Raw genomic sequence first — 71,721 nt, 5'->3', positions numbered from 1 at the left:
CACAGATTTACAACTCTCTGACTGAAAAGTTTTTCCTCATCTCCGTTCTAAATGGCCTACCCCTTATTCTTAAACTGCTGCCCCTGGTTCTGGACTCTCCCAACATTGGGAACATGTTTCCTGCCTCTAACGTGTCCAACCCCTTAATAATCTTATACGTTTCGATAAGATCCCCTCTCATCCTTCTAAATTCCAGTGTATACAAGCCTAGTCGCTCCAGTCCCACCATTCCGGGAATCAAACTAGTAAACCTACGCTGCACGCCCTAGGTTTTGGGTCGGGATACCTTCTTCCGGTCTGAAGAAGGGTCCCAAACAGGAATACCACCCACCTTTCACTGCGAACACCACTTTCCCGCACAGTCCCCATATCTCCTGATACCTTTGTCAAAAGATCTTTGACCTTTCTATAAGAATTATTGATTAGCACGGGTGTCAGGGGTTATGGGGAGAAGGCAGGGGGATGGGGTTAGGAGGGAGATATGGATCTGCCATGATTGAATGGTAGAGTAGACTTGTTGGGCCGAATGGCCTAATTCTGCTCCTGAGTTCGTGCCGACCAGCGATACTACACACTAGGGACAATTTACAATTTTACAGGCCAATTACCCAACAAACCTATTCGTCTTTTGAACGTGGGCGGAAACTGGAGCACCCGGAGAAAACCCATGTGGTCACAGGTGGAACGTGCAAACTCCGTAGTTAGGATCGAACCGGGGTCTCTGGTGCTGCAAGGCAGCAACTCCACCGCTGCGCCACCATGCCACCCACAACCTAGTCAAGTTGCTGCCTCTCAGCTCCAGAGACCAGGGTTCAATCCCGATCTCAGCTGCTGTCGGTGTGGAGTTTGCACGTGCTTCCCTGTGACCACGTGGTTTTCTTCAAGTGCTCCGATTCCTTCCCACGTCCCAAAGACGTCGGGATTTATAGGTTATTCAGAGTATATTGCAACTGGTGTGTCGATAAGCGGTAGAATGATAGAGTAGACTTGATGGGCCGAATGGCCTAATTCTGCTCCTATCACTGAGTTCACGTTTCAGGTCACCGATCATTCAATCAGACCAGGTCACCCTTTGGTCCAATCTTCTCCCATCTTCTCGGCACATGTGTTCCCCCTGCCCACACAAATCACTTCCCACTCTCCAAAATCTATACCTGTGAATAGTGAATTGTGAATAACTTTAAAAATATAACACCGATTTCAATGAAACTTCTTCCATTAACACCAAAGGGACGACGGTGGGTAAGGTGGGCCTAAAATTGTCGTGCTATCGTGAACTGTTTTGGCTGTAGTTCAGGAACAAACGAACAAACAAACGAGAGTTTTGGTATATAGGTATCATGATTTTAATGTTGTAAATGTATTTCTATATTTTAAGACAAACTAGACTGACGTGGACCCGTTGGGTCCAAATCTCCCCTGCGGGTCGGAGAACCCTCCCGCAACCGACCATCCTGCGGGCCCGGCAAGCCTTATCCGTGGAGTCGTTGCCGGGCGGGGAGTGTCCCCCGGGGCCATGGGTGGGCGAGGAGGGACAGGGAAGGGCAGAGGGAGCCACTGACCTCGGCCCCGTGCGACCAGTGGGGTGGTGAGTGGTGGGGAATGGCGGGGAACCTCTGCGAAGGGCGGGGAACGGCGGCGACGGCCATCTTGTTGGACTAGATAGACAGACAGACAGACAGACAGACAGACAGACAGACAGACAGACAGACAGACAGACAGACAGACAGACAGACAGACAGACAGACAGACAGACAGACAGACAGACAGATAGATAGATAGATAGATAGATAGATAGATAGATAGATAGATAGATAGATAGATAGATAGATAGATAGATAGATAGATAGATAGATAGATAGATAGATAGATAGATAGATAGATAGATAGATAGATAGATAGATAGATAGATAGATAGATAGATAGATAGATAGATAGATAGATAGATAGATATTTAATTCACAAAATGCTGGAGTAACCCAGAACCCCTCTCATCCTTCTAAATTCCAGTGTATTCTGCTCCTATGTCATGGCCTGGATATTGAAACTTAGAGTCCACGAGTGATACAGTGTGGAAACAGGCCCTCTAGCCCAACTTGCCCACAACGGCCAACATGTCCCAGCTGGGTCCATACACTCACCACCCTTTGTGTGAAAAAGTTACCCCTCAGATTCCGATTACATCCTGGATTCCTGGAGCTGAGAGGCAGCAACTTGACTAGGTTGTGGGCTGCACGGTGGCCAGCGGTGGAGTTGCTGCCTTGCAGCACCAGAGACCCCGGTTCGATCCTAACTACGGCTGCTGTCTGTACGGTGTTTGCACGTTCTCCCTGTGACCGCATGGGTTTTCTCCGGGTGCTCCGGTTTCCACCCACATTCAAAAGACGAATAGGTTTGTAGGGTAATTGGCCTGTAAAATTGTAAATTTCCCCTAGCGCGTAGGATCGCTGGTCGGCACGAACTCGGTGGGCCGAAGGGCCTGTTTCCATGCTGTATCTCTAGAGTCCAAAGTGAAGTTTGATAGACATGCAAGATTCTGACAGGTATAGATTTTGGAGAGTGGGAAGTAATTTGTGTGGGCAGGGGGAACACATGTGCAGAGATGGGAGAAGATTGGACCAAGGGGTGACCTGGTCTGATTGAATGATCGGTGACCTGAAACGTGAACTCAGTGTTTCTCTCCAGGGACGCCATCTCTCTTGCCCAGTGTTTCCCCCACCTCCTACATTTGTACACTGCTGACCCACCCTGTAGTGCTTCTGTGGATCATAAGGTCGTAAGGTGATAGGAGCAGAATTAGGCCATTCGGCCCATCAAGTCTACTCTACCATTCAATCATGGCGGATCTATTTCTCCCTCCTAACCCCATCCCCCTGCCTTCTCCCCATAACCCCTGACACCCGTGCTAATCAATAATTCTTATAGAAAGGTCAAAGATCTCGACTCAAAACCTAGGGCGTGCAGCGCAGGTTTACTAGGTTGATTCCCGGAATGGCGGGACTGTCATATGTTGAAAGACTGGAGTGACTAGGCTTGTATACACTGGAATTTAGAAGGATGAGAGGGGATCTTATCGCAACATATAAGATTATTAAGGGGTTGGACACGTTAGAGGCAGGAAACATGTTCCCGATGTTGGTGGAATCCAGAACCAGGGGCCACAGTTTAAGAATAAGGGGTAGGCCATTTAGAACGGAGATGAGGAAAAACTTTTTCAGTCAGAGAGTTGTAAATCTGTGGAATTCTCTGCCTCAGAAGGCAGTGGAGGTCAATTCTCTGAATGCATTCAAGAGAGAGCTAGATAGAGCTCTTCAGGATAGTGGAGTCAGGGGGTATGGGGAGAAGGCAGGAACGGGGTACTGATTGAGAATGATCAGCCATGATCCCAGTGAATGGCGGTGCTGGCTTGAAGGGCCGAATGGCCTCCTCCTGCACCTATTGTCTGTTGTCTATAAAACTCTCCAAAATCTTTTTACAGTCCAATGCAGTTAGGAACTAGTTCTTACTCCATTTCCATGCATCGAATATAATCCTTGCTTACAACATTTCTCCTTTCTAATTCCACATCTGATTCCCGCCTGCAATATAGAGTCATATTGTCTGCACTGTAAATGCCCCAGACTTATGATGCATAGTAGGGTTCCCATAGTAGAGTTGCTTTAATTGTGTTATGGAGTCAAACAAGAGTACAGAGGAGTAAAGGGGAGTTGTATACCAACGAGGCCACCATTGTGTGATAAGGAAGCACCATTGGATTTGGTTCAGAGCATTGGAACATCCAGTCCTTGATAAACCATAAGTGAACAACTTCTAAACACTAAGAACAACTTCTTATCTTGCAGGTGACTGGTACCGTGAAGGCAGACTTCCCAAGGGAACATATTCAACTTAAAGAGCATTTCAGCTTAAAATGTATGCCACAGTTAGCACAAAATGGTTTCCAGTCAGTCTGAAGAAGGGTCTCGACCCGAAACGTCACCCATTCCTTCTCTCCCGAGATGCTGCCCGACCTGCTGAGTTACTCCAGCATTTTGTGAATAAATCGATTTGTACCAGCATCTGCAGTTATTTTCTTATACTTCCAGTTAGCACAAAATGGTTTCCAGTTAGCACAAAATGGTTTCCAGTTAGCACAAAATGGTTTCTACAGAATTACCTCTTACATTCCCCCCTTTGATTATTCTATAATCACAACTCTAACTTAAAGCATAAATCAAATAATGAAACTAGAAGCGATACAATTGCGAATACATGGCGCACAGCAGTATAGCAGTAAAGCAACAATTATAATTATCAAAATAATACTTCCATAGTGCCGCACAAAACCCCAGATCAATCCCCATCCATTAAACCATCCCTACGTACCCTGGGCTCGGTCCTCAGCAAGTCTGCTCCACACACCCTGGATGTTGGCTATTGCTTCTTTTATATGGGTAGCCAAGTAAGTGATATTGGAGGATTCATCAGGAATATGAGTGCAACATTCCTGTCCAGCGATAGCACAGATGACACGATTTCTCGGCCAGAATAAAATCTAAGGCCATACGATTTTGTAGCACCACCGTTCTCATGGAGACCCGGCTGTAAGTGACCCGATTTGGGCTTCGGTCTCTGAATTGGCAGTAACTGTAGTATTAGCCAATTCCTCCAAAGGCCCGGAAAGGTGGTTAGCATCCACTATACTCTGATTTACTCCATACCAGGTCATCCCGATACCTTCACTTGGGGAGATATACTACTTTGTTGACCGAGATGTGGCTGCAAGGTTTTTAAAGGTGGGATGATCTGTTATTAGATTAAAATGTCGTATCGCGGGAACAACATAAGCAAGATAGCAGCACCCCTTCCAGTGATGGGGGCCGGTCAACCGTCTTACCACACTTCCATCGTCTGGTGGCATCCCTGGTAACCACGGGTAAGCCCATGATCCACATATGAAGTAGGTGCCATGAACTGGTCGGGGTGGGCCGGAGAAGGTGCTCGTGTCCATCTCTGTGCATGAACTACTTCCCAGTAAACCCCCTGTGCCCTTGTTGTTGTAGCAATGACAGGCGGTGTTAATTGGCTCCTGGGAAACTTCCATTATCTTTAATCGTGGAAGTTCAACCCCCTTTTCTACATTTATTTTCCAATCCGACTTAAAGGGTGGGACGCACCATCCCTTAACATTATTGTACTTCGGGGACCCATCCCTGTAATTCTGGCAAATTGTTTTATTAACGGAAGAAGAAAAACACTGTAAGGCATATCTTTCAGTGATATTCAGTGGAATAGGAGCCAAGGGAATCCCTCCTGAATTCAGAATTCAGAATTACCTTTATTTGTCATGGACCGCTGTGGACCGTCCGGTGCGGCCTACAACCACACCAACCTGACTGCGGGAGAAGACGGCAGGAGAAGGGAAAGACATTGTGGCCTTCCATCACAGTGAGGAGAGGACTGGAGGAGACTCACTGTGATGGATGTTTCTTTGATGGATGTTTCTTTTTTGTGTGTTTTTGGGGTTGGGTAATTTGAATGCCTATTTAATGCTTTTATTGTTGGACTGTGTTTTGGGTTTTTTTTGGGGTTGTGTAATTTTAATGCTTATTTAATGCTTTTATTGTTGGACTGTGGGTGACTGAATTTCGTCCAATATTGGATGACAAATAAAGCTATCTTGAATCTTGAAAAAACAAGTCTTTTGGACGAGATTTCGTCACCCGCAGTCCAACAATAAGAGCAATAAAATAAGCAAATTACACAACCCCAACCAACACAAAACACACAAAAACAAAAAGAAACATCCATCACAGTGAGTCTCCTCCAGTCCCCTCCTCACTGTGATGGAAGGCCAGAATGTCTTTTCTCTTCCCCTGCCGTCTTCTCCCGTGGTCAGGCTGTTGAAGTTGCCACGTTCCTTTCCCATTGCGCGGTATTGCCGTACAAATCCAGCGTGACTGGCCGGTCGGGGTGAAACGTCATGCGTACAAGTAAGCCGCTTTAAGATACACATTTTTGTTTCCATGCCTCAGTCTGTCGTATGTTGAAAGGCTGGAGCAATTAGGCTTGTATACACTGGAATTTAGAAGGATGAGGGGGGATCTTATTGAAACATATAAGATAATTAGGGGATTGGACACATTAGAGGCAGGAAACATGTTCCCAATGTTGGTGGAGTCCAGAACAAGGGGCCACAGTTTAAGAATAAGGGGTAGGCCATTTAGAACGGAGATGAGGAAGAACTTCTTCAGTCAGAGATTGGTGAAGGTGTGGAATTCTCTGCCTCAGAAGGCAGTGGAGGCCAGTTCGTTGGATGCTTTCAAGAGAGAGCTGGATAGAGCTCTTAAGGATAGCGGAGTGAGGGGGTATGGGGAGAAGGCAGGAACGGGGTACTGATTGAGAGTGATCAGCCATGATCGCATTGAATGGCGGTGCTGGCTCGAAGGGCTGAATGGCCTCCTCCTGCACCTATTGTCTATTGTCTATTGTCTATTGTCTGTGGAACCGGGAGAATGGTAACTATAAACACTGCCCACCACATAGTCATGGCAGGAGAGTTTTTTATTCTTGGCTCGGTGCAGTTGTCTCCTTGCAATCAGAGTGATGTATCCACCGAGGGTGTCCTTCTACATTAACGGCCGCTGGAGTGGTGAGCAGCACGAGATGTGGACCCCGCCTTCGATCGCCCAACTTCTTCCGCTCCCAATTCCGTATCAGGACGTAGTCCCTGGCCTGTAATCATCCTTCTTTGGTCGTCTCGTCCACGGGCCGCTGGGCTCCACGTACCACAGTTTAAGAACAAGGGGTAGGCCAATTAGAACGGAGATGAGGAAAAACATTTCAGTCAGAGAGTTGTAAATCTGTGGAATTCTCTGCCTCAGAAGGCAGTGGAGGCCAATTCTCTGGATGCTTTCAAGAGGGAGCTAGATAGAGCTCTTAAGGATAGCGGAGTCAGGGGGTATGGGGAGAAGGCAGGAACGGGGTACTGATTGTGAATGATCAGCCATGATCACATTGAATGGCGGTGCTGGCTTGAAGGGCCGAATGGCCTCCTCCTGAACCTATTGTCTATTGAATGCAAAACTGACAAGGGATCTGTTAATAATTGCATGTACGCTAACAGGCGTTCATCTAAGGCATGGAGACCGTACGTTATTTCAACATTCTCTGAAGCCCCCTAGGGTGTACTGAGGGGTCTTCCATACATTACTTCCGCTGGGGTTAACCGTGCAGTAGAATGGGGAGTAACATGCTTAGCAGAAAAAGCCATGGGAAGAAGAACCCAATTAAGCTTGGTTTCCTCCGTTAACTTGTTTTTCAATGTTCCATTTGCTCGTTCCACTGTTCCTGCAGCTTGCGGATGGTGGACACAATGAAATTGCTGTCGTATATTCAAATGTTTACACATTTCAAGAGAGAGCTAGATAGAGCTCTTAAGGATAGCGGAGTCAGGGGGTATGGGGAGAAGGCAGGAACGGGGTACTGATTGAGAATGATCAGCCATGATCACATTGAATGGCGGTGCAGCCTCGAAGGGCCGAATGGCCTCCTCCTGCACCTATTGTCTATTGTAATTTCATCATTTACTTTAGCGGTAAAGTGCGGCCCATTGTCTGAACTGATATCAGCAGGCAGTCCAAACCTCGGTATTATCTCGCGTAGTAAAACAGCAACAGTAGACTGGGCTGTTGCATTAGTAGTAGGGACCGCTTCCTAATCTGAGGAAAGACATTCTAGCCATAGAGGGAGTACAGAGAAGGTTCACCAGATTGATTCCTGGGATGGCAGGACTTTCATATGAAGAAAGACTGGATAGACTCGGCTTGTACTCGCTGGAATTTAGAAGATTGAGGGGGGATCTTATAGAAACTTACAAAATTCTTAAGAGGTTGGACAGGCTAGATGCAGGAAGATTGTTCCCGATGTTGGGGAAGTCCAGAACAAGGGGTCACAGTTTAAGGATAAGGGGGCATGTCTTTTAGGACCGAAATGAGAAAGTTTTTTTTCACACAGAGTGGTGAATCTGTGGAATTCTCTGCCACAGAAGGTAGTTGAGGCCAGTTCATTGGCTATATTTAAGAGGGAGTTAGATGTGGCCCTTGTGGCTAAAGGGATCAGGGGGTATGGAGAGAAGGCAGGTACGGGATACTGAGTTGGATGATCAGCCATGATCGTATTGAATGGCGGTGCAGGCTCGAGGCTCGAAGGGCCGAATGGCCTACTCCTGCACCTATTTTCTATGTTTGTAACCCATCTACCGAAAAGATCTACAATAACTAAACACTGCTTGTAATGTTGGACTTTGGGTAAGTCAATAAAATCGACTTGTATGCATTGGATAGGCCGGTGCGGTGCAGGTGTACGTCCTGGTTCGGTCCGCACGGTTCTTCCAGGGTTGTGCTCCTGGCAAATCTGGCATTGGTACACAATGTTCAGCACCCCTTTTGTCAATTGTGGGTGGCTTTACAATTATCCAACATTCCCCCCTTACCTCGGTGGGTAAGGGAGTGTATATAGTGTAGCAAGATAGGTAACAAAACATCGGGAACGCAAACTTTGCCAGTCGGGGTGACCCACGGGGAGTCGGAGGGTCATTGTCGGCAATTCGCCTGGCGCCATTTGGTAATTTCCCTTGCCAGGGCGTCCCCCTGCATTGTCAAGATTTCCCTGGTGTCTGGGTAAGGCAAGGACAGAGTGGTAAACACTCAACTCTCCCGGGGGGCACTACAAGGGCTCGTGCAGCCGAAGCACGGCGCGCCTCGACATCAGCAGCTTGGTTGCCACGGGAGATAGGGTCTTTAGAGGCGGTGTGCGCGGCCCGTTTAACAACCGCTAGCTGTGTGGGCAAGGTTATCGCCCGTAACTAATTGGTCACGAACAGGCCATTTTTAATGGGAGTGCCCGTAGCGGTTAAGAATCCCCAAAGGGCGCCAAAGTCGTGGGCAACACGGAAGGCATACCTGGAATCTGTGTGGATGTTTACAGTCTGCCCAGTCATAAGGATGCAGGCACGGGTAAGGGCAAAGACGGGCAAGGCCTGTTGTGCGGACAGTGGCTGCTGCAAAGCTGCATTCTCAAGGATAACCTGATCGTGGGTAACGGCATACCCTGAACAGCGGTGACCCAGATGATCAATAAAGGAGGCTCCATCTACGAAAACTATCAGATGCTTCAGAAAAGGGGATATCGGTCAGGTCGGCACGAGACTGGGTGAAAGCATCGTTAAGGGCCAGGCAGTCGTGGGGCACTGTGGTGGGGTGTGAGTCGGGGGGGCCTGCAAAAAGGTGGCTGGGTTGATTAGGGAGCGATTATAGAAAGTCAGGTTAGTGTTTGCTAGTAATGCAAACTCGAAACGGCCGTGTCGTGCCTGGGAAAGGTGTTGGGATCGCTGGGAGTTTAATAACGCAACAACAGGCTAGATGCAGGAAGATTGATCCCGATGTTGGGGAAGTCCAGAACTAGGGGTCACAGTTTAAGGATAAGAGGGGAGTCTTTTAGGACCGAGATGAGAAAGTTTTTTTTCACACAGAGAGCGGTGAATCTGTGGAATTCTCTGCCACAGAAGGTAGTTGAGGCCAGTTCATTGGCTATATTTAAGAGGGAGTTCGATGTGGCCCTTGTGGCTAAAGGGATCAGGGGGTATGGAGAGAAGGCAGTTACGGGATACTGAGTTGGATGATCAGCCATGATCATATTGAATGGCGGTGCAGGCTCGAAGGGCCGAATGGCCTACTCCTGCACCTACTTTCTATGTTTCTAACAGCATGTTCCGTGAAGACTGAGATAGGTTGGTGCAGGGGAATATTAGCAGCGGCACCAACCATGGCATGTAGGGCTGGAAGGATCTGGGTGCATGGCGGGTAGCCGCGGGCAACGGCATCCATCTTGGATGACGGAAATCTCCGCGCTACTGCGTCAGTATTGCCGTCGCACAGCCATCTTTTACAGTGACATAGAGCTGAAAGGGTCGGTCGTAAAGTGGTCTTCCTAGTGCCGGGGCTGCACTTTTAATTCGGTAAATGCTTGTACCTGTTCTGCTGCCATTGTGTATTTCTGCGGAGCTTTAACGGAAGACAAAGGTGAGAGGTGCTGGGGGTAGAGGACCACATTTGGAATCCATTGTCGACAAAAGTTCACAAGTCCCAGGAAGGCTCGCATTTCCCTTCGGCGTTGTAGGTGGCGCGAACTGCAGAATCGAAGTCAGGCGAGTTTAGGTGGGCGATCTTTCCGTAGCACTGAGGGTGACACCTAGAAAATGGACTGAAGACTGATTAGATTTCACTTTCATATATATATTCAGCCGGAAACAGGCCTTTTCGGCCCTCCAAGTCCGTGCCGCCCAGTGATCCCCGTACATTAACACTATCCTACACCCACTAGGGACAATTTTTACATTTACCCAGCCAATTAACCTACATATCTGTACGTCTTTGGAGTGTGGGAGGAAACCGAAGATCTCGGAGAAAACCCACGCAGGTCACGGGGAGAACGTACAAACTCCTTACAGTGCAGCACCCGTAGTCAGGATCGAACCTGAGTCTCCGGCGCTGCATTCGCTGTAAAGCAGCAACTCTACCGCTGCGCTACCGTTCCGCTTAGGTATCACATAGCCCAGGGAATGAAGGGTTATCAGTAAAGTCTGTGTGTCTTGTTCGTTTGCATCGGCAGATTCGCTGGCCAGTAGTAGATCATCGACGTATTGGATCACGGTGGAGCCTCCAGTCAGCTGCAAGTCCCGTAGCTGCGAATTCAACACCTGCGAGAAGATAGTAGGTGAATGGGCAAAACCTTGTGGAAGCCGAGTCCATGCGTACTGTTGACCCTCATAGGTAAACGCAAATAAGTACCGAGAGTCCGGGTGCAATGAGGCGTGTTGTAAGTCCACAATTGTAAATACCGAGGCATTTACAGGTATCAGGTTGAGGATGGCGGCCGGATTGGGAACTGCAGCATGTCGTGGCTCAACAATCTCATTGATGGCCCGAAGGTCCTGTACCAATCGCCACTCAGTACATACAGGTTTGGGAACCGGGAAGATGGGCGTATTGCAGGGAGAATCGCAAGGGACCAGTACCCCTTGTGCGAGTGGAACTCCAATTAACGGTCGAACCCCTTCTGTAGCCTGTGGTTTAAGGGGGTATTGTTGGATAGCTGGAAGTGGCACCCCTGGCTTAACGCCGATAAGGATAGGATCACAATTGGTGCTGCCCACTTCTAGAGGACTGGTGGACCACAAATGTTGGTCAACCTCCGGGGGACCTGATGCAAGATGGAGGGCAACCATCCCTGTCGAGGTACTCCTTTTTGACCAGAAAAGGAGTAGAACCTTCGGGGAAAGCCTGTTCCTCATCGAGACACGTCTGATCTGCCTTGTTCAGTAAAGTGTAGACTAAGCTTCCCAGTTCTTTAGCAGTATGTCCCACGTTTACAGCAATGGTCACATGTGGGCTAATAAGCGGACTGTCGCTTTAAGGAAGGTAAAATGTCGGCCAGGGGGGCCGTTCCACAGGGCCCCTCTACGTGACCGTAGATGGCGACAGGGGTCAGTTGTCCCAGATGATTGGTTGAGTGTTCTTCGTCCTCAGTGTTTACACCGGTAGGGTCATAGCAAAGGGTCACATGAGGGGGTGGTCAAGTTATCAAACAGTGGGCGTGGGGTCAGGTCAATGGCCCACCACTGTGGCAGCATCCCTGTGTGGTGGACCATAACGTGTGACGTAGGACCCTCCTCTATCGTTATGCCCTCATTTGTGCAGGGGGTACGGGGAGAAGGCAGGAACGGGGCACTGATTGAGAATGATCAGCCATGATCACATTGAATGGCGGTGCTGGCTCGAAGGGCCGAGTGACCTCCTCCTGTACCTATTGTCTATTGTCTATTGTCTATTGTGCAAGTGATGGTGACAAACAAGCCTTGTAGCAGGTCACGCACGGCCTGCTAGGCAGCAGCTGATACCGGTGGTGACTTAGAATGGGATGGTGCAGCATCGATTCGTCGCCTGAACCTGAAGAGGCAAAGTTAGGGGGTAGCTTCGGTTTGGGTCAGGGGAACCTTGGTCACCATTATAGTTAAAACGCCGATCCCGTCGGTCAAGGGGAGGTCCCCTATAAGCCGGGCTGTTCAAATCCCGTGGGGGTGGCCGATTCCGTTGTTGATAATAAATGACAGAGGGGTCCAAAGGAGGTGGCACAGTCCATTCACACCCTCCCTCTGCACCGCCATTACCAAACGGGCGGGCAGCATGTTCATGTTGGGCTGCCACGGGTTGCGGCACGCCAGTCTCACTCTCGGCGCTGGGCCAGTGAGCACGCACTACCCGTCGCACGCCGTCTATCGTCTTCCCCGCCCGCTCTAAGTCAACTGTGATCATCTGGGAGGTGTAAAGGAGGCAGGCACTGCGTTAACATAGCATTAAACTGCATGGAAACCCTGCCATTGTTAAAGGCGTCATCACCATGCCACCTGCGGCACGGTGGCGCAGCGGTAGAGTTGCTGCCTTACAGCGAATACAGCGCCGGAGACTCAGGTTCGATCCTGACTACGGATCGTACGTCTGTACGGAGTTTGTACGTTCTCCCCGTGACCTGCGTGGGTTTTCTCCGAGATCTTCGGTTTCCTCCCACACTCCAAAGACGTGCAGGTTTGTAGGTTAATTGGCTGGGCAAATGTAAAAAAAAAAAAATTGTCCCTAGTGTGTGTAGGATAGTGTTAATGTGCGGGGATCGCTGGGCGGCGCGGACCCGGTGGGCCGAAGGGCCTGTTTCTGCGCTGTATCTCTAAATCTGGATACCGGTTTCCTTCTGAAGAGGTCTACATTCTAACACTCGGGCCATGTCTAGAGGGAGAGGTGGGAGAAGACACAGAGGTCTGAGTGTGCCCTCGTTCACTCAAGCATCTGCTTCAGTCCTCTCAAATAATACATAGATTACAGTCAGTATTTATACAGTTAAAAGCAGCACCTGCAGTAATTTTCCATGGTTACATAGCATAAAGCAGTCTCAGCAGATACATAGTAGAGTTCCCATAATAGAGTTGCTTTCATTGTGTTAGAGAGTCAAACAAGAGTACAGAGGAGTAAAGGGGAGTTGTATACCAACGAGGCCACCATTGTGTGATAAGGAAGCACCATTGGATTTGGTTCGGAGCATTGGAACATCCAGTCCTTGATAAACCATAAGTGAACAACTTCTAAACACTGAGAACAACTTCTTATCTTGCAGGTGTCTGGTACCGTGAAGGCAGACTCCCCAAGGGAACATATTCAGCTTAAAGAGCGTTTCAGCTTTAAATGTATGCCACAGTTAGCACAAAATGGTTTCCAGTTAGCACAAACGTGTCCAATCCCTTAATAATCTTATACGTTTCGATAAGATCTCCTCTTATCCTTCTAAATTCCAGTGTATACAAGTGTATATCCAGTGTATTCAAGCATCCTTCTAAATTCCAGTGCGTTCAAGTTTCGAGTCGAGACCCTTCTTCAGAGAGGATAGAAGGTCAGCAGAGTTGATCCATTGAGGGGACTTTTGTGGACTCTCTCTGGTTACACTAAGGACTGAGGATTTGTGCACCAATGTTGGGGTTATTGATTTATTGAGTTTTTATTTTTTATACATTATCAGTGTATTGTGTTTCCAGGCCTCTTATGCTGCTGCAAGTAAGAAAGTCAATGTTCTGTTGTTAGTTTAGAGCAGGGGCCTCCAAACTTTTCAGCATGAGGGCCACATTACACACTTGGCACATTTTTGCGGGACGTAGGAAAAAATAAAGAAGTGTGAGTTTTATAAATTTAATGAACTCAAAAAAGTTTAGACTAGGTTACGTTAGATTAGATTAAGAAAGGTTAAACTAGGTTAGGTTAGATTAGGTTAGTTTACATTAAGTTTATATGGCAACAAATAAATAATATTCAACTTTTAAAAAGTGCTTGAAATATTGGAATTATATATATATACCGTAGGTATACAATTATTTATAAAACAGAAAAAATACAGTGACGGAGGGGAGAGAGAGAGGGGTAGAGAGGGGGGAAGAGTGGTGGTGGGGGAGAGAGTGGGGGGGAGAGTGGGGGGAGAGAGTGGGAGGAGAGAGTGGGGGGGAGAGAGTGGGGGGGAGATAGTGGGGGGGAGAGAGTGGGGGGGAGAGAGTGGGGGGGAGAGAGACAGGGGTAGAGAGAGGGGTAGAGAGGGGGGGAAGAGTGGTGGTGGGGGAGAGAGTGGGGGGAGGAGAGAGTGGGGGAGGAGTGAATGGGGAGGGAGAGATTGGGGGGGAGAGAGTGGGGGAGAGAGTGGGGGAGGAGAGAGTGGGGGGGGGAGAGTGGGGGGGAGAGAGTGGGGGAGGAGAGAGTGGGGGGGAGAGAGACAGGGGTAGAGAGGGGGGAGAGAGTGTGGGGGAGAGAGTGGGGGGAGAGAGAGAGAGAGAGGGGTAGAGAGGAGGGGGAGAGAGGGGGGAGATAGTGGGGGGAGGAGAGAGTGGGAGGAGAGAGTGGGGGGAAAGAGTGGGGAGAGAGAGTGGGGGGGGAGAGTGGGGGAGAGTGGGGGGGAGAGAGTGGGGGGAAAGAGTGGGGGGAGAGAGTGGGGGGGGTGAGTGGGGGGGAGTGGGGGGGAGAGAGTGGGGGGGAGAGAGAAAGGGGTAGAGTGGGGGGGAGAGAGTGGGGGGGAGAATCAGGGTAGAGGGAGCAGCGGGTGAGAGCGGGAGAGTGGGGAGGGGGAGGGGTAGGGTGTCAGAGGGTCCGATGTAGGAGAGCCGCCACTTGCGGGGGCTGCCCCCTCCCTCCCTCCCTCTCTCTCTCCCTCTCTTTCCCCTCACTCTCTAACCCAGAGCCAGTGAAATCTGCGTCGCTCCTTCACTCTCTTCCCTGACACCGTCTCCCTCTAACGCAGAAGCCCCACATCCCCGGGGCGAGCGGCGGCGGCGGCGGCAGCGAGGAGGGAAGTTTAGATTTTTTTTTAGATTTAGATTTAGAGATACAGCGCAGAAACAGGCCCTTCGGCCCACCGGGTCCGCGCCGCCCAGCGATCCCCGCACACTGACACTATCCTACACACACTAGGGACAATGTTTACATTTGCCCAGCCAATTAACCTACATAACTGTACGTCTTTGGAGTGTGGGAGGAAACCGAAGATCTCGGAGAAAACCCACGCAGGTCACGGGGAGAACGTACAAACTCCGTACAGACGGCGCCCGTAGTCGGGATCGAACCTGAGTCTCCGGCGCTGCATTCGCTGTAAGGCAGCAACTCTACCGCTGCGCCACCGTGCCGCCCTAAGTCGCTGCGTTCGAGGAGAACGAGAGTGAGGAGCGGCGCGGATCTCGCTGGCTCTGGGAGAGAGGGAGAGAGAGAGAGAGAGGGAGAGAGAGAGAGAGAGAGAGAGAGAGAGAGAGAGAGAGAGAGAGAGAGAGAGAGAGAGAGAGAGAGAGAGAGAGAGAGAGAGAGAGAGAGAGAGAGAGAGAGAGAGAGAGAGAGAGAGAGAGAGAGAGAGAGAGAGAGAGAGAGAGAGAGAGAGAGAGAGAGAGAGAGAGAGAGAGAGAGAGAGAGAGAGAAGGAGGGAGCAGCAGCCGCTGAGACCCTCCCCCTCCCCGCACTCCCGCCCTCACCCGCTGCTCCCTCTACCCCGACTCTCCCCCCCCCCCCCCCCCCCATCCCAGGTTGAGCAGCGGCGGTGGTGATGAGGAGGGAAGTTTCCTTGGGTTTGTTGTTTGCTAGGGGGGCGCTGCGATCTCTCGCCTTGTCCCGGCTCTGGGTCGGTGGCGATCTGCTCTCCGGCGAACCTTCGCCGACAGACAATAGACAATACGTGCAGGAGGAGGCCATTCGGCCCCTCGAGCCAGCACCGCCATTCAACGTGATCATGGCTGATCATTCTCAATCAGTACCCCGTTCCTGCCTTCTCCCCATACCCCCTGACTCCGCTATCCTTAAGAGCTCTATCTAGCTCTCTCTTGAAAGCATTCAGAGAATTGGCCTCCACTGCCTTCTGAGGCAGAGAATTCCACAGATTCACAACTCTCTGACTGAAAAATTTTCTCCTCATCTCAGTTCTAAATGGCCTACCCCTTATTCTTAAACTGTGGCCCCTTGTTCTGGACTCCCCCAACATTGGGAACATGTTTCCTGCCTCTAACGTGTCCAACCCCTTAATAATCTTATACGTTTCGATAAGATCCCCTCTCATCCTTCTAAATTCCAGTGTAAACAAGCCTAATCGCTCCAGTCTTTCAACATATGACAGTCCCGCCATTCCGGGAATTAACCTAGTAAACCTACGCTGCACGCCCTGAATAGCAAGAACATCCTTCCTCAAATTTGGAGACCAAAACTGCACACAGTACTCCAGGTGCGGTCTCACTAGGGCCCTGTACAACTGCAGCTTCTGCCTCCAGTCCCCGCTGCCTAAGTGCATGCTGCGGGCCGGATAAAATCTCGTGGCGGGCCAGATGTGGGTCACGGGCCATAGTTTGGAGATCCCTGGCTTAGTTCATCAATGTCACATGTACTGGGGTACATTGAAAAGCTTTTTTGTTGCGTGCTAGACATGATTACAATCAAGAACATTACACTGTGGACAATATGTGGACAATATGTCTGCAGGTGACAGATATCGGATAAAGGGAATAATGTTTATTGCAAGATAAAGCCCAGTAAAGTCCAATTCAAGAGAGTGTGAGGATCCCCAATATTTCACTTTAGATTTGCTTTACTTTAGAGATGCAGCGTGTAAACAGGCCTCTCGGCACACACCGAATCCCCACTGACCAGCGATCATCCCGCCCACTAGCACTATCCTACACACGAGGGACAAACTACAAATTACAATTTTCACCAACGCCAATTAACCTCCAAACCTGCACGTCTTTGCCCCCAGAGAAAACCCGCGCGGTCACGAAGGGAACGCGCAAACTCCGTACAGACAGCCCCTGTGGTCAGGATTGAACCCGGGTCTCTGGCGCCGTGAGGCAGCAACTCTACCGCTGTGACGCCCTCTATGGAACAAACTGCCTGAGAAACGATGCTTCAATATTCATTGGTTCAATGTGTCCTTTATTATCACGTGTGCCAAGGTGCAGTGAGATTTTTGCATGCAGATCAGTGAGATTATGGCCATACGTAGGTACGATCCCTAGTCCAGTACAGAATGCATGGAGACAGCCCACTGAGTCCATGTGCAAGAGCCGCCAGGTCAATAGACAATAGACAATAGACAATAGGTGAGCCAGCACCACCATTCAATGTGATCAAGGCTGATCATTCTCTCAATCAGTACCCCGTTCCTGCCTTCTCCCCATACCCCCTGACTCCGCTATCCTTAAGAGCTCTATCTAGCTCTCTCTTGAATGCATTCAGAGAATTGGCCTCCACTGCCTTCTGAGGCAGAGAATTCCACAGATTCACAACTGTCTGACTGAAAAGGTTTTTTCCTCATCTCCGTTCTAAATGGCTTACCCCTTATTCTTAAACCGTGGCCCCTTGTTCTGGACTCCCCCAACATTGGGAACATGTTTCCTGCCTCTAACGTGTCCAACCCCTTAATAATCTTATATGTTTCCATAAGATCCCCTCTCATCCTTCTAAATTCCAGTGTATGCAAGCCTAGTCGCTCCAGTCTTCCAACATATGACAGTCCCGCCATTCCGGGAATTAACCTAGTAAACCTACGCTGCACGCCCCCAATAGCAAGAATATCCTTCCTCAAATTTGGAGACCAAAACTGCACACAGTACTCCAGGTGCGGTCTCACTAGGGCCCTGTACAACTGCAGAAGGACCTCTTTGCTCCTATACTCAACTCCTCTTGTTGTGAAGGCCAACATTCCATTGGCTTTCTTCACTGCCTGCTGTACCTGCATGCTTCCTTTCAGTGACTGATGCACTAGGACACCCAGATCTCGTTGTACGTCCCCTTTTCCTAACTTGACACCATTCAGGTCTAACTTGGCACCATTTCCCAGTCCCAGCTGTAACTGCCCATAAAGGCCCGTTGCAGCCGTCACCTCCACCCGGTCGTCCCGTGAACCGCCGCCCCTCTCCTCTCCCGGCCCCCCTCAGCCTTCGTGCCCCGGGGGAGCCTCCCGCAGTCGACCTTGACCGCGCGGAAGGTAAGACCCGGTTCTTCCTCCCGCCCATTGTCCAATGTCTGTCGCCGACTCTCTCCGCCTCCTCTCTCCGCCTCCTCTCTCCGCCTCCTCTCCGGTTGTCGGTGGTTGGGGGGGGGAGAGCAGGGGCCGGGCTCGGCGGCTCACCGCGACCTTGTGCCGTGTGCAGCTCATCGGGCAGTTGAGGTAAGCATCATAACAACATGAGTTGAACGGTAGCTCAGAACCGCTCCCTGGCTGGTGATAGAGTGGTTCACTTGCTGATCACCAGATACGCCAATTAAACACGCTAGACTCTCTCTCAGTCTCTCGTGATTCTTAAATTAAATCCTCACCACACTTCAGTCAGAAATCTTTTTCTAAAACTGAGATTTATTCATAAATTATTTGTCATATATAAAAGTCTAAAAATATACAAAATGTACATACTAAGATCTACATTTGAGTATTGCACAAACCTTTATCATCAAATTGGTTACCAATAAAACTAAAATGTGCTGTGTTTCGAAGTGACACTAAACCATTAAGGACATTATTCAGCAGGACATTGATTTGCTGCCACAGATATTTCTTTTTCCTGATGGAAGAATCCTAAATGATTAGATCATTGAGACCAGATTCAATGCACTCAACAGTCTGTTTCTCAGGGAGGTCTATCCACATTCAAAAATAATATTTGACATTGTACACACAAACACATTGCACACAATTTCAATTTAAGCAGGATTTTTTTAAATGGCGTTGCCATCTCTAAAACGACATAGGTTACTTTTATTTCAAGGTGTGAGTGAGTTCGAAGAGCAAAATAATTCCAGAGGTAGACACAAAATGCTGGATTAACTCAGCGGGTCAGGCAGCATCTCGGGAGAGAAGGAATGGGTGACGTTTCGGGTCTAGACAAAATTTACAATTTTCACCGAAGCCAATTAACCTACAAACCTGCACACCTTTGGAGCACCCGGAGAAAACACACGCGGTCACGGGAAGAACGTACAAACTCCGCACAGACAACACCCGTTGTCAGGATCGAACCTGGCGCTGTAAGGTGGCAACTCTACCGATGCACCACGGTGCCGTCTTCTCAGTGAAACAGGACGTTCGGAGGGAACGATTTTCCCACTTGGAGACCGCAGGGATCGAAGGAGTTGGAGTTGGGGACATGTGTGGATGGAATGCATTCTTTTAATTTGCGTTTAAATAAAATGATTTCAGCTGTTCATCAACGTATAAATTAGTAACAATGTGTTAAAGCTTATATAGTCCAAAGAAGGTTTTGGACTCATCAGAATCAACTAGCTTTGGATCTGACACATTAACATAGAGGGAATCCCCTTTGTTGAGGGCGACAATTCCTGCTTGGTAACTGTTGGTGCTCCACAAATTATCATTCAGTGAGCAGTAGCCTGCCAAGTTAGATTCCATCAGAATCTTGTCCTTACTATGGCGAGTCGACCGTTTGAATAGGATGTGCTTCAAATTCTGCTTGCCTTCACATTTATCTCCTCGGAAGTAGATCTTCGAATAAACGAAGAAGAGTCCAGTTTGGTTGACGACCAGACCACGGTCTTTGTACGTAACGTCTATGACGATGGCATGGCCTTGCTTGTAATGCCACATGAGTGGGTTGGTATAATCGGAGTTATAATATCCTGCAATAAACCCAACACAAATAAAGATTATTAATATCGATATACGAAAACTCTCGTTTGTTTGTTTGTTTGTTCCTGAACTACAGCCTAAACGGTACACGATAGCATGCCAATTCTAGGCCCACTTTACTCACCGTCGTCCCTTTGGTGCTAATGGAAGAAGTTTCATTGAAATCGGTGTTATATATTTAAAGTTATTCACATTTTAAAGTTTAAATCTATCTCCTCGGGAGGGAGGGAGGGAGGGGGGGAGGGTGATCGGTGTTATATATTTAAAGTTATTCACATTTTAAAGTTTAAATCTATCTCCTCGGGAGGGAGGGAGGGAGGGAGGGGGGGAGGGTGATGGAGGAGGGAGGAGGGGGGAGAGGGAAGGGGGGGAGGAGAGGGTGCTGCACCAATGCAGGAGAGGTTTGGGCCCAACGGGGACCACTTGGTCTAGTACATTTCAAAATTAAACACAACGCAACCCAATGCAACACAGCAACACAACACAATGTTCGTTTAATTAAACAACTTTATTGTTTCATGTATCTTGTGTTATATTGGCATGCCAATTTCTCTCCTGGGATAAATAAAGTTCTATAGTATTGTATATAATCCTACACAACACTGGGAAATTCACCAGCCTCACGATTAACCTCAAAAAGTTAATGTGCTAGTAGAATCGGTAGTAAGGAAGGTGAATGCAAAGCAGGCATTTAATTCCAGAGGGCTGGAATACAAAAAGAGGGATGTACTGCTGAGGTTTTATAAGGCACTGGTTAGGCCGCATTTGGAGTATTTTTGTGAACAGTTCTGGGCACCGTATCTGAGGAAGGATGTGCTGGCTCTGGAGAGGGTCCAGAGGAGGTTTACAAGAATGATCCCAGGAATGAGCGGGTCAACATATGATGAGCGTTTGTCAGCACTGGGCCTGCACTCGCTGGAGTTTAGAAGGATGAGGGGGGACCTCATTGAAACCTACTGAATAGTGAAAGGCCTGGATAGAGTAGATGTGGGGAGATTGTTTCCACTAGTGGGAGAGTCTAGGACCAGAGGTCACAGCCTCAGAATTAAAGAATGTTCCTTTAGGAAGGAAATGAGGAGGAATTTCTTTAGCCAGAGGGCGGTGAATCTGTGGAATTCATTGCCACAGACGGCTGTGGAGGCCAAGTTAACGGATATTTTTAAGACGGAGATTGACAGGTTCTTGATTAGTACAGGTGTCAGGGGTTATGGGGAGAAGGCAGGAGAATGGGGTTGAGGGGGAAATATACATCAGCCTTGATTGAATGGCAGACTGTATTTGATGGCCTAATTCTGCTTCTAGAACTGTGTAAGAAAATAAGTGCAGATTCTGGTACAAATCGAAGGTATTTATTCACAAAATGCTGGAGTAACTCAGCAGGTCAGGCAGCATCTCAGGAGAGAAGGAATGGGTGACGTTTCGGGTCCCGAAACATCACCCATTCCTTCTCTCCTGAGATGCTGCCTGACCTGCTGAGTTACTCCAGCATTTTGTGAATAAATTGCTTCTAGAACTTATGAAACTTACGGGCCAGGACATTATGTGTCTTGCCCCACAGATCCACAGACCCGGGTTCCATCCTGACTACAGGTGCTGTCTGTGTGGAATTTGTACGTTCTCCCTGTGATCTTGTGGGTTTTCTCTGGGGAGCTCCGGTTTCAATAGACAATAGACAATAGGTGCAGGAGGAGGCCATTCGACCCTTCGAGCCAGCACCGCCATTCAATGTGATCATGGCTGATCATTCTCAATCAGTACCCCGTTCCTGCCTTCTCCCCGTACCCCCTGACTCTGCTATCCTTAAGAGCTCTATCGAGCTCTCTCTTGAATGCATTCAGAGAATTGGCCTCCACTGCCTTCTGAGGCAGAGAATTCCACAGATTCACAACTCTCTGACTGGAAAAGATTTTCCTCATCTCTGTTCTAAATGGCCTACCCCTTATTCTTAAACTGTGGCCCCTTGTTCTGGACTCCCCCAACATTGGGAACATGTTTCCTGCCTCTAACGTGTCCAACCCCTTAATAATCTTATACGTTTCGATAAGATCTCCTCTCATCCTTCTAAATTCCAGTGTATACAAGCCTAGTCGCTCCAGTCTTTCAACATATGACAGTCCCGCCATTCCAGGAATTAACCTAGTAAACCTACGCTGCACGCCCTCAATAGCAAGAATATCCTTCCTCAAATTTGGAGACCAAAACTGCACACAGTACTCCAGGTGAGGTTTCACTAGGGCCCTGTACAACTGCAGAAGGACCTCTTTGCTCCTATACTCAACTCCTCTTGTATTTCATTGGCTTTCTTCACTGCCTGCTGTACCTGCATGCTTCCTTTCAGTGACTGATGCACTAGGACACCAGATCTCGTTGTACGTCCCCTTTTCCTAACTTGACACCATTCAGATAATACTCTGCCTTCCTATTCTTACCACCAAAGTCGATAACCTCACACTTATCCACATTAAATTGCATCTGCCTCCCACTTCCCAAAGATGAGCGGGTTTGTAGGATAATTGGCTTCTCTAAATTGTAAATTGCCCCTAGTGTGTCGGCAGTGGAAGCGGAAGTGGGATAACATAGGACAAGTGTACAGGGTGTTCAAATGGTCTGTGTGGACCTGGTGGGCCACAGGGCCTGTTTCCATGCTCTGTCTCTAAACTAAATTAAACTAAACCAAACATATGGTTACTGATGTGCAACAATAAGTACTGGTCATTAGTGTTCAGGTTGATAAACCTGTCTGATAATCGACATCTAAAATAAACACAAAGTGCTGGAGTAACTCAGCGCCACAGGCAGTATCTCTGGCAGACATGGAGAGGAGACGTTTGGAACGGACCCTTCTTCAGAAGGAGGGTCTGAAGAAGGGTCCCAACCTGAAACTCGCTTATCCACGTAGGACACAAGGAATAGTAGATGCTGAGATCTTAAGGAAAACAACATAAAGAGCTGGAGTACCTCAATGAATCAGACAGCATATTGGAGGATAGACACAAAATGCTGGAATAACTCAGCCGGGCAGCAGCATCCCTGGAGAAGTGTCTCGACCCGAAACATCACCCATTCCTTCTCTCCAGAGATACTGCCTGTTACTCCAGCAGTTTGCGCTTATCTTCAGTGCAAAGCAGCACCTGCAGTTCCTTCCTGCAGCATAAAGGAGGACCTGGGTAGACAACGTTTCAGGTCGGGGTCCTTCTTCAGTGTGGAGAATATCTGAAGAATGACCTCAACCCAAAACGTCACCTATCCATGACCTCCAGTGATGCTGCAAACATTTAACTATGACTAAGGTCCCTCCCACCTTTGGTGTTCCAACTGTGAGCTCAGGATTTGAGATGTTCAGCTGTGTGAGAGCTCAGTTGAGAATCTGGGTGTGGACCATGAGGGTGAATGAAGGTTCAGTTCAATTTAATTTAGTTTAGTTTAGCGCTACAGCATGGGAACGGGCCGTTCGGCCCATCGAGTCCACGCTGACCGGCGATCTCCCGTTCACACTAGTTCTATGTTATCCCACTTTCTCATCCACTCCCCACACACTAGGTAGACACAAAATGCTGGAGTAACTCAGAGGGACAGGCAGCAAAACCCGGAGAGAAGGAATGGGTGACTTTTCGGGTCGAGACCCTTTCTCAGACTTGACCCGAAACGTCGCTGTTTCGCGACCAGAACCAGGGGCCACAGTCTAAGAATAAAGGGGAGGCCATTTAAAACTGAGGTGACACAGAAGATAGTTGAGGCCAGTTCATTGGCTATATTTAAGAGGGAGTTAGATGTGGCCCTTGTGGCTAAAGGGATCAGGGGGTATGGAGAGAAGGCAGGTACAGGATACTGAGTTGGATGATCAGCCATGATCATATTGAATGGCGGTGCAGGCTCGAAGGGCCGAATGGCCTACTCCTGCACCTATTTTCTATGTTTCTATGTGAGAAAAAACGTTTTCACCCGGAGAATTTGTAGAATTTTCTGTCACAGAGGGCAATTCACTGGATGAATTTAAAAGAGAGTTAGATAGAGCTCTAGGGGCTAGCGCGATCAAGGGATATGGGGAGAAGGCAGGCACGGGTTACTGATTGTGGATGATCAGCCATGATCACAATGAATGGCGGTGCTGGCTCGAAGGGCCAAATGGCCTCCTCCTGCACCTATTGTCTGTTTCTATGTTAAACCTGCATCCGCAGTTCATTCCTACACATTTCCCCGACAGTTTCTCATCCACTCCCGACACTCCAGGGCCAATTAACCTACAAACCTGCACGTCTTTGGGATGTGGGAGGAAACCGGAGCACCCGGAGGAAACCCACAAGGTCACAGGAAAACTCCGCACAGACAGCAGCAGAGGTTGGGATCGAACTCGGGTCTCTGGTGCTACGAGTCAGCTGCTCTACCCGCTGCGCCACTGCGTCGCCCACAGTTTTCTTTCTCTTGCAGAGCTAACAAACATTAAATTCCTTATTTCTCTCAATGTCAAAAGGCGTAATACTTAAACGTACTTTTGCATGTATTTTAATGCTATCAAAGTTCTTTCAGACTTTTACTTCTGTTTTCTAGTTCCATTGCCAAAATCAGTCACCAATGATTTTGTGCTCTTATTTATGGAATTTCACTTAATATTACAACCCAGTGGTGTGAATATTGATTTCTCTAACTTCAAGTAACCCCTGCATCCCCCCTCTCTCTCCATCCCTCCCCCCACCCAGATCGTACCTGCTTCAAAGTCGTCTCGTTGAGTCTCATTGCCTGTAACTCGTTTTCACCTAGCCCACAGCTAACAAGGTCCTGTTTCCTTTATCATCGTTACTTTTTTGCACATCTGTCATTCATTTGTTCTATATCTCTCTCTACGTCTCGTTTCCCTTTCCCCTGACTCTCAGTCTGAAGAAGGGTCTCGGCCCGAAACGTCACCCATTCCTTCTCTCCAGAGAGGCTGCCTGCCCCGCTGAGTTACTCCAGCTTTTTAGATTTAGATTTAGATTTAGAGATACAGCGCAGAAACAGGCCCTTCGGCCCACCGGGTCCGCGCCGCCCAGCGATCCCCGCACACTAATACTATCCTACACCCACTGGGGACAATTTTTACATTTACCCAGCCAATTAACCTATAAACCTGCACATCTTTGGAGTGTGGGAGGAAACCGAAGGGCGGCACGGTGGCGCAGCGGTAGAGTTGCTGCTTTACAGCGAATGCAGCGCCGGAGACCCAGGTTCGATCCTGACTACGGGTGCTGCACTGTAAGGAGTTTGTACGTTCTCCTCGTGACCTGCGTGGGTTTTCTCCGAGATCTTCGGTTTCCTCCCACACTCCAAAGACGTACAGGTATGTAGGTTAATTGGCTGGGTAAATGTAAAAATTGTCCCTAGTGGGTGTAGGATAGTGTTAATGTACGGGGATCACTGGGCGGCACGGACTTGGAGGGCCGAAAGGGCCTGTTTCCGGCTGTATAGATATGATATGATATGATATGATATGATATCTCAGAGAAAACCCACGCAGGTCACGGGGAGAACGTACAAACGGCGGCGCCCGTAGTCAGGATCGAACCTGAGTCTCCGGCGCTGCATTCGCTGTAAGGCAGCAACTCTACCGCTGCGCCACCGTGCCGCTCGGTTTTTGTGTCTAACTTCAGTTTAAACCAGCATCTGCAGTTCCTTCTTACACTTCACTTCGGCACACGAGTGACAGCTAGTGGGAAGATGGCGGTACTGCGGCAGTATTGATTTTTATTACAAAGAGAATGATAAAGTGGAAAGTGGAAATGTTTAGCTACAGGGAAAGTCCAGCTTTTATCTTTGAACATTGAATTCTCCAATTTTAGGGAAATAACCAGCAAACCTCTTCCCACTTTTTTCTTCCCCCCTCCCTGCCCTATAACCCATCTTAATATCCACCCAAGATAGCCACAAGATGGTGGAATAACTCAGTAGGTTACTCCTGCATTTTGTATCGAGCTTCAGTGTAAACCAGCATCTGCAGTGCCTTCCTACATTTAATGTCCACCCATTTCTCCTACTATTCCCCCCCCCCCCACCCAACTTTCTCCTTCCCCTGTCCCTTGCCCCCTTCGTCTAGCCCCGCATTTCACGCCTCTTCTCCCCTTGTCTCACACCTTTTCATCTCTGGCCTTTATCCGCCCACCTACCCTGTCTTGAGAAGGGTCCCAACCCGAAAAGTTGCCTGTCCATGTTCTCCAGAGATGCTGCCTGGCCCGCTAAGTTAGACACATGGAAACAAAGAAAGTAGGTGCAAGAGGAGGCCATTTGGCCCTTTGAGTCAGCACCGCCATTCATTGTGATCATGGTTGATCATCCACAATCAGTAATCCGTGCCTGCCTTCTCCCCATATTCCTCGATTCCACTAGCCCCCAGTTACTCCAGCACTCTATGCTTTTTGCTCAAGGTGGCAGCATCTGCAGTTACGTGATTCCACGGGCATTTTTCTTGATATTTTCTCATCGTCTCCCTTCGACCCTTGACATGCATTCGTGAGTTATTCTCCCCTTAACAAAATTTGCTTCGTGTAACCGACCGCACTTGTCAATCATACACCCACACTGTGTGAAATCTCAAAGCACTCAGTTAACAACGGCGCCCCCTGGTGTGTTAGAATATCAAGCATGTTAGAATAACAGGCCCTTCGGCCCACACTGACTGTGCCAACCGCAATGCCAAGACTAACTCTCTTATCTGCCTGCACATCATCCACGCTCCCTCCATTCCCTGCGTATCCGTGTGTGTATCCAAGAGTCATAAGGTCATAATATTGGGGGAGTCCAGAACCAGGGGCCACAGTTTAAGAATAAGGGGTAAGGCCATTTAGAACGGAGATGAGGAAAAACTTTTTCAGTTGTAAATTTGTGGAATTCTCTGCCTCAGAAGGCAGTGGAGGCCAATTCTCTGAATGCATTCAAGAGAGAGCTAGATAGAGCTCTTAAGGATAGCGGAGTCAGGGGGTATGGGGAGAAGGCAGGAACGGGGTACTGATTGAGAATGATCAGCCATGATCACATTGAATGGCTGTGCTGTCTCGAAGGGCCGAATGGCCTACTCCTGCACCTATGGTCTATTGTCTACAAGTCCATAACTGATAGGAGCAGAATTAGGCCATTCGGCCCATCAAGTCTACTCTGCCATTCAATCATTGCTGATCCCTCTCTCCCTCCTAACCCCATTCTCCTGCCTTCTCCCCATCACCCCCGACACCCGTCACAGATGTGTCTTAAATGCCACTATTAATTACATCAACATTCTGCTTCTGCTGTCCCTGTTAGAAGAAGTAGTACAAGAAGTTCAATATTTTGAGTGTTTCCTTGAGGTGCAATCTTTCCCAACGACAGCAAAATGGAAATCTTTTACTCTTTTCGCCTAAGTTGGCTGAAATCTGATATGATTATTCTGGACAAATTTGCAAGCAATAAAATCTATTGAATAGACTGAATATTCATGGCATCCTTGGAGATGGATCCACACCTGATATTGATTCGAATCGGCCGAAAGGAAGGTGTCTTCAAGATATTCCCTTTGTTTTCATTTCATAGATTTATTCTTGTCCAGTTTAATTGAGTTCAGTTTAGAGATACAGCACGCAAACAGGTGCTGCTGCCCACTGAGTCTGCACTGACCAGCGATCCCTGCACACTAACACTATCCTACACACACCAGGGACAAGTTACAATTTTACCAAGCCAATTGACCTACAAACCTGTACGTCTTTGGAGTGTGGGAGGAAACCCGAGCTCCCAGAGAAAACCCACGCAGGTCGCAGGGAGAGCGTACAAACTCCGTACAGACAGCACCCGTAGTCAGGATGGAACCCGGGTCTCTGGCGCTGTGAGGCAGCAACTCTACCGCTGCGCCACCGAGCCGACCCAGTCTTGTTTAGATTTCTCTTGTTGAACTCCACCACCCCCTATCACCTCCCACTCCCCTCCCCCTCCTCCACCTTTCTTTCCACCCTGCATCTTACAATAGACAATAGACAATAGGTGCAGGAGGAGGCCATTCGGCCCTTCGAGCCAGCACCGCCATTCAATGTGATCATGGCTGATCATTCTCAACCAGTACCCCGTTCCTGCCTTCTCCCCATACCCCCCGACTCCGCTATCCTTAAGAGCTCTATCTAGCTCTCTCTTGAATGCATCCAGAGAATTGGCCTCCACTACCTTCTGAGGCAGAGAATTCCACAGATTCACAACTCTCTGAATCTGTGGAATTCTCTGCCTCAGAAGGCAGTGGAGGCCAATTCTCTAAATGCATTCAATTGCATCTTGATTGGTTCACTGCTCTTTCATCTTTCTTCTCTGGCCTCTTCCATCGTCCTCTGTTTCACTTTCAGTTTCCCAAACCTCTTTCGTTCTATCGTGCGTCCATCTGAAGAAGAGTCCCCACCCACCACGTCATCCCTACACACGTCTTCTATCCAAGTCCTCCAGAGATTGATTTTAGTTTTAGTTTTAGAGACACAGCGTGGAAACAGGCCATTCGGCCCACCGTGTTCACACCAACCAGCGATCCCCATATACTAGTTCTATCCTACACACGAGGGACAACTTTTCACAGAAGCCAATTAACCCGCAAACCTGCACGTCTTTGGAGTGTGGGAGGAAACCAGAGCACCCGAAGAAAACCCACACGGTCACAGAGAAAACGTGCAAACTCCGTACAGTCAGCACCCATGGTCAGGATTGAACCCGGGTCTCTGGCGCTGTAAGGCAGCAGCTCTACCGCTGCGCCACAGTGCACCTGAGCTGCTGAGTTACTCCAGCACTTTGTGTTCTATGCAAAGGTTGCAAGCATCTGCACTAACGTGTGTCTCCGGGCATCCATCTTATACCACTGTTCCACTATTTGCAGGGACTGACAAGTAGCTACTGACCTGTAAGGTGCGCTGTGGCTTTGAGTTTCCTGGGTGCTTCTGTCACGTTCCGAACTCCTGTGAAATGCACAAAGTAATGAGCCCACAGCAGGAAGAGGCAAAACAGCATCTTATATCAAACTCTGCACAGCATCTTATATCAACAGCATCTTATATCAAACTGCACAGGATCCTATATCAAACTCTGCACAGCATCTTATATCAAACTCAGCATAGCATCTTATATCAAACTCTGCACAGCATCTTATATCAAACTCTGCACAGCATCTTATATCAAAGTCTGCACAGCATCTTATATCAAAGTCTGCACAGCATCTTATATCAAAGTCTGCACAGCATCTTATATCAAACTCTGTACAGCATCTTATATCAACAGCATCTTATATCAAACTCTGCACAGGATCCTATATCAAACTCTGTACAGCATCTTATATCAAACTCTGCACAGCATCTTATATCAAACTCTGCACAAACACCAGCTCAGCTTTGGGTCACCCTCTGACTTTGCTCCAAAAGTCTTGGCTTACTTGAATCGACAATTCCAAAGATGTATTAATTGTGTTGCTTTTAATCCCAACACTCTCTTCATTCTTTAGTAATTCAGAAAATACATCAAAGATCGTGTGACCATCTTTCCTTTGCAAATTTCCACGATGCTCCATACTAATTTGCCAATTGCCCTTTTCAATGTTAACTTTCCTTTTTTAGAACATCGACCAGAGAACTGCACAGCACAGGAACAGGCCCTTCGGCCCACAATGTCTGTGCTGGACATGATGCCAAGACCAAATCTGTCCGCACATGATTTGTGGCATCCCCTCCGTTCCCTGCATATCCATGTTTCTATACAAAAGTCTGTTAAATGCCACTATTCTATCTGCCTCCACTGCCACCCGTGGCAGGATGTTCCACCCTCTGTGTAAAAGAGCTTGCCCCGCCCAACTTTCCCACTCTCACCTAAAAGCTACGTCCCTTTCAGATATGATATTTCCACCCTGTGGAAAAGTTTCTGCCTGTCTCGCCTATCTATGCATCTCATAATTTGATAAACAGCTCCCTGGTCTCCCTTCGACTTTCTGAGGTGCATTATATAGCACTGAAATGATTTATTTTGCATTATATTTCAAACCAAGTTTCAACTCACTGAGTGCAGCCCAGGGCAATCTCAAATTTTTCCCCTCCACCTCACCAAGCAAAGATAATAGGAATCCTTGTTCCCCTGTAAGGTCCTGAGAAGCATCAGGTCACATTTGCAAGTCAAGGAATCGCAGTATCACACAGCACAGACACAAGCCCTTCAGCCCAACTTGCCCATGCCCACCCTGATACCCCAAACCTTTCTTATCCATGTACCTGTCCAGATGCCTTCTAAATGCTGTTATAGTACCTGCCTCAACTACCTCCTCTGGCAGCTCGTTCCATACACCCACCAGGTTGCCGCCTAGCTTCCTATTCAATCATTCCCCTCTCACTTTAAACCCTTTGCCCACTAGATCAATGCGTGTGACATTCTGCGTTTAAGTCGATCCCTACTTACCAACAATCTTCTCTGCATATGGACTTTTCTCTTTCCGCTCCTGATAAAAGAGAGAAACAATGAGTGTGCAAGTTGTCATCCAGGCTGCCTGCTTTAGTCCTGCATCTCTGCATCCCTCCCACGCCTGCACCACACCGCCACCCACTTAACCCATCCGCCCTCCCCCCCCCGCCAATTGTACCTCTTTGATTCCTTTGATGTCCTTCCGAAGGCCATTCAGGTAGATGGAGCCCAGTGCAAGCCAGGCAAGTACCAGCAGCGCCAGGTTGAAGAGGAGAATGGAGCCCACTGTCTTGCAGTGCAGTTTTCTCTTCTTCTTTATCGCGGGCAAGTTCCATACAGGGGCTTGGACGTAGGGGTTGAGGCCTGGGTTCCCGTCCACCATAAACACTTGCGGATAGGCATAATTCTGCTGCATGGTCAGAGAAGCCCACAGACCAGTGCTCCCCTTATGATTCCACCGCACTCTCGGTGCAAAAGTAATCCTCCACTCTTCAGTCTCTGGTACTGCTCCACCGAAGAGTGGGAGCTACTTTATATAGTGGAGTTTCCGTTCCGTCCGTGCCCACGTACACCGCCCCCCCCTTCTATTCTGCTGGGTGTGAGCAGCCAACCAAACCTTTCCAACCCTTGGCCAGATGATGCACTTCACACTGCACCTTCTATCAACCAAGCACATATGCACTTCAGGCTTGTGGTCTGTCTACGCCTGAGCTGTCGCTGCACGAACTGCCTTCAGCCACTCGTGGCTTCGACGCTTCAGAAAACTGCCACAAGCAATATTCGGCCAGCTTTGACAGTTCACACACACACATTCAGAGACCCGATCGAAGTATACAGCATTATGAGAGCCCCATGCGCCCTAATTCTTCTGTGGACTGGAATACTCAGGTGCAGTTCAGTTTATTGTCACGTGTACCAAGGCACAGTGACAAGCTTTTGTTGCTTGCCATCCAGTCAGCGGAAAGACAACAGGTCACTTTAAGATGAGAGGGGTAAAGTTGAAAGGGCAACTTTTTTACATCGAAGATGATGAGGGGGATGGGCTGCCAGGGTTGGTGGTGAAGGAACGCTTTAATGTTATCGGGGCATTAAAGAGGCTTTTGGACAGGCACTTGGATACGCAGGGATAAAATCTATGCACGGGTCGGTTGAGAGATGGTCTTGGCCTCATGTTCGGCACGGATATTGTGTGCCGAAGGGCCTGTCCTCGTGCTGTGCAGCTCTGTGCAGTCCACATGCCGATATAATGCGCAGGAAGGAACTGCAGAACATGGTTTACACTGAAGGTAGACACAAAAAGCCGGAGTAACTCAACGGGTCAGGCAGCATCTCTTGGAGAATAGGAATAGGTGATGTTTCGGGCCGAGACCCTTCTTCAGACCCGTCTTGAGTTTGAAGAAAGGTTTCGGACCGAAATCTCACCTGTTCCTTTTCTCCAGAGATGCTGCCTGACCCGCTGAGTTACTCCAGCACTCTGTGAAACGTCACCTATCCATGTTCTCCACAGATGCTGCCTGACCCGCTGAGTTACTCCAGCACTCTGTGAAACGTCACCTATCCATGTTCTCCAGAGATGCTGCCTGACCCGCTGAGTTACTCCAGCACTCTATGAAACGTCACCTATCCATGTTCTCCACAGATGCTGCCTGACCCGCTGAGTTACTCCAGCACTCTGTGAAACGTCACCTATCCATGTTCTCCACAGATGCTGCCTGACCCGCTGAGTTATTCCAGCACTCTGTGAAACGTCACCTATCCATGTTCTCCAGAGATGCTGCCTGACCCGCTGAGTTACTCCAGCACTCTGTGAAACGTCACCTATCCATGTTCTCCAGAGATGCTGCCTGACCCGCTGAGTTACTCCAGCCTTTTGTGCCTGATGCCGATATAATGCATGTAGTAGCGAGGTTCTTGGCAAGGTACTTGCAGAAAGGTGGTCAAGTACCTGGATGTGACCAGTGCACAATTGAGTCCTAAATTAATTTTACATCCCACTCAGCTTTAAACCATCCAACAGCGATGTGAGTTATGTCGTGCTGTGTATAAAATTATGAGAGGCATAGATAGGGTAGACAGTCAGAACCTTTCTCCCAGGGTGGAGATGTTATCATATCATCATATATATACAGCCGGAAACAGGCCTTTTCGGCCCACCAAGTCCGTGCCGCCCAGCGATCCCCGTACATTAACACTATCCTACACCCACTAGGGACAATTTTTACATTTACCCAGCCAATTAACCTACATACCTGTACGTCTTTGGAGTGTGGGAGGAAACCGAAGATCTCGGAGAAAACCCACGCAGGTCACGGGGAGAACGTACAAACTCCGTACAGTGCAGCACCCGTAGTCAGGATCGAACCTGAGTCTCCGGCGCTGCATTCGCTGTAAAGCAGCAACTCTACCGCTGCGCTACCGTGCCGCCTTAAAGACGAGATGGCATGGCTTTAAGGTGAGAGGGGCAAAGTTTCAAGGAGATGGGTGGGGTGGTTTTTTTTTTACACAGAGGGTGGTGGGTGCCTGGAACACGCTGCCAGGGGTGGAATCATACGCTTTTAGGGAGGCAGGTGGACATGCAGAGAATGCTGATATCAAATATACAAATATTAACGTGCAAATATTTTTTTTAAACAGGAATTGCTCCTGATGCCAGTGAGCAACAGATTGTGTGAGGAGTAAAGGACGAGAAAAATGGTCATATCATATCATATCATATCGTATATATACAGCCGGAAACAGGCCTTTTCGGCCCTCCAAGTCCGCGCCGCCCAGCGATCCCCGTACATTAACACTATCCTACATTATCTGGAGCTTGGAGAGGCAAAAGAGTTAACAATCAGTGGTCCGCAATCTAGGTTAAGGTTATGACACTCAGAAATCAGCATCAAAGTTGCTGACTCAATGAACTCACCCAAATGGAAAATGAGTTACCACTGAAACCTAAAAAGGCAAGAAATCGCTCGGGCAGTCCTACTACGTCTGTGTGGGACTCCTGTTGGTTAAATGGGGTTGTATTCAGGTGGAAATTAAAAGACGTAAAGAAGAAATCCTAGAAATGCAAAACCCAAAGTGACCAACTTGTCACTGTCTGGAATTGACATGTAATTTAACTAACCCTAACCTTTGTCAAGCATAAAAACTGCTTCTAGTAAACGTAACAGGATTTTCCTTCCACCTTACTTTCCGACAGTTATAGTCATTGAGTCATGGGGCCAAACAGCACAGAAACAGGCCCTTCAGCCCAAATTGCCCGTTCCGGCCAACACGCCCCATCCACACTACTCCCACCTGCCCACGTTTGGCCCATACCCACCTAAATAATCATAATCATATAACCATATAACCATATAACAACTACAGCACGGAAACAGGCCCGTTCGGCCCTACCAGTCCACGCCGACCACTCTCCCTGACCTAGTCTCATCTACCTGCTCTCAGACCATAACCCTCTAATCCCCTCTTATCCATATACCTATCCAATTTACTCTTAAATAATAAAATCGAGCCTGCCTCCACCACTTCCACCGGAAGCCCATTCCATACAGCCACCACCCTCTGAGTAAAGAAGTTACCCCTCATGTTACCCCTAAACCTTTGTCCCTCAATTCTGAAGCTATGTCCCCTTGTTGGAATCTTCCCCACTCTCAAAGGGAAAAGCCTACCCACGTCAACTCTGTCCGTCCCTCTCAAAATTTTAAAAACCTCTATCAAGTCCCCCCTCAACCTTCTACGCTCCAACCTGCTCAACCTCTCTCTGTAGCTTAAGTGCTGAAACCCAGGCAACATTCTAGTAAATCTCCTCTGTACCCTCTCATAATCATACTTTATTAGCCAAGTATGTTTTCCAACACACGAGGAATATCATTTGCCACACAGTCACACCAATAAAACGCAACAAGACACACAAAACACATTTTAACATGAACATCCACCACAGTGACTCCTCCACATTCCTCACAGTGATGGAAGGCGAGAAAAAGGTCAATCTCTCCCTTCTTTGTCCTCCAGCAGTCGGGGGCCTTGAGCCTTCCGTTGATGGGATGACCTTGGCTCCTGTAGCCGGCGGTCTGGCCTTCCTCTCCGGGGCGATCAAGCTCCTGCATCGGAGGGGGAATCACAGCTCTCCCCCGCGCCGGGCGATCGGTCCCCGGGTCAGGGCTTGTCAAACTTTGTGCGCCTTTGTTTGGAGCTTCCCGACATCGGTCTCAACCCGAGACTACGAGCTCCTCGATGGTGAAATCCGCAGGCCGCAGTTGGAGCGCCGATCCCAGGCAAACTTTTCCTATCCATGTACCTGTCCAAATGCCTTTTAAATTATGTTACAGTCTGTGCCTCAACTGCAGTACTTCCTCAGGCAGTTCATTCCATACACCAATCACCCTCTAGACAATAGACAATAGGTGCAGGAGGAGGCCATTTGGCCCTTCGAGCCTGTACGCACCACCATTCAATGTGATCATGGCTGATCATTCTCAATCAGTACCTCGTTCCTGCTTTCTCCCCATACCCCCTGACTCCGCTCCTTAAGAGCTCTATCTAGCTCTCTCTTGAATGCATTCAGAGAATTGGCCTCCACTGCCTGCTGAGGCAGAGAATTCCATAGATTCACAACTCTCTGACTGAAAATGTTTTTCCTCATCTCCGTTCTAAATGGCCTACCCCTTATTCTTAAACTGTGGCCCCTTGTTCTGGACTCCCCCAACATTGGGAACATGTTTCCTGCCTCTAACGTGTCCAACCCCTTAATAATCTTATACGTTTCGATAAGATCCCCTTTCATCCTTCTAAATTCCAGTGTATACAAGCCTAGTCGCTCCAGTCTTTCAACATATGATAGTCCCGCCATTCCGGGAATTAACCTAGTGAACCTACGCTGCACGCCCTCAATAGCCCGGGTCTCGACACGAAACGTCACCCATTCCTTCTCTCCAGAGATGCTGCCTGTCCCGCTGAGTTACTCCAGCGTTTTGTGTCTACCTTCGTTTTAAACCAGCATCTGCAGTTTTCTTTCCTACCTCCTCTGGCATCTCATTCCATACACCCACTACACTCTGTGTGAAATAGTTGCCCCTCAGATTCCTTTGGCATGTGGGAGGTAACCGAAGATCTCGGAGAAATCAACATAAGATACTCTGCTTGAAAAGGTTGCTCCTGAGGTTCCTATTAAATCTTTCCCCTCTCACCTTAAAACTATATGCTCTGGCTCTTGATTCCACTACTCTGGGTCATTGAGTCACAGAGTCATAGAGTCGTAGAGTCTGAAGAAGGGTCTCGACACCGAAACGTCATCCATTCCTTCTCTCCTGAGATGCTGCCTGACCCGCTGAGTTACTCCAGCATTTTGAGAATAAATAGAGTCTTACAGCATGGATACAGGTCCTTGTTGTGCCGACGGACGTACCTGCAATCCAGATGAAAGAACTGTTAGCAAATATTCCCTCTCAACCCCCAATTCGTGGGACATTGTGTGAAATTGGTTCAGTGGTCAGGGCCAGAGCGAGGAGATGTGAATGGCTGAGAGAGAAAGTTACTTGCTAAGAACTAGCTTGACTAATCTTCTGGAATATTTTGAGGAGGTGACAAGTAAAATGGACGAAGGGGAGAGCCAATGGATGTAGTGTATCTACACTACAGCTTCCTTTGTCCCGCCCCCCTGACATCAGTCTGAAGAAGGGTCTCGATCCGAAACGTCACCCATTCCTTCTCTCCTGAGATGCTGCCTGACCTGCTGAGTTACTCCAGCATTTTGTGAATAAAAACCTTCGATTTGTACCAGCATCTGCAGTTATCTTCTTATACTATTGTATCTAGACTTTCAGAAAGCCTTTGATAAGGTACCACATGGGAGGTTGGAGAGCAAAATTAGAGCACATGGTATTGGGGGTCGGGTATTGTAAGAAAATAACTGCAGAAGGTATTTATTTCACAAAATGCTGGAGTAACTCAGCAGGTCAGGCAGCATCTCAGGAGAGAAGGAATGGGTGACGTTTCGGGTCGAGACCCTTCTTCAGACTGATGTCAGGGGGGCGGGACAAAGGAAGGATATAGGTGGAGATAGGAAGATAGGGGGTAGGGTATTATCATCATATCATATATATACAGCCGGAAACAGGCCTTTTCGGCCCTCCAAGTCCGTGCCGCCCAGCGATCCCCGTACATTACACTATCCTACACCCACTAGGGACAATTTTTACATTTACCCAGCCAATTAACCTACATACCTGTACGTCTTTGGAGTGTGGGAGGAAACCGAAGATCTCGGAGAAAACCCACGCAGATCACGGGGAGAACGTACAAACTCCTTACAGTGCAGCACCCGTAATCAGGATCGAACCTGAGTCTCCGGCGCTGCATTCGCTGTAAAGCAGCAACTCTACCGCTGCGCTACCGTGGATAGAGAATTGGTTGGCAGACAGGAAGCAAAGAGCAGGAATAAACTGGTCCTTTTCAGAATGGCAGGCAGTGGCGAGTGGAGTGCCGCAAGGCTCGGTGTTGGGGCCACAACTGTTTACAATATATATTAATGATTTGGAAGAAGGAATTCGAAGTAACACCAGCAAGTTTGCGGATGACACAAAGCTGGGTGGCAGTGTGAACTGCGAAGAGGATGTTAGGAGGTTGCAGGGTGACTTGGACAGGTTGAGTGAGTGGGCAGATGCATGGCAGATGCAGTATAATGTAGATAAATGTGAGGATATCCACTGGCAGCAAAAATAAGGAGGCAAATTATTATCTCAATGGTGTCAGATTAGGTAATGGGGAAGTGCAAAGAGACCTTGGTGTCCTTGTACACCAGTCACTGAAAGTAAGCGTGCAGGTATAGCAGGCAATGAAGCCTTCGACAAGGTCCCACATAGGAGATTAGTGGGCAAAACTAGAGCACTTGGTATTGGAGGTAGGGTACTGACATGGATAGAAAATTGGTTGACAGACAGAAAACAAAGAGTGGGAATAAATGGGTCCCTTTCAGAATGGCAGGTAGTGACTAGTGGGGTACCGCAAGGCTCGGTGCTGGGACCGCAGCTATTTACAATATACATTAATGACTTGGATGAAGGGATTAAAAGTAACATTAGCAAATTTGCAGATGATACAAAGCTGGGTGGTAGTGTGAACTGTGAGGAAGATGCTATGAGGTTGCAGGGTGACTTGGACAGGATGTGTGAGTGGGCGGATGCATGGCTGATGCAGTTTAATGTGGATAAGTGTGAGGTTATCCACTTTGGTGGTAAGAATAAGAAGGCAGATGGATTTAAAAGAGAGTTAGATCGAGCTCTAGGGGCTAGTGGAATCAAGGGATATGGGGAGAAGGCAGGCACGGGTTACTGATTATGGATGATCAGCCATGATCACAATGAATGGCGGTGCTGGCTCGAAGGGCCATATGGCCTCCTCCTGCACCTATTTTCTATGTTTCTATGTTTCTATGAATGATGAGCATTGGACAGCACTGGACCTGTACTCGCTGGAGTTTAGAAGGATGAGGGGAGACCTCATTGAAACTTACCGAATAATGAAAGGCCTAAATAGAGTGGATGTGGAGAAGATGTTTCCACTAGTGGGAGAGTCTAGGACCAGAGGGCGCAGCCTCAGAATAAAAGGACATACCTTTAGAAAGGAGATGAGGAGGAATTTCTTTAGTCAGAGGGTGGTGAATCTGTGGAATTCATTGCCACAGAAGGCTGTGGAGGCCAAGTCAGTGGATGTTTTTAAGGCGGAGATAGATAGATTCTTGATTAGTGCTTGATAGATAGATTCTTGAATAGTGCGGGTGTCAGGGGTTATGGGGAGAAGGCAGGAGAATGGGGTTGAGATGGAAAGATAGATCGGCCATGATTGAATGGTGGAGCTGACTCGATGGGCTGAATGGCCTACTTCTGCTCCTATGACATGAACTTATGAATCCGCTTTAGGAGCACTGCTTTTTAGATGTGTCGCATGGATATCCTCTCTTTGAGTTTAAGGTCATCACTTAAGGGCAGCACAGTGGGGCAGCGGTAGAGTTATTGCCTTACAGCGCTTTTAGCGCCAGAGACCTGGGTTTGATCCCAACTACGGGTTCTGTCTGTACGGAGTTTGTACGTTTCCCCCCGTGACTGCGTGGGTTTTCTCTGGGATCCTCAGTTTCCTCCCGCACTCCAAAGGGCTAGAGGTTTGTAGGTTAATTGTAGGTTAATTGGCTTGATATAAATGTAAAAACATTGTCCCTAATGTGTGTGTGTGTGTGTGTGGTAGTGTTAATGTGCGGGGATTGCTGGTCGGCGCGGACTCGGTGGGCTGAAGGGCCAGTTTTTGCGCTGTATCTCTAAACTAAACCAAAACTTAAAATAGAACAGTCATAGAAAGGATCAGAATGGAACAGTTTAACAGAAACATTGGACAAATGAAAGCCTCTTGTGTTTCTGGGTTATCTGTTGAACAACATGTGCCCCAACTCCTACACTGCAAATTATTCTTTCTCAGGAACAATCATTCTCTTCCAGTTCCAGAACATTGGGCGTCACGGTGGCACAGCGGTAGTGTTGCTGCCATACAGCGTTTGCAGCGCCTGGGACCCGGGTTCGATCCCAGCTACGGGCGCTGTCTGTGCGGAGTTTGTACGTTCTCCCCGTGACCTGCGTGGGTTTTCTCCGAGATCTTCGGTTACCTCCCACATGCCAAAGGAATCTGAGGGGCAACTATTTCACACAGAGTGTAGTGGGTGTATGGAATGAGATGCCAGAGGAGGTAGGAAAGAAAACTGCAGATGCTGGTTTAAAACGAAGGTAGACACAAAGTGCTGGAGTAACTCAGCGGGACAGGCAGCATCTCTTGAGAGAAGGAATGGGTGACGTTTCGTGTCGAGACCCGGGCTATTGAGGGCGTGCTGCTTAGGTTCACTAGGTTAATTCCCGGAATGGCGGGACTGTCGTATGTTGAAAGACTGGAGCGACTAGGCTTGTATACACTGGAATTTAGAAGGATGAGAGGGGATCTTATCGAAACGTATAAGATTATTAAGGGGTTGGACACGTTAGAGGCAGGAAACATGGGGGAGTTCAGAACAAGGGGCCACAGTTTAAGAATAAGGGGTAGGCCATTTAGAACGGAGATGAGGAAAAACTTTTTCAGTCAGAGAGCTGTGAATCTGTGGAATTCTCTGCCTCAGAAGGCAGTGGAGGCCAGTTCTCTGAATGCATTCAAGAGAGAGCTAGATAGAGCTCTTAAGGATGGCGGAGTCAGGGGGTATGGGGAGAAGGCAGGAACGGGGTACTGATTGAGAATGATCAGCCATGATCACATTGAATGGCGGTGCTAGCTCGAAGGGCCGAAGGGCCGAATGGCCTCCTCCTGCACCTATTGTCTGTTGTCTAAAGACAGCAACCTCTCCCTCAGTGTGGGCAAGACAAAGGAGGTTGCGATTGGCTTGCACACAAAAATAGAAAATACTTGAAATGCTCAGGAGGCGATGCAGCATCTGTGGAAAGGGAAGCAATTGCCATTTCTTCTTCAGAACTGCATTTGTTTGCCGCCTGCCTCCCTGACAATTGGCAATGGAGTTCAGGTGAAAGCTCTCGTTCTGAAGGGAACATTTCCATGTAACTCCATCGTAACGTAAGAAATGTCATAGTATAACGTCCATGAACCTAAATGATGAACCCACAAAGCTAGGGATCAAGTGCTGAGAATTGGGAGAGTCGTTTGGCTGGCATGGACATAGTGGACTGAATGGCCTCTACATTTCTATGAAGTCTATGAGGGTGTCACATTGAAGCAAAGTCTTATGTGAGAAAATTCAAAGGAGTTCCTTAGTTTAATTTAGTTTATTTTAATTTAGTTCCGTTTAGTTTAGCTTAGTGTAGTTTAGTTTATTGTGATGGGTACAGTGGAAAGCTATTTGTTGCATGCTATCTATCAACTGTCCGCAGTGTGCAGATACAGGATAAAGGGAATAAGGTTTAGCGCAAGATAAAATCCAGTAAAGTCTGATTAAAGATGTTACGAGGGGCCTCAATGAGATAGATTGCAGCTCAGGACCGCTCCATAATTGGTGGTAGGATGGTTCAGTTGCCTGATAACAGCAAGGAAGAAACTGTCCCTGAATCTGGAGATAGACACAAAATGCTGGAGTAACTCAGCGGGTCAGGCAGCATCTCTGGAGAGAAGGAATGGAGGACCTTTCGGATCGAGACCCTTCTTCAGACTGAGAGTCAGGGGAGAGGGAAACTAGAGACATGGAAGGGCAGGGTGTGAGAACAACAGATCAAAGCAGACGCTGATCAAGGAAACGCATCATTGTTGGCGGAGGGGAAGGTGACAACGAGGCATGCAATCAGTAAAATTAATCAAGAGGATAGTGAAACTGGCCGGAGAACTAGGGTGGGGGAGGGATGGAGAGAGAGGGAAAGCAAGGGGTTACTTGCAGTTGGAGAAATCAATATTCATTGGGGTGTAAGCTGCCCAGTGAAATATGAGGTGCTGTTCCTCCAATTTACATTTGGCCTCACTCTGACAGTGGAGGAGGCCCAGGACAGAGAGGTCAGAGTTGGAGTGGGAGAGGGAGTTAAAGTGTTAGCAGCCGGGAGATCAGGAAGGCCCAGGAAGACTGAGGGGAGGTGTTCAGCGAAACGATCGCCAAGCCTGTACTTGGTCTTCGCTTGGAATCTGGAGGTAGGTGTGTGTGTTCACACTTCTGTACCTATGATGACTGAGTGTGAAGAAGGGTCTCGACCCGAAACGTCACCCATTCCTTCCTTCCCTCCAGAGATGCTGCCTGTCCCGCTGAGTTACTCCAGCATTTTGTGTCGATCTTGGGTATTAACCCTTCTTATGAAGATGTCTCATCGAAGAAACTTATCATTGCCTTGGTGAGGAGAATCTAAGCAGTTCGTCTTTACGACATCAAGATTTGTTCAGTGTCAGAAGATTCCTTCGATCAAGTAAACCCGATAATTCCTGTACAATGCTGTAAAGTAAAGTCAAGTGAGAAAATAAATTCCATTGCAAATTGAGCTCCCCCATAAGCAGATTGTGCAGCTGATTGCTATCGGCCTGTTTCTGAAGCAACTTGATTTCAGAGGGGTTGCATCTTAAGCAGGGGTAATCTTTTAATCTGAAACAGTTTACATTTCATGGCTGAATATTTTTTAGGCCCTCCAAGTGCAAAATGAACCAACCTTTGGTGAGAGGAAGCGCGATAAAGATCGATAAGCTGCGTTTATTTTTATACTTGTCCACAAAGCAACGGATATATTAAGATGACACTCTTGATTATTTAGCACAAAAGGAAACATTGGCGAAACAGAAGCCCTCCATTTGTGACCAAGGGGTAGAGTTGTTGCCTCGGCGCCAGAGACCCGGGTTTGACCCTGAGCACGGGTGCTGTCTGTGTGGAGTTGGGACGTTTTACTTGGGACCGCGTGGGTTTCCTTCAGGTGCTCCGGTTTCCTCCCACATTCCACAGATGTACAGATTTGTCGGTTAATTGGCTTCCGTAAGTTGTAAATTGTCCCTAGTGTGTAGGATAGTGCTGGTGTACGGAGATCGCTGGTCGGCACGGACTCGGCGGGCCGAAGGGCCTGTTCCTACGCTGTATCCCTAAAGTCTAAAGTCTAAAGTAAAGATGTCACTAAAATGGTTTTGTTTCAGCCGAACCATCCACAATATAATTACAATGTTAACATAATAAGCTCAAATAAATCCTAATTAAAATGAGTTGAATGAAGCAGTTTTCAATCACAGGGCGGCACTGTGGCGCAGCAGGTAGAGCTGCCGCCTCGCGGCTCCAGAGACCGCAGGTTCGATCCTGAGCTTGGGTGCTGTCTGTGTGGAGTTTGCACGTTCTCCCTGTGACTGCACGCGTTTCCTCCGGGTGCTCCCGGCTTCCTCCAGCGTCCCGAAGACATGATGGTTTGTACAGTAGCTTAATTGGCTTCTGTACATGGCCCCCAATGTGCAGGGAGTGGATGAGAACGTGGGACAACATAGAACTCGTGTGAATGGGCAATGGATGGTCAGTGTGGACTCTGGGACAAAGGGCCTATTTTCCATGCTGTATTTCTAAACTAAACTAAACTAAACTAAACTGGGACAAGACCACTTAGATCAGTTAGATGCACATTATACTTCTTTGTAAGTGTTATGATTTTAATTTTAGTTTTAGTTTTAGATCTATAGGGTGGAAACAGTTCTCTTTGCCCCATTGAGTCCGCGCCAACCAATAAAGACCCTTACACTAGTTCTATCCTACATACTTGGGACAATTTACGGAGGTCTTTCCCATGTTAACCTACATCTTTGGGATGTGGGAGGAAATCGGAGCACCCGGAGAAAACCCGCGCGGCCACGAGAAGAATTTACAAACTCCATACAGGCAGCACCCGTAGTCAGGATCGAACCCGGGACTCTGGTGCCGTAAGGCAGCAACTCTACCGCTGCGCCACTGTGCTGCCCCAATGGCAGGGCTCAGGGATTGGCTACGTTAACAGAGAAGTGAGAAGCTGAACAGGAAATACAGATGGGCATCCGTAATAAACTGCCAGCGCTAATCCCGCCACCCACGCTCGGCAAATTTGGTGTGCAGCCTGAAAGGCCACAACAGACCCCAGGCAGAAGATGAGGTAGAAGCAAGGAACTGCAGATGCTGACTTACAAAAAATGACCCAAAGTGCTGGAGTAAATCAGCGGGTCAATTGGACCATAAAAACATGAGATATGGGAGCAGAATAAGGCCATTCGGCCCACCGAGTCTACTCTGCCATTCTGTCATACCTGATCTATTTTTCCCTCTCAACCCCATTCTGCTGCCTTCTCCCCATATGTCCTTTTATTCTAAGGCTGTGCCCTCTGGTCCTAGACTCTCCCACTACTGGAAACATCCTCTCCACGTCCACTCTATGGAGGCCTTAATACAAAGATACAAACACTAAAGCCTTTGAAATAGCCTTTATTGGGAGCATATTTTTCTTTTGCAGGCATAATGAATTTGATACAGAACATTACTAGCAATGAAAGTAAAATCACAATAATAAAAGTTGCATCTTTAATGTTTCAGCTTGACCATTGAAGTATAAAGACCTATTTTAATCACCTCAATTTGTGATGAATTTGGCCTACCACTGCACCACAATTGCTGGAGTAACTCAGCGGGACGGGCAGCATCTCTGGAGAGAAGGAATGGGTGACGTTTCGGGATGAGACCTTTCTACCGACTGAGAGTCAGGGGACAGGAAAACGAGGGATATAGACGGTGATGTAGAGAAATATAGAACAAATGAATGAAAGATATGCAAAAAAGTAACAATGATAAAGGAAACAGGCCATTGTTAGCTGTTTGCTGGGTGAGAACGAGAAGCTGGCGCGACTTGGGTGGGGGAGGGACGGAGAAATAGGGGATGCAGGGGTTTGTTGAAGATATAGAAGTCAATATTCATACCACTGGGTTGTACGCTGCCCGAGTGAAATATGAGGGTGGCACGGTAGCGCAGCGGTAGAGTTGCTGCTTTACAGCGAATGCAGCGCCGGAGACTCAGGTTCGATCCTGACTACGGGTGCTGCACTGTAAGGAGTTTGTACGTTCTCCCCGTGACCTGCGTGGGTTTTCTCCGAGATCTTCGGTTTCCTCCCACACTCCAAAGACGTACAGGTATGTAGGTTAATTGGCTGGGTAAATGCAAAAATTGTCCCTAGTGGGTGTAGGATAGTGTTAATGTGCGGGGATCACTGGGCGGCACGGACTTGGAGGGCCGAAAAGGCCTGTTTCCGGCTGTATATATATGATATGATATGATATGAGATGCTGTCCCTCCAACAAGTATGGAAACTTATTAGGTTTAGCTTTAGGTACCAGTGGACAGAAAACTACAGTGGAAAATCAAGTGGGAAGGACACTAAGATTCCATTTTGATGACTTTCCCTCCAGCCCCCTCAGAAACACCTGGTAACACGCTATCTAAGCACACAGGTGAAGTATGATCACTTACACAAGGCGAGGGGGGATCTTATAGAAACTTACAAAATTCTTAAGGGGTTGGACAGGCTAGATGCAGGAAGATTGTTCCCGATGTTGGGGAAGTCCAGAACAAGGGGTCACAGTTTAAGGATAAGGGGGAAGTCTTTTAGGACCGAGATGAAAAAGTTTTTTTTCACACAGAGAGTGGTGAATCTGTGGAATTCTCTGCCACAGAGGGTAGTTGAGGCTGGTTCATTGGCTATATTTAAGAGGGAGTTAGATGTGGCCCTTGTGGCTAAAGGGATCAGGGGGTATGGAGAGAAGGCAGGCACAGGATACTGAGTTGGATGATCAGCCATGATCATATTGAATGGCGGTGCAGGCTCGAAGGGCCGAATGGCCTACTCCTGCACCTATTTTCTATGTTTCTATGTGCTTGAAAGATATCGAGGTTTGAATTTTACCTCAACTTAAAGCAAGAAGTGAAAATAGGAATTAAGAGGTAGGTCGAAACATACATTGAATCCATTTTGTAAATGGATTACAAAAGCTTTGCACTTACTTTCTAAATGTCAGGCAAATCAAAAACCGAAAACAATTTTAGGTAGTAAAGTTTAAAGCCTATCATAATTTTAAGCAAAGGGGAAAAAATATATAGCCTGCGGTCCAAGCCTTTGAACTGAGTTGTATTTGCATTTGGTGCTGGGCCTCCTCTATGAATCGAGGTCACGGGGACTTTGAGTGCGTGACCTAAATCTTGTAGAGTCCAAAGAAGGTCAGAAACTCGTCAGAACTGACCGACGATGGGTGAGAAACACTGACGAACAACTCCGCTCCTTCGTTGAGGTGAAACATCCCAGCCTGGAATGTGCCTTTTTCCCACCGTTGCGAGCCAGTGCAGTAGTTTACCTCTCTGACCCTCATCAGACTGAGGTCGTCCGGGTAATTGGAGTCACGTTTATGGATGGTCTGGTGCAACATGGAGCTCTGGCATCTGATCCCGCGGAAGTGGACTTTGGAGTAGATGAAATATTGCCCGGTTTTGTTGATGACCAACGCGTTGTCCTCGAACAGCATCCCTTCCAGAAAGGCATTGCCCAGCCTGGCCTCCCACAACAACCTATCCGAGCCGGCAGCCGTACTCTTCCCTGCAATGGCATGTTGGCATTAAACAAACAATTCTATCTTTGGTTTTCGTTTAATGATACAGCAAGTTAAATGCCCCACCTCTGCGCCGACCAACGAACACTCCGAACACTCGTTCTATCCCGCACTTTTTTTTGGTTTCATTTAGTTTAGAGACACAGCGCAGAAACAGGCCCTTTGGCCCACCGAGTCCGCGCCGACCAGCGATCCCCTCACACTAACATTATACTACACACACTGGGGACAATTTACATTGAAACCAAGCCAATTAACCTACAAACCTGCACGTCTTTAGACAATAGACAATAGGCAATAGGTGCAGGAGTAGGCCATTCGGCCCCTCGAGCCAGCACCACCATTCAATGTGATCATGGCTGATCATTCTCAATCAGTACCCCGTTCCTGCCTTCTCCCCATACCCCCGACTCCGCTATCCTTAAGAGCTCTATCTAGCTCTCTCTTGAATGCATTCAGAGAATTGGCCTCCACTGCCTTCTGAGGCAGAGAGTTCCACAGATTCACAACTCTCTGACTGAAAAAGTTTTTCCTCATCTCCGTTCTAAATGGCCTACCCCTTATTCTTAAACTGTGGCCCCTTGTTCTGGACTTCCCCAACATTGGGGACATGTTTCCTGCCTCTAACGTGTCCAACCCCTTAATAATCTTATACGTTTCGATAAGATTCCCTCTCATCCTTCTAAATTCCAGTGTATACAAGCCGAGTCGCTCCAGTCTTTCAACATATGACAGTCCCGCCATTCCGGGAATTAACCTAGTAAACCTACGCTGCACGCCCTCAATAGCAAAAATATCCTTCCTCAAATTTGGAGACCAAAACTGCACACAGTACTCCAGGTGCGGCCTCACTAGGGCCCTGTACAACTGCAGAAGGACCTCTTTGCTCCTATACTCAACTCCTCTTGTTATGAAGGCCAACATTCCATTGGCTTTCTTCACTGCCTGCTGTACCTGCATGCTTCCTTTCAGTGACTGATGCACTAGGACACCCAGATCTCGTTGTACGTCCCCTGTTCCTAACTTAACACCATTCAGATAGTACTCTGCCTTCCTATTCTTACCACCAAAGTGGATAACCTCACACTTATCCATTAATCTCCTTTCGTTTTTACCTAGCTACAGCTAACAATGGCGTGTTTTCTTTATCATTGTTACTTTTTTTGCATCTCTAATTCATTGTTCTTTATCTCTCTTTGCATCACCGTCTATATAAATTGTTTCCCTTATCCTTAACCAGTCTGAAGAAGGGTCTTGACCCGAATCGTCACCCATTCTGTCCGTGGGGGAATGTTGCCGACTGGCCCTCTGCAGACTGCAGGAGTACGTGCTGAGGAACGCACTGAAGCTTGGTGCAGCCAACGCCAAGGCCCTGTCAATAGTCAATAGTCAATAGTCGTTTATTTGTCACATACACATAAATGTGTAATGAAATGAAACATTACCCACAGTTCAACAATAAGACCAATAAGATTAATCAATAAAAATGCAATAACACATACAATCACAACTAACACCAAACAAAAAGAAACATCCATCACAGTGAGTCTCCTCCAGTCCCTCCTCACTGTGATGGAAGGCCAGAATGTCTTTTTCTCTTCCCTGCCGTCTTGTCCCGCGGTCAGGCTGTTGGAGTTGCCACGTCGGGGCGGTCGGGGCTCCCGATATTGAAGCCCTCGCTGGGCGGTGAAAAATCCCGCGGCCTATTTAAGGCCGCGCCGGATGGTGAAAGGTCCGTGGCGGGCCGACCCAAGCCCCGCGATTCGGGGCGGGCGAACACGCTGCCTCTGCCGGAGCTCCCGATGTCGGCCCCCATCCAGGGGCCTGCGGGCTTCCGACGTCCACGCGGCCCGCGCCGGAGCCTCCGGAGACGAGTCGCAGCCGTTCCCGCAGCATCCGCAGGCAGCCAGCGCCGCAGGTGGTGAGTCCGGGCCGCGGGCTCTGCGAACCAGAGCCCCAGGTGGTCCCAGGTGCATGGCCGGTGGTAGGCCGCAACGGGAACGGAGACGCGACACAGAAACAAAGGTCGCGTCTCTGTTCGGGAGAGAGAATGTTATAGTTCCCGTTCCCTCCCACCCCCCCCCCCCCCCCCCCCAAAACATAACATACAACACTACATCATATTAAAACTACAATTCAGACAAAAACAACAAAAAACACAAAAGACAGACGGACTGCAGGCAAGCCGCAGCTGCGACGGCAGCGCTGTGGGGCAGGACCACAGTCTAGGGTCCTTCTGCTGCTGGACACGGGGGCAGGGTCTGGTGGAGAGAGACGCCCCTCCAAATAAGGGAAGGGATTCTGTGTAAAATTGGAAATGAATATCTGCATTGAATGTGTAACCTCCGGAAATGTCGGTTGGAGTTGTTGAAAAGAAGATGTTTTGTAAATATTTATTACTTGAATAAAGTATTTTTTGATATTAAAAAAAAATTCCTTCTCCCCAGAGATGCTGCCCGTCCCACTGAGTTACTCCAGCATTTTGTGTCTATCTTTGTTTTTCATTCAATGTCTTTTTAATTTTCTATTCCAGCTTTGCTCCCCCTTCATTCTGTTGCTTAATTACCCATTCCCTTTCATTTTTACACCCCAGTCTGTATATTTCCTCTTTCCCCTGCCTTCTGTTCGAGTCAGTGTTTCCCCCAACCACGTGTTTCCAAAGCACACAATCTGACCACAGACCCGTAAGATGAGCAGCCATTTTGATGTTATCCTTCGGCTTGACTTCAGTCCCTGCAAGACAGTAGAGGGAGACCATTAAAAAAAAAACAGCTTCCTGCAAGCCCGTCAACCTCCTTAAATGATTTCTTTAAAGACATTTCTTTCTGAATTTTTCATGTAAAAAAAATCTGAACTTGCCTGTATGCTTCTGTGATGAACTTTGTGGATTGTCATTGATCTGCAAAATTCACAAGAGTTTGAGGTGAACAGTTGAATAGAATTGAATAGAATTGAATTGAATTGAATCGAATCGAATTGAATTGAATTGAATTATCATATCATATCATATCATATATATACAGCCGGAAACAGGCCTTTTTCGGCCCACCAAGTCCGTGCCGCCCAGTGATCCCTGTACATTAACATTATCCTACACCCACTAGGGACAATTTTTACATTTACCCAGCCAATTAACCTATATATTGAATTGGATTGAATTGAATTGGATTGAAACGAATCAAATTGAATTGAAAGATTTAGATTTTTTTTTAATTTAGAGATACAGCGCAGAAACAGGCCCTTCGGCCCACCGGGTCCGCGCCGCCCAGCGATCCCCGCACACTAACACTATCCTACACCCACAAGGGACAATTTTTACATTTGCCCGGCCAATTAACCTACATACCTGTACGTCTTTGGAATGTGGGAGGAAACCGAAGATCTCGGAGAAAACCCACGCAGGTCACGGGGAGAACGTACAAACTCCGTACAGACGGCGCCCGTAGTCGGGATCGAACCTGAGTCTCCGGCGCTGCATTCGCTGTAAGGCAGCAACTCTACCGCTGTGCCACCATGCCGCCGTGATTAAGATGCTGCATATAAACAAGCTCTTCAGCCCACCGAGTCCACGCCGACCACCGATCGCTCGTTCTCACTAGTTCTACGTTATCCCACTTTTCCATCCACTCCCTACACACTAGGGGGCAATTTACAGAGGGCCAATTAACCTACAAACCCGCACGTCTTTGTGATGTGAGAGGAAACCGGAGCACCCGGAGGAAACCCACGAGGTCACGGGGAGAACGTGCAAACTTCACACACAGACAGGCACTCGAGGTGGGAATCAAACACTGGTTTCTGGCACTGTGAGGCAGCAGCTCTACCCATATGCTGTCTGTATTCTCCCTTTAAATAACTCATCAACTGATAACTTACCCGATTCATTTGGGTCACTTGATGTTGGAGCTGATATAAGCTGTGCAGGGCAAAGGCAAGTCCAGCCAGTGCAATAAGCAGCATGACCACAATCAGAGAATTACAGGCATTTATCCAGACCATTTTCTTTTCAATTCTCTGCACGGGGAAGGGAGAGGTGTCGGCCAACGTACCCTTGCCACGACCACAGCTCTGATATTCCAGCATTTCCATTGATTGAGTGTTCCTACGCCCCATGTTTGGAAGGCTCCTAGTCTCCATGCGTGGAAGGCTCCTAGTCTCCATGCGTGGAAGGTGATATCACTCTAAAACGACCCATAACCCTCCCGAGACCGACTGCCCCGCAGGTCACCCGTTCTCTTCTCAGTTGCTGACCTGCTCTGCTTCCTTTAATTCTCTCTGTAGATAGATGAGCATTTCAAAGCCCGAGACCACATGCGCCTTGTGTGTTTGAAGTGCACTGCGAGACATATTAACAACTCCACCTACCCGAACAAACTTTTGTACAAAGGCACAAAACATTGATCACAAATGACATTTTTCGCAGATATATAGACAGCAGATATATAGATATATAGACATATAGGCAGGGTATACAGATATATAGATATATAGACAGAGTATTGCTCCAATTTTTCTAAATCTGTTTGCTTTAATAATGCAACTAACTCCAAGTATGACACTGCAGAGTCTTCTTGATGCAATCTACATTTAGCTCAGCAGCAGTAAGCTTGCTGTTGAGAAATGAAACGGGAAACTGCAGGTCAGTTTTGATATAACCGAGCACAGTGTGAAATGATACAAGAATACTCTGCAGTGTACATAGACGGGGGGGGGGGTGGGGAGTCAGAGTGAAATACTATGTTGTCTGTCATGGTGAGACCAAGCATCTCTGGAACACTGGGGGCTGAGGGGAGACATGATATAACTATATACAATCATGAGTGGCATAGATAGTGTGAGAGCCTATATATATGCTACATAAAGTCAGAGTCATAGACTCACAGTGTGCAAACAGGCCCTTCAGCCCAACGTGCACACACCGACCAATACACTAGGCCCACCTGCCCATGCCTGTCCCACATCCCTCTAAACCTGTCCTATCCATGGTCCCTATCCAAATGGTGTGATATGACCTCCTTGTATTTCTAAACTCTTAACTCTAAACTCTAGAGACACAGCTTAGAAACAGGCCCTTCGGCCTATGGAGTCCATACCATCGATCACCCGTTCACACTAGTTCTATCCTATGCTACTTTCTCCAAAGCTTTTCACTCTTCCTCGGTACACGTGACAATGCATAAACTAAACTCAACTAAAGTCCCCTGCATATCAGGCACAATTTACGGAGGACCAATTAACCTACCAACCCGCACGCCTTTGGAATGTGGGAGGAAACCGGAGCACCCGGAGAAAACCCACGCGGTCACAGGGAGAAGGTGCAAACTCCACACTTATACGAGGCCCGGGTCGCTGGCGCTGTGAGGTGGCAGCTCTACCTGCTGCCCCACCGTGCCGCCCATTGACAGGAAATAGAACATACCTTTCCCAGTCTCTATATTTGACCAAAGTGCACTCACCTGTTGAGATATTCAGCCTACCAACAGGCCAAACAACTAGTGTCTACTGCTTCACCAGATATCACAATTCTAGAATAAAAACAAAACGGTATATTTTTACCTTAAAGATATTGTGATTATTTCCACATTTCCTCACAACATGGAAGCCGGGCAGTTCTGCCCATCGAAGCCATGCTAGCTCAGTTTAGCTTAGTTTAATGCACTTTAGTTTATTGTTTTGTCACGTGTACCGAGGTACAGTGAAAAGCATTCGTCTGCATGCTATCCAGTCAAAGAAAAGACCACACATGATTAAAATCATGCCGACCAGAGATAAGAGATAAAGTGTGCAACATTTAATGCAAAGGTTTAACATTGAAGTCTGATTAAAGGAGGTTCAAAGTTTCCAATGGGGTAGATGGGAGGTCAAGACTGCATTTGTTTAGATCAGTTCAGAGAAACAGCGCAGAAACAGCCTCTTCGGACCACCGGGTCCGCACTGACCAGCGATCCCCGTACACCACCACTACCTACACACACTAGGGACAATTCACAATTATACCCAGCCAATTAACCCACAAACCTGTACGTTTTGGGAGTGTGGGAGGAAACCGAAGATCTCGGAGAAAACCCACACAGGTCACGGGGAGAACGTAGAAACTCTGTACAGACAGCGCCCGTAGTCAGGATCGAACCCGGGTCTCCGGCGCTGTGAGGCAGCAACTCTACCGCTGCACCACCATGCTGCCCTAGCTGATGAGGAGACCGTTCAGTTGCCTGATATCAGCCTGGTAAAAGCTGTCCCTAAAACTGGAGGTGTGCGTTTTCACACTTCTGTACCTCTTGCCTGATGGGAGAGGGGAGAAGAGGGAGTGACCGGGGTGTGACTGGTCCTTAATTTTGCTGCTGGCCTTGCCGAGGCAGCGTGAAGTGTAGATGGAGTCAATGGAAGGGAGGTTGGTTTGTGTAATGGTCTGGGCTGTGTCCACAACTCTAAGCAATTTCTTGTGGTCTTGGGTGAAGTTCACCATCTCATTCCACGACTAGTTTCCCGGTAACCCACTCTCCCCTCCCTCCCGTCCACCTCCCCCCCAGATTATACCACTTATCCACACACCAGTTGCAAAATACTTTGGCTGTTTAACCTCTAAATCCGCACGTCTTTAGAATGTGGGAGGAAACCGGAGCACCCGGAGAAAACCCACGCGGTCACATGGAGCATGTGCAAACTCCACACAGACAGCACCTGAGATCAGGATTAAACCCTGGTCTCTGGCGCTGAGAGGCAGCAACTCGACGGCACAGTGGCACAGTGGTGTGCTGCCATGCAGCGCCAGAGACCCGGGTTGGATCCTGACTACGGGTGCTGTCAGTACGGAGTTTGCACGTTCTCCCTGTGACTGCGTGGGTTTTCTCCGGGTGCTCCAGTTTCCTCCCACACTCCAAAGACATACAGTCAAATGGCATCGGTAAATTGTAAATTGTCACTAGTGTGTAGGATAGAACTGGTGTATGGGGATTGCTGGTCGGCGTGGACTTGGGGGGCCGAAGAGCCCGTTTCCATGCTGTATCGCTAAATTCTAAAGACTACAGTGCCAGCATATATACTTAAGATTCTACCCCAACTTAATCCAAAGGTTAGTGTAGAAAGGAACTGCAGATGCTGGCTTAAACCAAAGATAGACACAAAATGCTGGAGAAACTGAGCGGGACAGGCACCATCTCAGGAGAGAAGGAATGGGTGACGTTTCGGGTCGTTTCAGTTTGAAGAAGGGTCTCGACCCGAAACGTCACCCATTCCTTCTCTCCCGAGATGCTGCCTGACCTGCTGAGTTACTCCAGCATTTTGTGAATAAATAATCCGAAGATTAGATTGTTGTAGGCTTGATCAAAACAGGAAACAATTTCAATTTTTGCTGGCATGGGCAGAATTAATGCTGGCCAACAAACACCAGTAAAAATGGTTTCTGGTTTTTGTTAGAAATCTTACCGGCTGAAGCTGCAGTTTGACTTGCCTGTTTTAGACTGTAGATGTCCTGCTGTGATTTTAAGATACAAAATCTTAGTCCCAGCGAGCCATATCACTGCTACGACCAAGAAAAATTGCAGACAGCACAGTGGAAGTCTTCAGTAGCTTTGTATTTTTTCTCACTTTCTTTTTGTGGGATCATATTTTCAGATGATAAGGTATTGATCAATGAGTTAGGATCTGCCAGCATTTCTTCCAAATCCAAACTTACAAACATAGAAACATAGAAAATAGGTGCAAGAGGAGGCCATTTGGCCCTTCGAGCCAGCACCGCCATTCATTGTGATCATGGCTGATCATCTACAATCAGTAACCCGTGCCTGCCTTCTCCCCATATCCCTTGATTCCACTAGCCCCTAGAGCTCTATCTAACTATCTCTTAAATTCATCCAGTGAATTGGCCTCCACTGTCTTCTGTGGCAGAGAATTCCACAAATTCACAACTCTCTGGGTGAAAAAGTTTCTTCTCACCTCAGTTTTAAATGGCCTCCCCTTTATTCTAAGACTGTGGCTCCTATTTCTGGACTCCCCCAACATTGGGAACATTCTTCCTGCATCTAGCTTGTCCAGTCCTTTTATAATTTTATACTTCTCTATAAGATCCCCTCTCATCCTTCTAAACTCCAGTGAATACAAGCCCAGTCTTTCCAATCTTTCCTCATATGACAGTCCCTCCATCCCAGGGATTAACCTCGTGAACCTACGCTGCACTGCCTCAATAGCAGGGACATCCTTCCTCAAATTAGGAGATTAAAACTGCGCACTATACTCCAGATGTGGTCTCACCAGGCCCCTATACAACTGCAGAAGGACATCTTTGCTCCTGTACTCAAATCCTCTCGTTATGAAGGCCAACATGCCATTAGCTTTCTTCACTGCCTGCTGTAACTGCATGCTTACTTTCAGTGACTAGTGTACAAGGACACCCAGGTCTCGTTACACTTCCCCTTTACCCAATCTGACACAATTGGGATAATAATCTGCCTCCTTATTTCTGCCGCCAAAGTGGATAACCTCACATTTATCTACATTATACTGCATCTGCCATGCATCTGCCCATTCACACAACCTGTCCAGGTCACCCTGCAACCTCCCAACATCCGCTTCGCAGTTCACACTGCCACCCAGCTTTGTGTCATCCACAAACTTGCTAGTGTTACTTCTAATTCCATCATCCAAATCATTAATATATATTGTAAATAGGTGTGGCCCCAACACCGAGCCTTGCGGCACTCCACTCGCCACTGCTTGCCATTCTGAAAAGGACCCGTTTACTCCTACTCTTTGCTTCCTGTCTGCCAATCAATTCTCTATCCATGTCAACACCCTACCCCCAATACCATGTGCTTTAATTTTGCTCACCAATCTCCCGTGTGGGACCTTACCAAAGGCTTTCTGAAAGTTTAGATACTCTATATCCACTGGCTCCCCTTCATCCATTTTACTTGTCACATCCTCAAAGAATTCCAGAAGATTAGTCAAGCAGGATTTCCCTTTCATAAATCCATTCTGACTTAGACCGATCCTTTTACCGCTATCCAAATGCGCCGTTATTACCTCTTTAATAATTGACTCCAGCATCTTCCCCACCACCGATGTCAGGCTAACTGGTCTATAATTTCCCATTTTCTCTCTTGCTCCTTTCTTGAAAAGTGGGATAACATTAGCTACCCTTCAATCCACAGGAACTGATCCTGAATCTATTGAACATTGGAAAATTATCACCTGTGCGTCCACGATTTATTGAGCCACCTCCTGGAACACCCTGGGATGCAGACCATCAGGCCCTGGGGATTTATCAGCCTTTAGTCCCATCAGTCTACCCAATACTATTTCTCGCCTAATGCAATTTTTCACTTCTTCAATTCACCAGCAATGCTCACAACTCAAAACACACTCCCTGTGGAAGCAGAACTTGGAATTACTCAGATCAGCCTTAAATGCTCCAAACTAAAAAAATTGGGAGTGAAAACGGAAAGTGCAAAAGAATAGTGCGACTTAAACAGGAAGTAATCTAGACAAGAAGTTCAGATCAGAAGGCAGAGAAGCCATTGTAGGATAGTGCAGGCTGGATCAAGAACCTGATGGTTGGAGGAAAGTAGCTGTTCCTGAACCTGTTGGTGTAGGACTTCAGGCTTCTGTACCTCCTGCCCGATGGGAGCAGTGCGAAGAGGGCCCAGATGTTTCCGCCCGTGGGAGAGTCTAGGACTAGAGGGCACAGCCTTAGAATAAAAGGACGCACCTTTAGAATGGAGATGAGGAGGAATTTCTTTAGTCAGAGGGTGGTGAATCTGTGGAATTCATTGCCACAGAAGGCTGTGGAGGCCAAATCATTGGGAATTTTTAAAGCGGAGATTGACAGGTTCTTGATTAGTATGGGCGTCAAAGGTTTGGGGAGAAGATTTAGATTTAGAGATACAGCGCGGAAACAGGCCCTTCGGCCCACCGAGTCCGCGCCGCCCAGCGATCCCCGCACATTAACACTATCCTACACACACTAGGGACATTTTTTACATTTACCCAGTCAATTAACCTACATACCTGTACGTCTTTGGTGTGTGGGAGGAAACCGAAGATCTTGGAGAAAACCCACGCAGGTCACGGGGAGAACGTACAAACTCTGTACAGTACAGCACCCGTAGTCGGGATCGAACCTGAGTCTTCGGCGCTGCATTCGCTGTAAGGCAGCAACTCTACTGCTGTGCCACCGTGCCGCAATAAGGAGAATGGGGTTATGAGCGAGAGATAGATCAGCCATGATTGAATGGCGGAGTAGAATCAATGAGTCGAATAGCCTAATTCTGCTCCAACATCTTATGGTCCTATAAGGTCATAAGGTCATAAGTAATAGGAGCAGAATTAGGCCATTCGGCCCATTAAGTGTACTCCACCATTCAATCATGGCTGATCTATCCTAACCCCATTCTCCTGCCTTCTCCCCATGACCCCTGACACCCGCACTGATAGATAGATTCTATCTATCTCCGCCTTACAAACATCCATTGACCAGGCCTCCACAGCCTTCGGTGGCAAAGAATTCCATAGATTCACCGCCCTCTGTCTAAAGACATTCCTCCTCATTTCTTTCCTAAAGGAACATCCTTTAATTCTAAGGCTATATTCTCTAGTCCTAGACTCTCCCACCCGTGGAAACAACCTCTCCACATCCAAGCCTTTCACTATTCGGCACGTTTCGATGAGGTCCCCTCTCATTCTTCTAAACTCCAGCGAGTACAGGCCCAGTGCCATCAAATGCTCATCATTCGTTAACCCACTCATTCCTGGGATCATTCTTGTAAACCTCCTCTGGACCCTCTCCAGAACTAGCACGTCCTTCCTCAGATACGGTGCCCAAAATTGCTCATAATATTCCAAATGCGGCCTGACCAGTGCCTCTTGAGGTCCCTTGAAGACAGAAGCAGGTGAATTTATTATGGGGAACAAGGAAATGGCAGACGAGTTGAACCGGTACTTTGGATCTGTCTTCACTAAGGAAGACACAAACAATCTCCCAGATGTTCTAGTGGACAGAGGTCCTAGGATGACGGAGGAACTGAAGGAAATTCACATTAGGCAGGAAATGGTATTGGGTAGACTGATGGGACTGAAGGCTGATAAATCCCCAGGGCCTGATGGTCTGCATCCCAGGGTACTTAAGGAAGTGGCTCTAGAAATCGTGGGCATATTGGTGATCATTTTCCAATGCTCTAAAGATTCAGGATCAGTTCCTGTGGATTGGAGGGTAGCTAATGTTATCCCACTTTTTAAGAAAGGAGGGAGAGAGAAAACAGGAAATCATTGACCAGTTAGCCTGACATCAGTGGTGGGGAAGATGCTGGAGTCAATTATAAAAGAAGAAATTGCGGAACATTTGGATAGCAGTAACAGGATCGTTCCGAGTCAGCATGGATTTACGAAGGGGAAATCATGCTTGACTAATCTTCTGGAATTTTTTGAGGATGTAACTAGGAAAATGGACAAGGGAGAGCCAGTGGATGTAGTATACCTGGACTTTCAGAAAGCCTTTGACAAGGTCCCACATAGGAGATTAGTGGGCAAAATTAGAGCACATGGTATTGGGGGTAGGGTACTGACATGGATAGAAAATTGGTTTTCAGACAGGAAACAAAGAGTAGGGATTAACGGGTCCCTTTCAGAATGGCAGGCAGTGACTAGTGGGGTACCGCAAGGCTCGGTGCTGGGACCACAGCTATTTACAATATACATTAATGACTTAGATGAAGGGATTAAAGGTAACATTAGCAAATCTGCAGATGACACAAAGCTGGGTGGCAATGTGGCAGAAGGATGCTATGAGGTTGCAGGGTGACCTGGACAGGGTGTGTGAGTGGGCGGATGCATGGCAGATGCAGTTTAATGTGGGTAAATGTGAGGTTATCCACTTTGGTGGTAAGAACAGGAAGGCAGATTATTATCTGAATGGTGTCAAGTTAGGAAATGGGGAAGTACAAAGAGATCTGGGTGTCCTTGTTCATCAGTCACTTAACGTTAGCATGCAGGTACAGCAGGCAGTGAAGAAAGCCAATGGCATGTTGCCCTTTATGACAGAGGAGTTGAGTATAGGAGCAAAGAGGTCCTTCTGCAGTTGTACAGGGCCCTAGTGAGACCACACCTGGAGTACTGTGTGCAGTTTTGGTCTCCAAATTTGAGGAAGGATATTCTTGTTATTGAGGGCGTGCAGCGTAGGTTTACTAGGTTAATTCCCGGAATGGCGGGACTGTCATATGATGAAAGACTGGAGCGACTAGGCTTGTATACACTGGAATTTAGAAGGATGAGAGGAGATCTTATCGAAACATATAAGATTATTAAGGGTTTGGACACGTTAGAGGCAGGAAACATGTTCCCAATGTTGGGGGAGTCCAGAAGCAGGGACCACAGTTTAAGAATAAGGGGTAGGCCATTTAGAATGGAGATGAGGAAAAACTTTTTCAGTCAGAGAGTTGTAAATCTGTGGAATTCTCTGCCTCAGAAGGCAGTGGAGGCCAATTCTCTGAATGCATTCAAGAGAGAGCTAGATAGAGCTCTTAAAGATAGCGGAGTCAGGGGGTATGGGGAGAAGGCAGGAACGGGGTTGGTGCTGGCTCAAAGGGCCGAATGGCCTACTCCTGCACCTATTGTCTATTGTCTATTGTCTCATAGAGCCTCAGCTTACATCCCTTATGAAATAAATGCTGGCATTACATCTGCGTTCTTTACTACCGATTCGACTTGCAGATTAACTTTTTGGGAATCCTGCACCAACACTCCCAAGTCCCTTTGCACTGCCGATTTCTGGAATCTCTCCCCATTTAGAAAATAGTCTACGCCTTTATTCCTGCTACCAAAATGCATGACTCCACACTTTGCTACGATATATTCCATCTGCCACTTCTCTGCCCACTCTCCCAACCTATCCAAGTCCTTCTGCAGAGTCCCTGCTTTCTCTACACTCCCTGCCCTTCCACCTATTTTCGTATCATCTGCAAATTTGGCCACAAAGCCTTCAATCCCCTCGTCCAAATCATTAATATACAACGTGAAGAGTAGCAGCCCCAGTACTGACCCCTGCGGAACTCCGCTAGTCACTGGCAGCCAACCCTTTATTGCCACCCTTGGTCTTCTGCCATCCAGCCAACCTCCTATCCATGCCAGTATGTGTAGGAAGGAACTACAGATGCTGGTTTAAACCAAAGATAGACACAAGAAGCTGGAGTAACTCAGCGGGATAGGCAGCATCTCTGGCGAGAAGGAATGGGTGACGTTTTGGAAGAAGGGTCTCAACCCGAATCGTCACCCAATTCCTTCTCTCCACAGATGCTGCCTGTCCCGCTGAGTTACTCCAGCATTTTGTGTCTGTCCATGCCAGTATCTTCCCTTTGATACCATGGGCTCTCATCTTCCTTAACAGCCTCACGTGTGTCACCTTATCAAAGGCTTTCTGAAAATCTACGTAAACATTCACTGACTCTTCTTTGTCTGTCCTGCTATTTACTTCTTCAAAGAATTCCACCAGAATTGTCAGGCAAGACCTCCCCTTCACAAAACCAAGCTGACTTCAACCTATTTTATCATGAACTTCTAAGTACTCCATAACCTCATCCTTTATAATGGACTCTAACATCTCACCAACCACCGAAGTCAGACTAAAGTCGGCCTGTAGTTCCCACTATTCTGCTTTGCTCCCTTATTGTACAGTGTGGTAATATTGGCACCACTCCTGACTCTAGTGATTCCTGAGATATCACTGTCGATGCCTCCACAATCTCTAAAGCCACCTCTTTCAGCACCCGAGGGTGCAGTCCATCCAGTCCAGGTTACTTATCAACCTTCAGCCCTTCCAGCTGCCCAAGCAACTTCTCCCTAGTAATAGCCACTCCACTAACTTCCACCCCCTGACTCTCTTGAATATCAGGCACGTTGCTGGTGTCTTCCACTGTGAAAACTGTTGCAAAAAAGTTATTCAACTCCTCTGCCATTTCTTTATTCCCCATTATCACTTCTCCTGCATCATTCTCCAGCGGTCCAATGTCCACTTTTGCCTCTTTCTTACTCTTTATATAACTGAAGAAAATCTTGCTATCCTCTTTTATATTATTTGCCTTTGTTTACCTTCGTATTTAATCTTTTCTCCCCTTATTGCCTTTTTAGTTACCTTCCGTTGTTCTTTAAAAGCTTCCCAATCCTCTGGCTTCCCATTAATCTTTGCAATGTTATCTGCCTTCTCTTTTAGTTGTATACTGTCCTTGACTTCGATTGTCAGCCACGGTCGCCTCTTTCTCCCCCTAGAATCTTTCTTCCTCTACGGAGTCCACATCAAAGAGGATCTGACATGGACAACGCACATTGCAGCACTGGTGGGTAAGGCAAGGCAGCGCCTTTACCACCTCAGACAGCTGAGGAAATCCAGAGTGTCTCTGAGGATCCTTCAGTGCTTCTACTCTGGGGCTGTAGAGAGCATCTTGTCTGGCAACATCACAGTCTGGTTTGGGAACAGCTCTGCCCAGGACAGGAAGGCCCTGCGGAGAGTAGTGCGTTCGGCTGAACGCACCATGGGAACTACACTCGCCCCCCTGCAGGACCTATACATCAGGAGGTGCAGATCCAGAGCCAGCAACATTATGGGGGACCCCTACCACCCCAGCAACGGACTGTTCCAGCTGCTACGGTCAGGCAAACACCTCCGCTGTCACGCTGTGAAAACAGAGAGGATGAGACGGAGTTTCTTCCCACAGGCCATTAGGACTGTTAACTATTATATCTCCGGGGATTACATTTTTTTTCTGTATTAATTTTCATTTTTATGCTGTAATTGTAATTTTTTTTGCACAATCCGCAGGCATTGCCACTTTCATTTCACTGCACATCGTGTATGTGTATGTGACAAATAAACTTGACTTGATCCTGCATCTTCTGAATTATTCCCAGAAGTTCTTGCCATTGCCGTTCCACCGTCATTCCCTGCTAGGGTCCCTTTCCAGCCAACTTTGGCCAGCTCTTCCCTCGTGCCTCTGAAGACACCTTTGCTCACCTGCAACACCGACACATCCAATGGGGGGCATGTGTTGGTGTTGCATGAGTGAGCAATGCAAAAATAATTTCACTGTGCATTGAACACGTGGCAATAAAACACCATTGATCCATCGAGTACAATAAGCCTGTTGCTGCATCCTTAACTTCTCTAAATGGTTCCCTGCGCACAAAACAGTTTTACAATTAAAAATCCAACATGTCAAAGACTATCGTGTGGTTATATAGCTGATTTGCTTTTCCAACTCCACGCCCCATCTGCTCCTAATACACCCCATAAGTGGCTCATTTGTACTCACCTAGGCAAGAATCCTTTGACGCAGTGCATTTGTTGAGAATAACACAGGGCAGCGCAGTACCTCAGTTCAGTTTAGTTCATTGTCACGTGTACCGAGGTACAGTGAAAAGCCTTTGTGGATGGATAATGCTCCAGGAGTCTTCAAACCCCAAAATCAATTTGCACTGTGAGCATATCCATGTAACAGACTTGTATTTAGACAATAGACAATAGACAATAGACAATAGGTGCAGGAGTAGGCCATTCGGCCCTTTGAGCCAGCACCACCATTCAATGTGATCATTTTACAGATTTTACAGATTTACAGAACTTTATTGTCATTCGGTACAGATACCAAACGAGATTACAGCAGTCACAGAACACAACAAAAAAGAATAGAACACAGGACACACGACCCCAACACAAACATCCATCACAGTGACTCCAAACACCCCCTCACTGTGATGGAGGCAACAAAACTTCCACTCTCTTCCCCCCCACGCCCACGGACAGACAGCTCGACCCCTACCGAGGCGACCGACCCGCACAGCCCCCGCAAGGGGATGGAAGTCCCCGCGGCCGAGCCGCACCGGGCACTGAAACGTCCCGCGGCCGAGCCACGCCGGCGATGTTAAGTCCAGCGGCCGACCCGCGCCGGGCGATGGAAGGCCCCGCGGCCGAGCCGCACCGGGAGCTGCCAAGTCCCGCGGCTGAGCCGCGCCGGGCGATGGAAGGCCCCGAGGTCGCGCCGGGCGCTGAAACGTCCCGCGGCAGAGCCGCGCCGAGCGATGGAAGGCCCCGCGGCTGAGCCGCACCGAGCGCTGAAACGTCCCGCGGCCGTACCGGGCGATGGAAGGCCCCGCGGCCGAGCCGCACCGGGCACTGTTAGGTCCCGCGGCCGAACCGCGCCGGCGATGTTAAGTCCAGCGGCCGAGCCGCTCCGGGCGATGGAAGGCCCCGCGGGCGATGGAAGGCCCCGCAGCCGAGCTGCGCCCCGGGGAAGAGACCTAATAAAAGAAAAGTTTCCCCCACCCCACCCCACCCCACCCCACCCCACCCCACCCCACACATACACAGCCAAAAACAGAAACAAAAACCATCCCAACCCCGACACACAAACAAAAAAAAAGGAAAAAAGACAAACCGACTGCCAGCGAGCCGCAGCTGTTAGGCGCAGCCACACGGCTGATCATTCTCAATCAGTACCCCGTTCCTGCCTTCTCCCCGTGGGGCCACACGCAAACTAGAGGAACAGCACCTCATATTCCGCTTGGATAGCACACAACCCAATGAATGAATCAATGAATGAATGAATGAATACATTTTATTGGCCAAGTATGTCCATATACAAGGAATGTGCCTTGGTGCTCCGCTCACAAATCACAACACAAACATACAGTTAACAATTAAGAATAAAGCATAAACACATCAAAACAATAAGGATACAACATTACGGTCTAAATATGTGGGTGAAAATAAACCAGAGCAAAAAAGAGCCTACAGACTTTGGTTATTGAGTAGAACTACTACTCGTGGGGAAAAAAAGCTGTTTTTATGTCTGGCTGTGACTGCTTTGACAGTCCGGAGTCAAATTGTGGTATGAACATTGAATATTCCAAGTTTAGTGTAACTAGCTAACCCCACCACCCACAAACCCCTCTCTTCCCCCCTCTTCCCTCCCTTGTTCCCCACCTGAACTCCAAGCTATTTCTCTCCCCAACTTACTCCCCCTACCCCCCACCCCTCACCTCCCACCCTGCTATTTTCCTCCCTCTGGCTTTACAATCCAACTCTTCAAACCTGTCTCACAACTTCTTTCTCTTATCTCTGGTCTTTGCTCCAACCATCTGCCTATCAACCCCCCCCCCTGCCTATGTGGGCCTATTATCGGCCTCACTTTGTCCTGGCTCTCCCCTTTTCCAATGTACTTCTCCCCTCTCAACAATTAGTCTGAAGAAGAGCCTCAACCCAAAACGTCACCTATCCATGTTCTCCAGAGATGCTGCCTGACCTGCTGAGTTACTCCAGACATTTGTGTCTTTTTACATTTTTACATGTGTTCAATTCTTTTTAAAATGTGTTCTACTGAATGCATTTTTAGATTCTTTTAACGTTTCAAGGAAAAGTAATTTCTAAACTGTTTAATAGATGTTTCATGTTTCAATGCCTTTATTATTTTGAATAGATTTCTTTCATTTAATTTAGCTTAGAGGTATGGTATGCAAGGAGGCCTCCAGCCCACCAAGACCACGCTGACCAGCGATCACCTATACACTAGTTCTATCTTGCACACGAGGGACAATTTTACAGAAGCCAATTAAACTACAAAACTGCACGTCTTTGGAGTGTGGGAGGAGACCGAAGCACCCGGAGAAAACCCACGCGGTCACAGGGAGAACGTACAAACTCCGTACAGACAGCATTCATAGTCAGAATCAAACCCGGGTCTCTGGCGCTGTGAGGCAGCAACTCTACCGCTGCGCCACCTTTTATAAACACTCAAACATGGGGTGTTTGGGCACAAAGTTTGGACAATGTTGGTGGCTAGCGACTCTGGGGGTGGGGTTTAACCAATGCTCTTTGCAAAGGGAAAAGGTGCTGTTCGTCATTGTCTCAATCGCAGCCTGTCAGGCAAAGCAGGCTTGTGTATTGGCACAGATCTCCATGGAGGCAAATATTGCACAGATGCGGTGCCTTAGGCTCCCCATTGAACAGGGATCTTGACCTGAAGCACAAGGGTTGCTACCTCAGATGCAACATTGGTGCAAATACCAGAAAAAAATCTACCAGCTTCACGTACTTTCAAAGGAATGCTCCCCTTAAAGAATGGGCGGCGTTTTGGGTCGAGACCCTTCTTCAGACTCGTTTCGGGTGGAGACCCTCCTCACCAGTCTGCGGAAAGACTATACATGATTCCCATCAAAGTGTCCACAGTGTGCAGATACATGATGAAGGGGATAATGTTTAGTGCAAGATAAAGTCCAGTAAAGTCCAATTAAAGATTGTCCAAGGGTCTCCAATGAGGTAGATGGTAGCTCAGGACCGCTCTCTCGACCCGAAACATCACCCATTCCTTATCTCCAGAGATGCAGCCTGGCCTGCTGAGTTACTCCAGCATTTTACGTCTACCTTCGGTTTAAACCGGCATCTGCAGTTCCTTCCTGCACAAAACGCTGTCTTAAAACTTTTTTTGCAAAGTGAGCTTCAAAACAAACCTTGTTTGATGATCTCAAGTGGTGTTAGTGGAAATTAATGTATCAGCCTCTGTGGACCTATCCACTTTGGAAGAGTATCGGAAGAGTATCAGCCTGTGGGTGATACTGAAGACTGTGGGTGGCACGGTGGCGCAGCGGTAGAGTTGCTGCCTTACAGCGCTTGCAGCGCCGGAGACCCGAGTTCGATCCTGACTACGGCTGCCGTCTGTACGGAGTTTGTACGTTCTCCCCGTGACCTGCGTGGGTTTTCTCCGAGATCTTCGGTTTCCACCCACACTCCAAAGACGTACAGGTTTGTAGGTTAATTGGCTTGGGTTTGTATACTTGGTATAAGTGTTAATTGTCCCTAGTGTGTGCAGGATAGTGTTAATGTGCGGGGATCGCTGGTCGGTGCAGATTCGGTGGGCTGAAGGGCCTGTTTCCGCGCTGTATCTTTAACCTAAACTAGACTGGGCTGGGAGTCACAATGTTCTTCCATTAAAGAGTGCATGAGCATAGAACGAAACTGTTTATTCCATGAAACCTCCCACCTACGCCCTATCTGCAATACTCCTTAGTTGTGCTCACAAGTTTCACCACCTACACTCCGAGAATAATTCCCCCAAAGCTCTTTCAACTCACAAGACTTATTGGTCATTTTCGAACCTCAGTTGGTTGGATAGTTTAGTTTGGTTTAGTTTATATAGCCAGATCATTGGCTATATGGCCAGTTCATTGGCTATATTTAAGAGGGAGTTAGATGTGGCCCTTTTTGCTAAAGGGATCAGGGGGTATGGAGAGAAGGCAGGTACGGGATACTGAGTTGGATGATCAGCCATGATCATATTGAATGGCGGTGCAGGCTCGAAGGGCCGAATGGCCTACTCCTGCACCTATTTTCTATGTTTCTATGTTTCTATGTTTAGTTTATTGAGGAACAGTCAAAAGCTTTTGTTGCGTGATATCCATTCAGCGGTACGACAATACATGATTACAATCGAGCCATTTACAGTGTCTAAATATATGATAAAGGGAATAACGTTTAGTGCAAGGTAAAGCCAGTAAAGTCCAATTAAAGATAGTCCTAGGGTCTTCAATGAGGTAGATAGTAGCTCAGGGCTGCTCTCTAGTTGGTGGTAGGATGGTTCAGTTGCCTGATAACAGCTGGGAAGAAACTGTCCCTGAATCTGGAGGTGTGCGTTTTCACACTTCTATACCTCTTGCCTGATGGGAGAGGGGTGGAGAGGGAGTGACCGGGGTGAGACTGGTCCATGATGATGCTACTGGCCTTGCCGAGGCAGCGTGAAGTGTAGATGGAGCCGGTGGAAGGGAGGTTGGTTTGTGTGTTGGTCCGGGCTGCGTCCTCAACTCTCTGCAAGTTCTAGCGGTCTTGGATGGAGCTGTTCCCAGATTTTACTGTGATGCTTCCTGAGTTGGCCCTTAATTCCAGCAACCTACAGGAATTTTCCAGCACATTGGGAAGGGGTGAGGTTGGTGATGCCTTGCCTGATGTAAAAGTGGACCTCGTTCACCCCAATGAATGAGAGCACATGTTGCTTCACAAGTTCACAAGTTACAGGAGTAGAATTAGGCCATTCGGCCCATCGAGTGTACACCGCCATTCAATCATGGCTGATCTCTGCCACCTAATCCCATTTTCCTGCCCTCTTCCCATAACCATTGACACCCGTTCTAATCAATAATGTATCTATCTCTGTCTTAAAAATATCAACTGACTTGGCCTCCACAGCCCTCTGTGGCAATGAGTTCCACAGATTAACTACCCTCTGACTAAAGAAGTCCCTCCTCACCTCCTTTCTAAAAGAGCGCCCTTTAATTCTGAGGCTGTGTCCTCTGGTCCTAGACTCTCCCACCAGTGGAAACATCCTCTCCACATCCACTCGATGCGTGCCTTTCATTATTCTGTAATCCCAGGATCAAAAGAAGCTACCATCGTTAACTTAGAAATAAATCATCGTCTTTGGATCTAAGGATGAAGTTGCAAGATGAAGATGAAGGATGAAGAAGACTGGACGGGCGTGGACCCGTTGGGTTCAAATCTCCCCTGTGGGCACTCGTGTGGGCCCGGCAAGCCTCCCGCAACTGGCGATCCTGCAGGCCCGGCAAGCCTCCCGCAACTGACGATCCGTGGAACCGTTGCCGGGGGGAGTGTCCCCAGGGGCCGTGGGCAGGCGAGGGGGGGCAGGGAAGGGGAGAGGGGGCCACTCGCCTCGGCACCGTGTGCCCAGCGCTGCAGCCAGAGCGAGCCGTGGACCCTGAAGCCTCTCCTGCAGCTCGGCGGCGAACGGCAGAGACGGCCATCTTGTTGGACCCTCTGCCACCGCGCTGCACCATGGGAGGAAGGTCAGGCGCGGGGCACGCCGGGACGGCCGCCGGTCCTCCCGGCGAGGGAGGGGGAGCTAATTTATTAAAGTTAGCGGCAGCTCGTCGGCTCAGCAGCCGCTTCCCCCCCTCCCTATTGGCCACCACTCGCGTCACTCGGGCGGGTCCCATTGTGACGTTGAATGCTGAAGGCAGCCAGGGCCCCTCCCTCCTCCCCTTCCCTCCCCCTTCCCTCTTCCCCTCCCCCTTCCCCTCCCCCCCACTCCATCCCCCTTAACTCCCCTTATCCTTCCCCCCCATCCCTCCACACACCTCTCTCCCTGGGAGATAGATTTAAACTTTAAAATGTGAATAACTTTTAAAATATATCACACCGATTTCAATGAAACTTCTCCCATTAGCACCAAAGGGACGACGGTGAGTAAGGTGGGCCTAAAATTGTACGCGCTATCGTGTACCGTTTTGGCTGTAGTTCTGGAACAATCAATCAACCAAACAAACGAGAGTTTTAGTATGTAAATAGCTGGATAGATGGATAGATACAAAGTGTTGGAGTAACTCAGCGGGTCAGGCAACATCTCTGGAGAGAAGGGATAGGTGACGATTTGGGTCGGACCCTTCCTCAGACTGAATGTAGAGGGTGGGGATGAATCTAGAGGTATGAAAAGACCAGAACAAATCAGGGCCAGCAACGGATGACCAAGGAAGGGTGGAGCCCACAATGGCCCATTGTTGGCTGGGGAAGAGGTGATAGCGAAGGATGCGAACAGTAGAACTAGTAGGACGACCAGAGTGGAGGGTTGGAGACAGGGGAATGCAAGGGCTACTTGAAATTAGAGAAATCAACGTTCATACCGCTGGGCTGTAAGCTGCCCTAGCAAAATATGAGGTGCTCTTCCAATTCACCCCATGACCCCTCAGTTTATACCACCCCCTGACATTAGGGCGGCTGGCGATGCCAAAGACCCGGATTCGATTCCGACCATCTTTGTGGAGTTTGCACGTTCTCCCTGTGACCATGTGGGTTTTCTCGAGGTCCTCCGGTTTTCTCCCACATTCCATCATTGGGTGGCGCGGTGGTGCAGCGGAAGAGTTGCTGCCTTACAGTGCTTACAATGTCAGAGACGTGGGTCCAATCCCGACTACGGGCGCCGTCTGTACGGAGTTTGTACGTTCTCCCCGTGACCGCTCGGGCTTTCTCCGAGATCTTCGGTTTCCTCCCACACTCCAAAGAAGTACAGGTTTGGTATGAGTGTAAATTTTCCCTAGTGGGTGGGTGTGTTGTGTGTGTGTGTGTGTGTGTGTGCGTGCCTGCGTGCGTGCGTGCGTGTGTGTGTGTGTGTGTGTGTGTGTGTGTGTGTGTGTGTGTGTGTGTGTTTGTGTGTGTGCGTGTGTGTGTAGGATAGTGTTAAAGTGCGGGAATTGCTGGTCGGAGCGGATTCAGTGGGCCGAAGGGCCTGTTTCCACAATATACCTTCAAAGTAAAACTTCAAAGGCGAGCAGGTTTGTAGGTTGATTAGCCATCTGTAAATTGACTGTCGTATGTAGGTGAGAGGTAATATCTGGTTGATGAAAATCTGGGGTGAATACTAAAAACTGCGATCAGTGCAGGATTAGTGTGAATAGTTGAGGTTGGTGGTCAGCATGGACTAAAGGGGCCGAAGGGCCTATTTCTGTCATTTATCTCTATTATCATTCAACATAGAACAGTACAACACAGGAACACAACGCTTATCCCGAACATTATGCCAAGTTAAACGGATCTCATCAGCCAGTACATGATCCATATCCCTGTAATCCCTGCACTTCCTCGTGCCTATTTAAAAGCCTTTCAGTGCTTTCCAGACATCCATCACCCTGTGTAAACTTGCCCCACACATCCCCTTTAAGCTTTGCCTGCCTCACCTTAAAGCTAGGCCCCAAAGTCTTTGATACTTCCGCCCTGGGCTAAAGGTTCTGACTGTCTGCCCAGATAGATGGGCGTGTGGTGGACGATCCACTTTGCTGTGGTGGTGTTGTTATAGATGCGGCCAACTAGATTATCACAGGCAACATTATGAGAAACTGAAAGTGATGGCAAAGAGATTTATCGTAATTAATGAAACACGTAGCTGAAAAATTAAAAACAGTCCAACTCCCCCCCCCCCAACTCACCACCCACAAAATAAATCCACCTGGTGTCAGGTCCACCTGTAGCAACCTGGGGGGGAAACGCAATGCAAGGATGCATCTAGGTGGTGAACTCTCTGGAAGGCAATGGGAACCAAGGGGAACGGGCCTTGGTGGAGGAGATGGAGAGAATGGGGAAGGCTGGGAAAAATCGGGGATATGAAACGCGACACAGCCAAAGGAAGCATGCAGGTGCAGCAGGCAGTGAAGAAAGCCAATGGAATGTTGGCCTTCATAACAAGAGGAGTTGAGTATAGGAGCAAAGAGGTCCTTCTGCAGTTGTACAGGGCCCTAGTGAGACCGCACCTGGAGTACTGTGTGCAGTTTTGGTCTCCAAATTTGAGGAAGGATATTCTTGCTATTGAGGGCGTGCAGCGTAGGTTTACTAGGTTAATTCCCGGAATGGCGGGACTGTCATATGTTGAAAGACTGGAGCGACTCGGCTTGTATACACTGGAATTCAGAAGGATGAGAGGGGATCTTATCGAAACGTATAAGATTATTAAGGGGTTGGACACGTTAGAGTCAGGAAACATGTTCCCAATGTTGGGGGAGTCCAGACCAAGGGGCCACAGTTTAAGAATAAGGGGGAGGCCATTTAGAACTGAGATGAGGAAAAACTTTTTCAGTCAGAGAGTTGTGAATCTGTGGAATTCTCTGCCTCAGAAGGCAGTGGAGGCCAATTCTCTGAATGCATTCAAGAGAGAGCTAGATAGAGCTCTTAAGGATAGCGGAGTCAGGGGGTATGGGGAGAAGGCAGGAACGGGGTACTGATTGAGAATGATCAGCTACGATCACATTGAATGGCGGTGCTGCCTCGAAGGGCCGAATGGCCTCCTCCTGCACCTATTGTCTATTGTCTATTGGAAACAGATAGGACGGCCCAGTGGCGCAGCAGTAGTGTTGCTGTCGGGTTCGATCCGGGCTACAGGTGCTGTGACTACAGAGTTTGTATGTTCTCCCCGTGACCACATGGGCTTCCTCACACACTCCAAAGACGTACAGGTTTGTAGGTTGATTGGCTTTGGTGAAAATTGTAAGTTGCCCCTAGCGTGTGGGATTGTGCTAGTATACGGGGTGATCGCTGGTCGGCAGGGACTCAGTGGGCCGAAGGGCCCATTTCCGCACGGTATCTCGAAAGTATAAAGTCTTAAGACAACAGCGAGGAGAATGAATAGTTGATGACATGGATAGGTTTAGATGTAAGAAAATAACTGCAGACGCTGGTACAAATCGAAGGTATTTATTCACAAAATGCTGGAGTAACTCAGTAGGTCAGCAGCATCTCAGGAGAGAAGGAATGTGCGACGTTTCGGGTCGAGACCCTTCTTCAGACTGAAGAAGGGTCTCGACCCGAAACGTCACCCATTCCTTCTCTCCTGAGATGCTGCCTGACCTGCTGAGTTACTCCAGCATTTTGTGATTAAATACCTTGGATAGTTTTAGAGGCATCTGTGCCAATTGTGGACAAATGGGACTAGCTAACAATGCTTATCCCGAACATTATGCCAAGTTAAACGGATCTCATCAGCCAGTACATGATCCATATCCCTGTAATCCCTGCACTTCCTCGTGCCTATTTAAAAGCCTTTCAGTGCTTTCCAGACATCCATCACCCTGTGTAAACTTGCCCCACACATCCCCTTTAAGCTTTGCCTGCCTCACCTTAAAGCTAGGCCCCAAAGTCTTTGATACTTCCGCCCTGGGCTAAAGGTTCTGACTGTCTGCCCAGATAGATGGGCGTGTGGTGGACGATCCACTTTGCTGTGGTGGTGTTGTTATAGATGCGGCCAACTAGATTATCACAGGCAACATTATGAGAAACTGAAAGTGATGGCAAAGAGATTTATCGTAATTAATGAAACACGTAGCTGAAAAATTAAAAACAGTCCAACTCCCCCCCCCCCAACTCACCACCCACAAAATAAATCCACCTGGTGTCAGGTCCACCTGTAGCAACCTGGGGGGGAAACGCAATGCAAGGATGCATCTAGGTGGTGAACTCTCTGGAAGGCAATGGGAACCAAGGGGAACGGGCCTTGGTGGAGGAGATGGAGAGAATGGGGAAGGCTGGGAAAAATCGGGGATATGAAACGCGACACAGCCAAAGGAAGCATGCAGGTGCAGCAGGCAGTGAAGAAAGCCAATGGAATGTTGGCCTTCATAACAAGAGGAGTTGAGTATAGGAGCAAAGAGGTCCTTCTGCAGTTGTACAGGGCCCTAGTGAGACCGCACCTGGAGTACTGTGTGCAGTTTTGGTCTCCAAATTTGAGGAAGGATATTCTTGCTATTGAGGGCGTGCAGCGTAGGTTTACTAGGTTAATTCCCGGAATGGCGGGACTGTCATATGTTGAAAGACTGGAGCGACTCGGCTTGTATACACTGGAATTCAGAAGGATGAGAGGGGATCTTATCGAAACGTATAAGATTATTAAGGGGTTGGACACGTTAGAGGCAGGAAACATGTTCCCAATGTTGGGGGAGTCCAGACCAAGGGGCCACAGTTTAAGAATAAGGGGGAGGCCATTTAGAACTGAGATGAGGAAAAACTTTTTCAGTCAGAGAGTTGTGAATCTGTGGAATTCTCTGCCTCAGAAGGCAGTGGAGGCCAATTCTCTGAATGCATTCAAGAGAGAGCTAGATGCATTCTTAAGGATAGCGGAGTCAGGGGGTGTGGGGAGAAGGCAGGAACGGGGTACTGATTGAGAATGATCAGCTACGATCACATTGAATGGCGGTGCTGCCTCGAAGGGCCGATTGGCCTCCTCCTGCACCTATTGTCTATTGTCTATTGTCTATTGGAAACAGATACGACGGCCCGGTGGCGCAGCAGTAGTGTTGCTGTCAGGTTCGATCCGGGCTACAGGTGCTGTGACTACAGAGTTTGTATGTTCTCCCCGTGACCACATGGGCTTCCTCACACACTCCAAAGACGTACAGGTTTGTAGGTTGCTTGGCTTTGGTGAAAATTGTAAGTTGCCCCTAGCGTGTGGGATTGTGCTAGTATACGGGGTGATCGCTGGTCGGCAGGGACTCAGTGGGCCGAAGGGCCCATTTCCGCACGGTATCTCGAAAGTATAAAGTCTTAAGACAACAGCGAGGAGAATGAATAGTTGATGACTTGGATAGGTTTAGATGTAAGAAAATAACTGCAGATGCTGGTACAAATCGAAGGTATTTATTCACAAAATGCTGGAGTAACTCAGTAGGTCAGCAGCATCTCAGGAGAGAAGGAATGTGCGACGTTTCGGGTCGAGACCCTTCTTCAGACTGAAGAAGGGTCTCGACCCGAAACGTCACCCATTCCTTCTCTCCTGAGATGCTGCCTGACCTGCTGAGTTACTCCAGCATTTTGTGATTAAATACCTTGGATAGTTTTAGAGGCATTTGTGCCAATTGTGGACAAATGGGACTAGCTTAGAAGGGCAACTTTGTTGGCATGGATGAGTTGAACTGAAGGGCCTGTTCCATGCTGTTTGATTCGATGACTGCCCTGGGAAATATTATTA

The 71,721-nt window shown here is 48.1% G+C and overlaps 2 protein-coding genes across 2 annotated transcripts; both read right to left on the bottom strand.

Annotated features, from left to right (window-relative positions):
- Positions 1-19,320: 19,320 nt before the first annotated feature.
- LOC144598159 (tumor necrosis factor ligand superfamily member 6-like) lies at positions 19,321-30,595 on the bottom strand. The gene is made up of 4 exons (XM_078408057.1): positions 30,323-30,595; positions 30,142-30,181; positions 28,605-28,661; positions 19,321-19,724 (listed from the first exon to the last, which is right to left on the bottom strand). The coding sequence occupies exons 1-4, from the start codon at positions 30,557-30,559 to the stop codon at positions 19,321-19,323; spliced, it is 738 nt and encodes a 245-aa protein (XP_078264183.1). The 5' UTR covers positions 30,560-30,595.
- A 14,229-nt stretch (positions 30,596-44,824) lies between these two features.
- On the bottom strand, positions 44,825-49,348 carry LOC144597995 (tumor necrosis factor ligand superfamily member 6-like). The gene is made up of 3 exons (XM_078407860.1): positions 49,112-49,348; positions 48,095-48,134; positions 44,825-45,222 (listed from the first exon to the last, which is right to left on the bottom strand). Exons 1-3 carry the CDS (start codon positions 49,346-49,348, stop codon positions 44,825-44,827), a joined length of 675 nt encoding a protein of 224 aa, XP_078263986.1.
- Between the last annotated feature and the right edge of the window lie 22,373 nt (positions 49,349-71,721).

This window comes from Rhinoraja longicauda, chromosome 11 (assembly GCF_053455715.1).
Source record: "Rhinoraja longicauda isolate Sanriku21f chromosome 11, sRhiLon1.1, whole genome shotgun sequence".
Taxonomy (NCBI): domain Eukaryota; kingdom Metazoa; phylum Chordata; class Chondrichthyes; order Rajiformes; family Arhynchobatidae; genus Rhinoraja; species Rhinoraja longicauda.
This window is presented reverse-complemented; position numbering and strand designations above follow the sequence as displayed.

What these genes read in the sequence shown, in the direction of transcription:
- LOC144597995 (XM_078407860.1), bottom strand. Translation starts at nt 49,348, where the DNA reads ATGGGGCGTAGGAACACTCAATCAATGGAAATGCTGGAATATCAGAGC. An exon ending in AAGTGACCCAAATGAATCGG is followed by an intron (nt 48,135 to 49,111) that starts GTAAGTTATCAG and finishes TGAATTTTGCAG; the next exon opens with ATCAATGACAATCCACAAAG. An exon ending in TTCATCACAGAAGCATACAG is followed by an intron (nt 45,223 to 48,094) that starts GCAAGTTCAGAT and finishes ATGCCATTGCAG; the next exon opens with GGAAGAGTACGGCTGCCGGC.
- LOC144598159 (XM_078408057.1), bottom strand. Translation starts at nt 30,559, where the DNA reads ATGCAGCAGAATTATGCCTATCCGCAAGTGTTTATGGTGGACGGGAAC. An exon ending in ATATGCAGAGAAGATTGTTG is followed by an intron (nt 28,662 to 30,141) that starts GTAAGTAGGGAT and finishes TGCATTTCACAG; the next exon opens with GAGTTCGGAACGTGACAGAA. An exon ending in AGCCACAGCGCACCTTACAG is followed by an intron (nt 19,725 to 28,604) that starts GTCAGTAGCTAC and finishes GGTTTATTGCAG; the next exon opens with GATATTATAACTCCGATTAT.